Genomic DNA, 72,089 nt, shown 5'->3' on the forward strand with positions numbered 1-72,089 from the left:
AGGCAAACTGGAAACAGTGCTCCAAACTACACACAAAGCAAACAGGAGTTTGTGTACACACAGGATGGCTCAGGTTTTGATGACTTCAAGGATCAGCCTCACGCTGCCTTCTTCATTGTGATCCATTATGTTGTCTCATCCATCAGGACTGCCTGCTTTCACATCCAAATAACATCGTAGTGAAACTGTTGAAATAATTGAAAAGCACATAGTAGTCTTTCCTAACACTTTGCAAAAGACGTGGCAAATCATTTGGAAAGATTTTTGCTTAACCCACCCCCTCAGGTTTTTCCAATGTTGGTGCAGACCTCTTAATGCTACAACTTTTGTGCAGTCTTTTTACTAGAAGTTTCCTCTTTTCTTAGCCTTAACTGTCATTTAAGTAAGTACAAAACCATACCTAGAATCATGCATGACACAAATGTCCCATCATTTAAAATCAGGTGCCTCAGTGTGGCTCAGGTTAACCAGGAAGGTTCCCACAGCTTCAGACCACTGAAACTAAAAGTATAGAGGGGGGTTTGTTGGGGGTTTTTTTCAGATAGGAAATTTTGCTCTGTTTCATCTTCTTTTAGGCCTTATCTGTCAGTCTTGTAGCCTGCAAGGTTGCAGCCAACTAGATCGTGGCTTGTTTGCTATCTGTGTCAAACTAAGTTATACAAAACCACAAAAATAAGGTTTGGTTCTTATCCTGATACTGTCTCATTAACTACAACATTGCACAATTGTATCAGAAATATCTGACCCTTAGCTATAATAATTCACCAGGATGATGTCATCTGAGCTGTCACGTTAGGTATAGGAGCTATTACGCAAATAATCTCGATAACAAAATGCCTCCCTTGCTTTTGAAGGTTGACTTCAGGGTCTTAGTTTCTTGTGTACAGATGAAAGATCGCAGCCGAAGCGGCTGTGCCTCTTCATGACAACCTTGGGTTTTTAACCCTTTGAACTTATTTTTCAGATTTTTTTCTTTTTTTAGAGAAAAAGATTTATCATTGAAAGTGTTTATATGCTTTTGCTTCCTAGTAGCAATTTGGGGGGGGGGGAGGGTCAGTGCAAGGCCATTCCCAACCTTCACCTTTAGGTTGTACATTGAAATTTGTTTGAAAGGTCATACTTTGGACTTTGCAACATTTTGCCTAATTATACTGTAGGCCTGCCACGTTTTTTTCCAACTTCTGTTCCTCCCTCCCTTCCCCTCTCCTTCTTCCCTTTGTAATTCCAACAAGTATTTCATACTCCTGATGTCAGCTGTACGAGTGATATCCTGAAGGGAAAGTTAGCTCAGATGCAGCGCCCACCAGTTAGTTTTAGGGGGTTAATTATTTTGTGTCCTCTGTACCACGCTAAAATCAAATTATTGTCACCTGTTTTGTTGTAGGGTTTATGTATTAGCATGGAAAGGTTAAGTATTTTCACAGTTATTATCTATAACTCCATCATGCTTACATTTAAATATCTGATTTTAGCAAACCATGCTGTTACTCCACCTGCTTCACTATATTCACTAGGATGTTGTGAAATCTGATAGGGCCTTTTCATCTAAATTGGGTTTTCATTTGTGTCTTGGTCATCAGAAAGGCAGAAGTTGCACTTTCCCCTGCATCTCATCATTGTCCAATTTCCTTTTTTTTCTGCCTGGGTCACCTACTAGTCTAATGCTTGTGCCAAGATCTGCTTCTTAACATGTTGAACCCGCAATTATTTCTTGTGGGCTTTTTACATTTTTTTCTCTTTGTCAACCTCTGTTTTTTCTCTAGCCTGCTCAGCAGACCAGAGCTGCAATCCCATCACTCCAACCATTATGTGTCTCTATCCCTTTACTGTTAAAAGAAAAAAAAAGAAAAAAAGAGAAAAGAAAATATTTTACAGTTCAAAGTCTCTTGAACTTGTACTAGCATTAGTTTTGGGAGTCTTGAGTTTCCACAACATTTCGAAATGGAAGGGTGGTGCAGCTGGGAAAAAAACAAGCCTAGAGAAGATTATTTGCCTAAAGTGTAAGGTTAAAAAAACCCAACCAAGTCAGAAAACTTAAAAAAACCCAAAACAAAACAACCACACATTTTCTTACTACTAATCTTATTTCTGTTTCTCCCCCACTCCCAATCGCTCTGCGAATTTGTAATTCACTGCTTCCAAAGGTGCTTCAAACTTGTTCTACTGGTTTTCAGAAGCAGACAGACTTGTTTTTCTAAGCTCTTCAGTACACCAACTGAATTTATTTAATTTTTCATTTTGCTCCTGCAAAGAATCCCGGGACGCTCCTTGAAGGGCCCTAAACCGCTCCGTTGTATGCTATGGATATATTCAGTGTGTACTCCACAATACTGTAATTACCTAGTGTATGAAACCATACAGAGCCATGCTCAAATGAAGGCACTATTTAGCAGCTGTAAAGACCTTGATCCTTGATGGAAAAGTGCCTTATCATAGCTAATGCAGCCAGCTCCGAGGGGAGCAAATTTTAATGGAAATCCTTCCCTTGCTCTGTCACAGACAAAATAAAGGAGGAGAGTGGTTGCTTTGTTGCCATGAGTGGAAGGGGCTTTACAAGGGCCTCGTAAAGGTGTCCTGGAGCAAGATCCATCCTGTTTTCTTCCATGTTAAAATTGTCCTGGAGGAAGTTCTAGCCTGGTTTCTTCCATATTAAGGTCCCCTGTTCGAAGGGTTTGTAGGGACCCACAAACTGTAAAGCTCAAGCTTTAAAGCTCAACTTTAATGTTGCATAAGGGAAGGATGTGGGATGCCCCTTGGAGCTCTGAGAGTCTTGGAAACACGATTTTTGGATCTGTATATCCCCAGAAGCAAGGCGGGGAAGGTGGAAAAGGTTCAGAATTGGCGCTACTATCTGGGGAGGCTGTCAGGGTAATTAATGGGAATTCTGCCTGAAATGGGCCAGTTCAGGGCAAAAAGGAGAAAAGGCAATGAGAAAAGCTCTGAGGTCTGTGCTTCGCTTGCAAAGAAGAGTCAAAAAAGGTTTTAATGTGAGGAGCCGTGTCTGCCCCGGGGTAACGGAGGGCTCGCCTCCAGACAGGACCTTTCTCCCTCAAGTTTCGCTGCCGCGAAGCGCGGCCGGGACGGCGGCTCAGGCCCGCGGCGGGAGGCGCGGCCGCCCCCTGCAGGGCCGCGGCGGGAGGCGCCGGGGAGCGGGCGGGACGGAGGGCGGCCCCGGGGCCGGGACAAAGCCCGGGGCGGCGGCGAGGGGCACCGCCCGTCTCCCTCCGCTCCGCACTACTTCGCCCCAGATGTCCCCGCCGCCGGAGGGGAAGGGGGGCGGGCTGAGGCGGGGCCGGGGCGGCCGGAGCGGGGAGCGAGGGAGGTGCCGAGGAGGGAGAGCACCGGGCGGGCTGAGGCAGTCGCGGAGCGGGGTGGCCGCGGCCCTGGCACGGCAGCGCCCGGGGGCGGGAGCCCAGGGGCCGGGCGGAGGAAGAGGAGGGGCGCGGGCAGCGGCGAGAGGAGCCGTCTGGAGGAGCTGCCGCGCTGAGGCGGCGGCGGAGGTGAGCGAGCGGCGGGAGGAGGCCCCTGCCCGGGCGGGGCTGACACCGGCCCCGGGGCTGCGGGGTCCCCGCCGGGCGCGGAGCGGGTGCCCGGGTCCCCGTGCGGAGCCGGGTGTGTGCGCGGCAGAGGGCGGCGGCCGCAGGGCGTGTGGCGCCGCGCCGGGGGGCGAGAGGCAGAGGAAGGGCTGGGGCGCTCCCCAGCTGCTCGGGGGTTTTCCCGGAGGGAGGTGGTCGCGCTGCCGAGTGGCTCCCGAGCGGCTCCCGAGCCGTGCCTGCGCGGTGGTGCCCGGGCTGGGAGGGCGCGGGGCTGAGGCGCAGCCCGGGCTCAGGCGGTGGCTCGGGGTGCGGGGGTGCCGCCGGGGGCACGGGGCGGTGGCGCGGGGTGTCACGCCGTGACCCCGGGCTGCCGGGCGCCGCTGCCGCGAACAAAGAAGCGTGCGGGGAGCAGCGCTGCCCTGCAACACAAACTCCCAAAAACGCCCGCAGCCGGCAGGAGGAAAATGGGGTGAGGAGAGGATTCGGTGATGAAGCTTCGCTAGGAGGAATGTTTCTGGGATGAAGGGATATAGTCAGTTCTCCTCGGGAGAAAATGCAAGACTTGCTGTGGTTTTGAGGCCACTGTCATATCTGCTCATTGTTTATTGTTGGGTTTTTTGCATGTGGCTGATCACACCTCGTAACAACAAATTTTCTTTAAAACGGCTCTTTTGATTAATTTAACAGTATTAGCAAAAATAAGGAATACGAGCCCTTGACTTTGCTCTTTGTTGTCTGCGTTTGCAGCTGACTGAATTATGACTTGCATGTAGGGTTAAAAGTGCTGTCTTCCTTTATTTCAGAGCTCTAGGGGAAGATGTTGTCTCTTCTGACATCTTGCGATTGAGATACCTGAGAACAGGTTCAGTAAGAATCCAAGTTCCTGAAGAAGACACTACGAATGTATTGAAATAAGAAGCTGTAAACATTTTTTTTTCCCCCGTCTCCTGTATTCCATAAGAAACCATAATGTGAAGCATTTCTCAGACACTCTCTCAGTTGTATGAAGTCTGCAAAGCTTGCTGTCCAGACTGGCTGCTTTAGTCAGGGGTACTTGCCACGTTTGTGGTGTGTATATAGTACGCTGAAGAAAAATCACTTTTTTTATGAAATTCCCAGAAGAAACATTTTATTATGGACAGCTTTTTCTGTATGTATATCCAGAGAGATTAATGCCTAGAGTTGAAAGGCATTTAGTATACACTGCAAAGTTGGCTTTCCCTCAAGTTTTTCCAGATGTATTGTCTCCCCTGTACACTGGGAACACACACAACTGCCTAAACCACAGATGCAGCCATGGAGCTGCATGAACTTGTGAGCCACACCAGAAGTCTTGCTGAGGGCTGGTACCAGCCGCCCCTGCACGATGTCAGCTGAGCTGTGATTGTGCCATGCTGATCCCAGCACGGTGCACAGATGGAGTGACACCCTTCCTGCAGAGAAGAGGCTCTTGAGTTTTACGAGGAAGGGTGGCCAGTTGCCGTCACCTCTGTCGAGTTCTGTGCACAAGATTGTCCTGTGCCGGATGAACGTGTGTCTCCCTGCTCCTGAGATGTTGAAGATGTGCTGCAGCTTATGACACATCCAAGAGAAGAAGCTTTATAAGATGGCTCAAACCAGCTTGCTGCAGGGAAAGCAGTTTTACTGTAGGGAGTGGGTTTTCCACAAGCTTCAGCACTGCCTCCAGGAGAAAGCTAGCTGCGGCAGTAGTGCTGCCAACAAACCATCTCTTGTAGGAAATTCTGGGAATAACACCGGTGGTGTCTCTGGGAAAGGAGCTGCCTGGGGTGTATTGTTGGTAGGAGGCCCCGGTAGTGGGAAGACAGCTCTCTGCACTGAGTTACTGTGGCCAAGCTCACCTGCAAACCTGCAAAGAGGCTTACATCGCCAGGCTCTGGCCTTCCATTTCTGCAGGGCCCAGGACTCTGACACACTCTGTGTTGGAGGCTTTATTAGAGGTTTAGTCACACAAATATGCCGCAGTGGACTGATCCCGGGATATGAGGACAAACTAAGAGATCCTGCTATTCAAAGTCTGTTGCAGCCCGGGGAATGTGAGAGGAACCCTGCTGAAGCATTTAAAAGGTAAAAACAAATTAAAAAAAAAAAACAAACCTATTGAAAACAAAACCAAAATAAACAAAAAAAATCTGCTGTTTAGGTCTTCCTTCCAGTGAGCCTAAGATGCAGATAGTTCCAAACATGTTTGTTTCATGGCTTGTTATCTCTGTCAGAGCTTACAGACTTACCATGGAAAAATCTAACTTTGTCGTTATAGCTGACATAAATAAATATTCACTTTAAAAACAAAGTTTATTATTAATAGTGAATTTATTTACATTTGTATATTAATACCCTCAGATGTAACTGGGTGTTTTGGAAAGACTTGAAAGTAACTGACTTCAGAGTGGAAAATACCTAGTCCATGGTCTCCATGTGCCATAAAGGTAGGGCAGTTGTCCTTCACAGACCTGAAACAGACCTAATAGGACCCTTGGAAAAGCTTCCAATAACATCCTCTCTCTAAGAGGAGACTGGGCTAATGGATCTCTGGGTCTGATCCAGCACATCAGTTTTATGTTTGTCTAAAAATATGTGGTAGGAAAATGTCAATTAACTCCTTATGTTACTTCTGACAATGTGCACAGATTGTGTCAAATCTTTATTGCTACTTCTTTTGTAAGTACTTCAGAGTGTTGAGGGGATCAGAAATTGATCAAGAGGGTTCACCCTGCCCCTTAAGAGGTTTGTCAGCTATCTAAGCTGAATGGAAAAAAAAAACAGATTTTTTGTATTAGTGTTCCCAAACAAACCATAGTCTCCGGAGTATGTCACTGGTAATTCTGTTTCTGTGAGGATAAGGACATATGAAAGGATATATTGCATGTATATAACAGTGTATATCCATAGATCTACTTAGAACAATGTACAATCTTGAGCACAGCCTGTGTGTCAGTGTGTGTCTGTTGGTCTTTATTCCTTTGAGTCACAATGAAGGAAAATTCGTGAAGGACAAGGCTTGTCTTCATCAACACAGCTCCAGTTGATTGTGTTGCCAGTATAAAACTCCTCTGGAATATTGGTTAAACTGAAATTTTTTGGTACTCTGTAGTGGTGTAACTTTTTGTGGTACTTGAGGGTTTATTGCCTGATGTTTGCAGTATTAAAAAAAATTCCTCTATTTTTTTTTTCCCCCTGACTGCTAAGACTGGGGAGACGAGTACTGAGGTTGAACTGTAGTGCTTGCTCTTATCGTCGTAGTGGTGTAAAGGAGCCTTCCAGTTCTGATGGCCATTATGTCCTTGCCTGCTGAATAAACAGGATGCATGTCTACATTGTTCTCAGTGTAGTGTCTTAAAACAAATACTCTAAACCGAGACTAGTTCTGGAATTTTGCTTGCTGCTAAGTGAATATGCAACTTCTAACAGCTATTTGGGTCCTAATTTCAGAGGTATTAAGCCCTCTTAAATTCTAATGAATAAAAACTGGGTGCAATTAAGTGTCTATAAATGGAATAGCTGACTGGCCATCTAGCTTCAGGCAGTCTTTTAAAATCATGAAAGTGGATTAATCTGGTGAGTAAGAGCCTGTTTATGTTTAAAAGTCTATTACAGGGAAATCTTACTAATTTAGTACAGGCAAGTTCTAAGTAAGAGCTGGAATCCTTCCTCTCTTCTAAAATTGATTGCCTTACTGCACAGAACAGGAGCTAGGTGAATGTCTTTAGACAAAAATGCAACTGAAATATAAAATGTAAGAGATACTGGTTAGTCAGACTCAGCTTTTTAGACTGATTTTTATGAGCACGGGGTTTAATGATGGGCTGTTCTGAGTATTTAGGTCAATACACAGCATTCTTGGTTTTGTATTGGAAAAATAAAATAGGCACAACATCCGGTAATAGTCTTTTCCTTCTCAAATTTTGCAGCAATGATTGTGATCTATTACTACACTAAAAATTCTTACGAGGTAGTACAACAGCTTCAGTTAAGATTTTTCTTTTCACCCTTCATGTATCCCCTTGCTCCCACTTACCCTGATCTCCTGCTCTCAAAAGCAGCTGTGGTGGATGGTCTTCATTCTCCTGTTTCAGATTTAAGGGAGATGAGGTGTTGGAGACAAGGTGCTGTGCTGGGAATACAAGTTTTCAGCACTGTGGCAGGGGACCAGGAGGTGGCTGTTGACAGCGGCACCGCGAGCTTGTTCTGCTGGGTGATACAATCTTTGTCCACAAACAAAGAGGCACTTGGCAAGCCCCTTCCCACCATCAAACACCTCAGCCATTTGTTTAATTGAACCTTTGCTAATACATAAACCATGCAAGAAATGTTTTAACAAAATTGTAATTTAGGATGTTCCATGGTTTCTAAGACTTGCCACGGAGCGCTTCAGTCCTCTGCTCTGGTGTGTTTATGGCAAGGTAAAGTCGTTGTAATGTGAAATGAGTTCTAGGAAGACTTAACAGTCAGATAAGATTGCATCTCCCCTTGTGTAAAGGCACTGAAGAAGCACAAAGTGCTTGTCTCAGTGCTCCATTGATTTTTGCCTTCTTTTAGTTTATTCGGTACAAGAGGGGAAATATTTTTCTTTAAAGGCACTGTCAAATTTTTGCTCTGCTTTTCACAGCTCTTCCAGACCCAGCCATGTATTCAATGGCCTAAAATGGAAAGACTTCTCTTCATAAGTGCTAAACAAGATGACACCACTCTATTTTTGTGCTAATTGTCCTGGAAATAGCAAGAAAGAAAAACTTCCTAATGTCTTGTAACATGCCAGTTTGTAAACAATATAAAGTTTGTTAGTTAAAATAGTGACATGTTTTCCTGAAGGATGTTTCTTAAATAGATTTTCAGCAGTCCTGATGGTCATAGTGATACATGTGCAACTGATGACCCTCAGAGTTTCTCATGCTATTTAAATGTCATATGCATTTATAAGCTTTAAATGCCCTAAAAATTCGTTCAGGGGCAGATCTTGCAGTTTTGAAGAACAGGAAGGGCTGAGTTAGACAAATGTATTTAACATTTTGCATTTGTTGCTGCACTGACAGCTGAGAGAAAGAACAGCTACTTACAGCACTTTTCTTATCAGGCACTCAGTGCTGGAGCAGAAAGCAGCCTTAAATGTGAGGAAGAGAGCTGAACCCTCACTCAAATTTTCAGTGAAAATAAAGCAGAAGGTAACAAAGATGTTACAGACACCAGAAGTTAAGGAAAAATGATGTGATAGACAGAGAATTTAATTCAAAAGGTCTATTAGGCTCTTCTTCCCTGTTCATAAAGAAGAGTTAAAGTCGGAATAACCCAAATTTTGCAATGCTGTCTCCAGGGTTGTTTTGGTTTTGCTGCAGCAAGTTTATGCTTCCAGTGATTTGGTAGGAATACAGGCAGATACCACTTATCCAAGGCCATGAGGGCATGGAGGAACTCTGATACAAACTGTGGACAATGCTGAAATTTGTGTAAACTAAGCTGCAGAAAGGCATTTCCCTTATGTTCCTGGTTTATGTCTTTCAGACAGAGGAGGTGACATTAAACACCTTCAGACAGTAGGGAAAGGCATATAATTCCCATGTACTGTGCTGCAGTTGGGATTACTGGTGGGAGGCAGAGCTTGCTTCATTTGCAGCCGTTGCTCTTGAGTTTGAAAGGTACCCAAGACCAAAGCTCCTGGGATAGAGAATTTAGAGGTGGAACGTGTTAAATAACACCATGTTTTTAGACTTGCACCAAACTCACCTTTGGTGTGTGTTGGTCTAGTACAAACCTAAAGCAAATATTGAATTTTGCTTGGGTGTGTTGCTGCAATTAATAAATCACAAAAAAAAAAAAAGGTGAATTTCCACATCTCCCAGCAGCCTGGTGCAGATGGAGCTGCTTTGCTCTCACTCACAGATGAAGTTTCATTCTTTCTGAGTGTCTTTTCAGGGAACTTCAAATCTTTTAAGACCTTTCACATCCTTATGTCTCATGTATTGACTTTGGGTCAGTGATGTCCAAGTGTTTTTTGCTTGTGAAGTATCCTAAAATTGTATTACTGAAGTATTTCTCATACAACTACTTTATTGTGAGAGGGTCTGATCTAAGTGACTTTCATCAGGAAAAAGAACGAAGCTGTGAATTCAGATTTCCACTTAGAGACCCAAAAAAATAGAAATTTAAAAGAAGTAAAGCCACAAAACAAAACCAGAAAGAGCTGCTGAACGAATTTGTGACTCTATAAGAACTTAATGGAAGTTTTCTCAAACTGATGTTACATCCTCTTTACCAGAAATGAATATAGGGAAGCTGTACCCCAGAGCTTAAGTATCCTTTTTTTTTTTTTTCAGAAAGGACACCACATTCTATGCATGCTGATGCTAAATTCAGTGCAGTGGTTCCTTTTGCAGATTCCCAGACTGTCACAGCTTTTCTTCTGTTTCTAACTCCTGATCTCTGCGTGCTCAACAGATTTACCTTGTCATTTAATGTGACCAATAATGTTAAGTGATGTAAAAAGCCAAACAATTTTATAGTTCTCTAGAATATGCAAATATCTGTAGACTTGGCTGTAAGAGGTGTGAGAGGTCATGTAAGGTTCTCTGCTGACTGCAAGTTTGAAGCAGGGGTTTGCATTGATTAAATTTGAAAGCCTTGTATGAGTGATGTGAGTCACTCCTTTGGACAGCGTTAAAGTGCAGCAGTTCTTGTGCCAGTAGCTGATCTATGTAAAGTTCCTTCTGCCTGCTTGGAGAACTCCAAAGGATTGAGCCTCTGGTGTTGTGTCTTTGGCAATATAATGGAAACCTAGTAATATAAAGGGCAAAAATAAAGGGCAGAATTCAGAAGAAAAACTTCTGAGCGTCAGCCAATGCTAACAAGCATTTCCTCCCCCCCAGCCCTTCACCTGTATTGACTTTCCATGTTACTAAGTTATTTTTTTATCTTTTTCTTCCCTTTTCCCTCAAGAGTCGTGTATCATCAGAAAGTTGCAAGTGGTAGGTGACAGAGTTTTTACTCCTATCTAAGTGATACGGGGTAACAAGTGTTATTTCAGGTTCTGGATTCTTTGTCTGACAACTTAGAAAAACAGTGGTTTGTTCAGCAGACATACTGTGACTTTTGTCCAGGAACTTTCAATCTGCAGTACTGAAATGCATTTTTCTTGCTTAGACGAAGGAAAAGATTTAGACATTGAGTTGTAAACGATAACAGATGAAGTGTGAAGAAGCTGTTCATTTTTAGAACTCCTTGTACCATCTTTGAAGTCAGTAATATAATAAAAATTATAATGGATTGTGTAGGCTTTATTGAACAATTAACTAGTGAGCTTTTTGCTGGTATGGAGTACCTTATTGTTAATTGCAAAAATTTGAGCGCATTTTGGAGTAAATTTGAGATGAATTAAGAGTATCCTGACTTTAACGAGTTTTGATATTGCACCCTACAAAGTTAAGAGTTTCCCTTGCTAGTGAATTAACCACAGTATGTGATTCTGCTGCAGTTTGCAGCACCAGGTTCTGAGACTGCTGTGAAAAGGTGACAGTGAGAGGCAGCACATTGGAGACAGTTACAGATACCTGTGCTTGGGCTACTGGAAACCCAAAAGCTGCTGGGATTTCTATCAATTCACTCTAAAAGATATTACTAATTCAGTATTAATCTTTTATAGATAATAAATGACTCGGTTTTTCTCACCCAGGTCTCAGACTGCCTGGGAATGATCTACATCTCTTTCTCTAATCTACTTAATTCTGGAAAGGGCTGCTACAAAGCCTCTCCCTCTGCTTCCAGAGCTCCAGTACAGTCTTGGGAGCTGTTGCTCTCCAGGGGTTGCAGGGAAGGCATGAAGATACAGATTTTGTCAGTCTCTCTTAATTTTATAGAACTATAAATGGTAGAAACTAACTGTATCCTTTTTCATGCAAAGAAGGACCTGAATGCATGATAAATTAATTTACAAGACCCTTTAAAGAAGAAAGTTATTAAACCTCCAGTGTGTTTATTCGTTTACCAAGTGTAAAGTTCAAATGTGCAATAGACTGATTTGAACCTCGAGAAGGTTGGAAGGGGAGCTCAGAAAAATCAAGTCCAGCATCTCTTTCACCAGACAGAAAAAACTGAAGATGCTGGCTTCATCTGCTCTTATGCTTCACAGTTCTTCTAGAAAAAAAAGCTGTATGTTATCCTGAGTTGGCTTTTTTTGCTATAATCTAAGATTTTACTACTTAAGGTGTTCTCCAGAGACATGGAGAAGAGATTCTTTCTTTCCTTTTTGGGACAGCCTTCTACGTATTTGAAAACAGCTTTATTCTCTTTCATCTCTACTTGAAATTAAATAATTCCAGTTTGTTAGTCTGTCCTCAGAGGTCATACCTAAGAATGAATGTGGCATTAAAAAATCCCTTAGCTAAATAAAAGCTTTCAGTGTCTAAAGGGAATTTTTCTTACCAATGTTTTAGATGTGTAAATAAGCAGCATTCTACTTCTGTACTTTCCCAGATTTTTGTCCATTCCTACATCTTTCACTTATGCTTGACTAGAATTCTGAAGTTAGTTGGACCCTAGCCCAGAAGAGCTTGATCTGTTAGAAGATTGAGTTCTCCTTTTAGTAGGAGTTTTCAGTTAAAAACTATCTCATTACAGTTAAAAACGATCTCATTACAGTTAAAATCAAGTTGTTCTGTTTATTTATGATGTATTTAATGCTCAGAAATGATGGAGCAAGATACCAACTGAAAATCATCGCAATTTATGGGTGAGATGAGAAACTATTTTTGTAAGAGCATGCACAAGAGGTTAAAAAGAATCTGCCAACTCAGCCTGTCTTTCCAGCTCAGTGAAAGAAATTCTGAACTGAAATCCACTGAACTGAAAGTGAAGTTGCAGAAGGTAAATTTGCCCTTGTGAGAGCATCTTGACTCTGCTGGAGCTTTTTGAGTATTTACATGTAACTGGGGCTTTAGACTTGTAACTGATGCTGGGTTTCATAGGAAACTCTTGTATTCTGGCGTTCTCCAGACCATTAGAAAGTTGAGCATTGCCTGAAGCTTAAGTACTTTGTGGCATGTTTCTCTTTAGGCTTTTCCCTTAAATCTGTGGAGTTAACGGGTCACATAGCAGCAGTGAGTGTTTCTGCTAGAGCAAGCTGTATGTTCCTCTTTCATTGTATGGAAGCACAGCCTACAGACTGAACATAATACCGTTTAAGGTTTTAACCTTTTCAGATTAAATTACCATAAGAAAGTTTCCCCAAGGCATTTTAATAATGACAACTTACATAGACCTTTTTGTCTTCTATTTCTATAGGCATTAACATTTTGGCTTTAATCAGTGTGGCTCAGACTTAAACCTTGCAGGTTTTCCTATAAGCTGTTTAGTTAGATGGACCTTCATAGCAATTCTTACTTGTTAATTATTTCCCTTCCCTTCAGTTTTCTATGCACATGTTCATAGCTTGTGCCAGGGTTTAAGTTTCTTTTCCTTTCTTCTTTTTCAATGAAAAAATGAAAAGGATTTGGTGGATGGTGAAGTAGAAAGGACTTAGTGTGTCTTATATACTGGGAGAAGATAGTATTGAAATAGCACCTCCTGAAAGCAATGACTTGAAGAGATTTCAGTTTCTTGCTCGTGATGATACATGCAATACACTTGGAAGGGTGAGAAATCTTCTGTGTATGTCCAGGAGCAGGAGTATTTTCAACAGTTAATGCAAAGACACTTTGTGATTGAAGAATGACTGCTGAAAAAGAAATAATCAGGCAAAAAAAGCAAGAAAATAATTACATTGACCCAAGGGTTGAGTTGTACAGAGGTGCTCAAAGGTATTGCAGAGGAGATGCTGGAAAGAATGGAGGTGGGAAGGTTCCTGGTCTGCTTGTTGGCATCAAGATGTGATAAGATAGCATGAAAAAAGAACTGAAAATGAGATCATGATAAGAAGGCAACTGGGGAAATTTACATAATGAAGTAAAAGGGGCAAACCAATTGCAATCAAGTGTCACATGTTTGTAGATACCTTCAAACAAAGTGAGGACCAAAAACTCTTGCAGGTAAAGGCCATCAGACTTTTGGCTCAGTTGTGGATGCTGCTGTTTAAATTGATGGGAGTGAGAGGAAGGATGGAATAAAGGATCATATGTGAGTGGACTTTAGGTCCACAGACCAACCACCAGTGTCTTTTCCTTAGGTTTTTTTCTTTGTTATGTCCTAGTGTGAGCTGGTAATACTGGTGCTTGTGTGAGGGAGGGGAGGTGGGCGCCGGGCTGTGCATAGATGCAAATTGTGTGCTAGAGATCTGTGATATCTTAGAACATGAGAGAAGGAAGGGAGGGGCCATGGCAGCACCTTATTTAAGGTTATTTGCAGCATCATGGAGTTGTCTGGAAGAAAGAGAAAACTGTTCAGGAGTTCTAAATGAGTTAAGGAAAATACCAGCAATATAGAGATGACAGTAACAGGCAGGTAGGAATGAACCTCAGGAGGAAAAACTGTTGAGAATGGGATTACAGCATGATCTCCATCTTAGAGCAGTTAATTAACAAATCTTGGTTTAACTGCATCAGCTCTCCTGCAGCAATAGTGAGCATGATACACTAAGCTGTCCATCCTTTTTTTACACTTTCGTGAAGTAAAGTTCAACAGGACATTAGAAAAAAAGTTCTGTTTGTAGGTAAAGTGCAGCTGATCTGTGTTAAGTGAAATTGTGTCCTATATGATTTTGGATTATCCAAATCTAACAGTCTAGCAGATGGATACTTCAGCAGTTAACAGCACAACACCAAATCATTCTGTGTTTCTATACTTTTTTCATTAGTACTTTCTTCTATTTTAACTTGTGCTTAGGTTTTCATCCCCAGCAAACAATTTGTGTATGAGTTATTGGAGAGGAGGAAGAGGAAGATGTAGTTTCTCTCACTGGTTATTGTAGCTAAGGCTAATAAATATGAAGCTACAAAATCAGTTCCAAAGCTAAATGCATCAGTGCTGTAAGATTATAGAATCAGGTCTACATGGTGCTAACCTAAGTGGTTTTCTTGAGAGTAAATTGTCGAGAAAATACAGAAAGCATCAATTGGAGAATACAGGCAAAACAGGGAAACTGTATCTGCTTGGGGCTGGGGGTGAAGAAAACAAAGCCACAAGATAACTGATAAGGCCCCAAAGTGATGCATGAGAAACATATGCTGTGAATTGTACTTTGGGGAGTATGGGAGAATAATTTTGAATGGGACACATGAAAGCTGCTCCATCTGTTGCCTCTTCAACTAAGACAGTGCAATAAACATTAGGGTAGTCCATTTTACTAAGATGGAAAATAAGATGGATAAAGATATGTGGTAACACAAACATAGTAGGAAAGCTGTCTTAAGTGTGCTTGCCTAGGAAGGCAAATTCTTAACAGCTTTTCATCTGGTATTTGTGCAGAGGATTTTCTCAAAATGAGGTTGGACAATAAAATCCTGCAATCATTTCAGCAGTGGAAGTGTGGGGTGCTTTATGATGGTGGGCAAGACATGACATAGGTGTGGAGCAGCTTGATTAGGGAATTACCAAGATTGTAAAATGTCTGTTGTTGTTTAGCCTGGTTCTTCCAGGCTGGCAGTTTGAGAACCCCCTGTTCTGAAGGAGCCTCTTACTGCTGAAACAGCGACTGCAGCTCCTCTTCTTCCTGCTTCCCAATCAGTAATGTTGGGTTTTTTTCCCCTTTGGAAGGCATAGGAAAATCTAATTAATTTGGGGATTGTCAGACTGAACTGCAGTAATAATGGTGACTCTTTTATTGTGTGTATTAATCTACTGTATTCTGTTTTATGGTCGTGGAATAATAGAGCATAGTAAACTAGCATATAGCCTGACAACAGCCACACAATTGAATTTATTCAGTGCAGTTTTCTACCTGTCTCATCTGGGAGTTTTTAGTTTTCTTCTTGTGCTTAGCATTTCTCTCATGCCAGCAAATACAGTCATATACCTGTAAAGAAATATCTGTTACTTCAGCTGTGTTTATGCACTGCATAAATAAAAACAGAAAAAAAGAAAGGGATTTTTGTCTATCTCCAAAATGTAGAATAATACCTACAAATTCAAATGCCTATAAAGCTACAAGAATTGCAACTCTGTTGTGTACTGTGTCTAGATAACACTGCTTATTGAAGTTACATTTTTGTAAGGAAAGCTGGAAAGACTATATATATATATAATATATTTCCTTTGCCTGTGCCTTTGGTTTCATAAATGATTTAAAACTAACCTTGTAATTTTAATACATTCTGTTGCATATATCAACTTGTTTGTTTTTTTATTGTGGTGCCCCACTCTTACATGTTGCATTTCAACCACAGGCTTTTGAATATTTGCAAAGTAAGTTATTAGCCGAACTTTACTTGTATGGAAAATAAGGTGCAGTATAGGCAATTCTCTCATTTCTACTAATGATAGCTTTCAGTGAGTCTGATTTGATGCTTTCATCTCATGCATTTGATGCAAAGTATACTTTCTTTGACACCTCCTGCTTTTTTTTTAAAAAAAGAGAGGGATTTGCAGAAAAAAATACCATTGAGAACTTAATTGATGCTTAATAGAAAGAAAAACATTGATTTTTGACCCTAATTAAAGAGCTTTAAAGCAAAACCTGGTGGATGATGAATTCCAGGAGTAAATATAAGTAACAGCAACTTAGACAACAGCTCAAAAACCAGGGATGGAGGAGGAGGGGAAATAGGCTTAGTCATGTAGGTCATGGGACAGACAAGAAGGTAAGCCAGGAAATAATCAAATGCCTTAGGTGTCTCTATACTAATGGAAAAAAGGTAAGGGGTGAACAAGCAGAACTGGAAATTTTAGTGTACAGTCGAGATAGAGTTCAGTGTTCTAAAAGATCTGTCAGGATAACTTGTATAACTGGTATGTGTTTAAAAAGTAGCTTGTTTTGTACATAATATGCTTGCTTGTAGTTTTAGAATAAAGTAAAGAAATTAAAGGCACTGGAAAATCTGATTAAAATACATATACCATGTGTGCTGATAGCTCTGCATGTGGGATTTCTGCTTCAGGGTTTGTTAGTAAGCCTGATCTTTCATGGACTGTAAAACCAACTACCTATCAGACCATCTTGTGAGTCTAAGAGTTTACCTGCTTAGTCCAAGTAGAGTCCTTGGTAAGGAAGAGAGATTCCCACACCTCAAAACTGTGTCTTCTGTAAAATTGTAAGTGCTTTACCGAATCAGCAAGCTCAAGTGAGCCAAGCTGCTTTAAGATAACAAGTGGCATTATCCATGGCATAGAATTTGGATGATAATGTCTGCACAGTTAAAAATTTGAATAACAAATAGGAGATAAACATCAGCTGGGAAGGCATGATACAAGCAGGAGTCTGGCACTGACCATACTTCTGATGTCAAAGAGGAGATAATAGCTAGTGGGGAGACATAAATTAGCTTCAGTCAGATTGGAAAAAATCAGCTGAGGATATTAAAGAAATCTTTTGCTGATAGTGACTATGAAATGATCCTAAATGCATGTGTTGGGTTAATGGTTGGACTCAAAGGCCTTTTCCACCCTAAATGATTTCACGATTCTTTGCTTAGGAAGGAAAGAGAAAGAAAGGCAAACTGAAAGATGGAGATGTTGCTGACCTCAGATGATCTGTGAGTAAGATCTGATGAAGAGGAGTATAATGAAAAATGAAGGAATTGGCTGGAAAGAGCACTGAGGTCTCAAAGCGCCGTATTAAATGTCCAGTTCAGTGAAACTAAGCTCCTCATCGCTCATGTGTTAAACACTAGGAGGAAGGTGGCAGAAAGAACGTAGAGCAGCCACCTAAGGTGAAAGTGAAAGGGTAATGTAAAAATGAGGTCAAGACTGCGAGTTCAAGGTGCATTGATCAAGTTTGCTGGGAGGTGTGTTTTACAAGAAAGAACTCCTTACATCAGTTAGCAGAAAGAAGACAGTATCCACCAAGTCCTGGTCTGCTGTTCCTTGGGGAAAAAAACCTGATAGCAGCAGGAAAGCAAAAATGTCAGTGCTCATGTATGTTGCCCTTTCTTAAAAAACAGTCATTTTGCAGTCAGCCAACATCATAAAACTAGTGAGAAAGAGGTAAGATCAAAGAAAAACATAGCCCAGACCAAAAACCCCAATCAGATACCCAGTACAGAATAGGTGAGATGTTCTCAAACTGTTACCTATTGTCTTCAAAGGGCAGGTTATCTTTATCAGGATTGCTGAAAATTCAGAGTTGAAAGAAAAATTTTTTTATTTAGTGCCTTGATCTAAGAAGGGATAAAAAAGGCATGGGGAATTAGAAGCATGTCAGTCAAAATTAAAAATGCCAGAAGAAATAATCAGACAAACTATTTGCAAGTAGCTGGGAGATAACAAAGAGGTGAAAAACAACTAACATGGTATGACATGGTTTGGTTTTGATAAAGTTAATCTAACTTCTATTTAAAAGAGTCACAGGACGTGTGGATAAGGGATAACTATAAATGCCATCTTGACTGCAGGAAGGCTTTGCTTGCATGAGACTGGTGCAGACAGGCCACGTGCAAGGCAGAACTGTGTTTGGCTACATGGAATAAGAGAGTAGTAACTGTACTTAAATATCAGTACTTCACTTTCACACTGACACAGCACATCATGTTGGTTTCATAGGGGTCTATCCTGTATTTTTCTTCTTTTCAGCCTGTTCCTTAATGCTGTCAGCTGACTGGAGGGAAGTGGTTATAAATTTTGGGTACTGCTGGCTTCCTTGTAATGACCCTGGTGTTATCTGTGGGACAGAAGTTATAGGGCAGGAAGTACAAGGTTTGAATTGCAGGAAAGCAGGTAAAGGTTAGACAGGGAAGGAGAAAACTTCCCATTTTCAAGAATATTGAAGCACTGTAGTGGATTGCTTAGGGAGACAGTATTGATTGGTGCAAATCTTCAGGAATGCCTAGGCTTGTATCTCAGGGATGACAGATGTAGAGCTGATCCTGCTGTAGGTGAGGAAGTGGACTAGGTGACCTCTCCATCACTGTAAAACAGAACTGTGAGAGCTGGTGTAGAATACATTGCCCTTTTTTATATTACATGTTTGGGGAAAATGTTTGCATGTCTTCTGTACTCTTCCCCACTTTGCCTTCGGGGACACAGATTCTTTTATGTCAGATTTGGAGTAATTTAGAATATATTGTATATATTAGCACATATAGCAAGTATATTCCATTTAAAATACAGTCACCTACTCCTGGCAGCAGTTGTGAATGGTTTTCAGCCACAGTTGTCTGTCCTTTATAATAGCTAAGTTGTTTGCAAACTGTTGTGGGCAGTCCACTATTACACCAAAATATTTGCTCTTAAGGCTTCTCTTTTCCAAGGGTTCAAGTAAATCCACAAATAGATCCACTGGCAGTGCTTTGTAGCCAAAAATCACCTCTGTATTAGTGTGAGACAGTAGGAGGTCTCTAATCAATACCCACGGTCCAGGCCTGTTTCTGTGGCACCAGTGGCGTGGGTTCCACCATAAACTCGGCTTTTGTCTGGCCTGATGCCCTAGAGCTGGCTTTTGTGCTCTCCTGGTGGGGCTGCAAGTCTGCCTTACAATTGCAGATAAAAGCCAGGTTGCTACAAGACATTGCAAAATCAGGTATTGAGTTGCACAAGACTTGCCTGCTGTTTCTAATTCACCACTTCTGAAAAGGCCAGACCCTTGATTTACATCTGTGTACTTCACCTAGAGCTTTCCCAATAGGTGTTTCTCAGAGTGGGTTTTGTTTTGTTTTTTTCTTTTCTGCTTTCTGCCCCTTCCTTCATAAGATTAACCATGGTTGGGTAGAATTGTTAAAGCCAGTTTGTCTTCCTATGCAAATAAATAATTTACTAGAAACAATAATCGGTATTATAGTGTAGCCCAGGAGTGTGTCTTAATTCCAGTGTTACACTTAGAAAGTCATAACCAGCTGCAGTGCACTTTATCTTGTTGAGAAAGTACAGAACAAGCACCTCGATAACCAGATCAGATCTGTTGGTATGTACATAGGTGTGCACACATCCAACTGGGTCACTTCACTTTTGCCCTGTGGGTTATATTTTGCAGCTTTTTAAAGTGTGGAACTGTTCCATGCTTCACAGCCCTCATCTTTCATAAATATTCCCAGTTAGTTAAGGGTCCCGTGTGTCTGTTTTTCAGGATGTTATTACCACTATGAGCAGCTGGGCAATTAGTAAGAAGGAAAGGCCTGTATTCCACATGTATATAGTGCCAAGAATTGGGGTGGTAATATACAGAAAGCAGCTATTGATTTGATCATTAATTTGCCTTTTAATCATTAGCCAGAATGCATTATAAGGCAGGTAAATAAACTGTTTACTGTAAGTCATCCATAAGACGTAAATGCCTTGTCACAGGACAAAATAAAGCTCACTCCTCTACAAACAGCGCTACAAGCAATTTGTAAAGATGCTCTGGTTTTTCTTTCTGTGTGAATACAGCTGCTAAAAGTACTTGGAAAGAGGGCAATATTTCATCAGCTGAACAGCAGGCATTGTCAATTTTATTAGAAGTTAAATTCACCTTTTCTTTTTTTGTTGTGACCTGTGCCCCAAATGCAGTTTGGAAAACAAAAGAGAAAAATGCAGCTATTGGTGTAAGTATGTCTTTGCTGAAGCTTCTAGCAGTCTTTAACAGCTTTATCTTCACTGGCTCCATGCTTTTAAATGCAAATTGGGAGCTGGGGGTGGTGGGGACAGACAGCTTTAATCGATTATACTCCCTGCTAACCAACCTGTGGATTATTACAATATACAAATGAACATGTGTCTGTAAGCATATGAGGAACAAAGTCTGGAGTTTGCTGTCACTTGTGAGAATTTTTCAAATAGAGATGATTAAAAATATCTGGAGTTTAGCATTTTGTTTTCTCTTCTTAGACACTTAGAAGCTCTTACGTTTACTCCATGAGCAGTGGAAGTAGTGAAAACCCTATTGTTTAGATTTGTGCCCTTGGGTACCTGTGTCCTTAGGTATCCTGCAATGGCCTGAGCTCCCCTCTGTAGTGTCTGTACAACATAATTCCTACCCCTTTCCCTGGCATGCTCTTAACTGCCCTACAGAGCCTTCTCCTTCCCTGCCTGTTTCCCAGCAGCGGGCCAGGGACAGTGGAGCTTCTGCTACACCTGATTTAGAGCTGGAAGAGGCAGCAGCATCAGGTTTCCACTTAGTGATTAGGATTGTTGCTAGGTCTCAGTGTGTGATTTTTAGGCAAAAATCCTGCTGCTTCTTATGTTGCTGGCAAAAATTACTACAACATTATGTAAATATAGTTGGCTTATTTACAGTCTCACTGTGCACTTCATTTTCCGTATTTGCCGATACAACATAAATGGAAATAAGTGTCTTAAAATTTACATTGTAAAGGGCTGTGATATATCATGTTGTGAACCTCATATAAGAAGGAAGATGCTTGTTTGCTTTTCTGAAAATTGAGATGAGTGCTTGGAGAATTATTTTGTTATACACTAGGTATTGTTAAACTCTTTGTATATAAATACATATACACAAAGACATCAATCCAATATATATATATAGGCATATTCCTGATCAACATGCAGGATTTAGGAATGTGACAAATAGGTGATGAATTTCCTCAAGGAATCTGGTGTAGAAACGTGGGAAAAAGCAAGAGGAGAGACTATGTGTGGAATAATGATGTTGTCTTCTTTTCTACAAACTTTTCTTTGGAAAGAACAGAGGTTGTAAGTTCATGATGCAGACCTCTGGGATGGTGCTTCTTTGGAATACAGGTTCCTGGAAATACTGAGATATAATCTCATGGAAGAAGGTGTCTCAAAAAGCAGTTTGTTACAGCATTGTTACACTGTTTAGAAAAAGAAGGGTAAGAGCTCAGTAGTAGTAGTAAAGCAGATTTCCAAATATGTCATTTCTGTCATGAGATTTGAAGTGTGTCATGCTTTGCTAAAAGTAGCAGCTCTTGGAGTCTGACAAGTCAGGGGTAGTGGTTGTGTTTTTTCTTTGGGTTTTTTTTTGCCTGCTGCTTCTGGCCTGCTTAGGAGATGATTTTTATACACTTGTTCTGTGTGTGAATGCTGGCAGCTGGGTAGAGAAACAGAAGCCCTTTTAGGAATAAGCTATGCTCCCAGTTTCAATGGGGACATAGCTGAATTTTTTTATACCCCAGAGACAGTCAAATATGAGGAACACATTATGATTTCTGTTGCCCCTAGTGGGGCAACGGAATGAGTGGCTACTCATTAATTGCTATTTAGCATGTATGTGCTTGCTTTATCTTTTTTTTTTTTTCCTTTTTTAAATAAGTATGTGCACTCCACTGCGACTCTTTGTGGACAATGCCACTGTCTTTCTACTCTGTTCTGTTGTGTCTTTGTGTTTTTGTGGATCCAATCTAAAAATGTCAAGGACAACCATAAGCAGAACTTCAGCATAGCCTGTATGCATTCCTTCCATGTGTGGAAAATCATGTTTGCATGGGTTCAGTCAACTCAGTAGCAATCCTGAAGAATTCTGTGGGATGGCTCATTGTTCTGAGGTATTCTTTTTTGCTGCAGAGCATGTAAAATATCTTTGCTCTGCATAAGTAAGTCATTAGATTGCCATTAAAATGAATTCAGTCATTTAAAATACCTAATTGTGCTGTTTTCTCTGGAGATTTTCTATTTTTACTGACTAGTCAACTGTTGTTTTTAATGATAACCACTTTTATATCTGTATTAAATATAAAAGTTGTAAAGATAAAGCTGTTACCCTTTCAGAAGGTAAAGAAAATCAACTTCCAATCTTCTGAGAGGCACTCTGCACATTAAGCAATCTGTTAAAACAACCATAGATGAATCACCCTTGAGGGAAGTGCTTTAAAGACATTGTTAATTCCGTGTTGATTTATGTTATTTTCCTATGTAATCAAGAAATGGTAGGAGAGTGGAATTACAAAGTCATGTTATGGAGTAAACACAGACTCCTAGGATGGTGTAGGTTGGAAAAGACCTTTGAGATTATCGACCCAGCATTGCAAAGTCCACCACTAAACCATGTCTTGGGAGAAGAGATTGACTTAGTGAGGGTTCACTTGGTGTCTCCATCCAGAGCAACAAAGATACTAGAGATGACTGGCCCCAATACTGAGCCCAGGGAATACCACTTGTGACCTGCCACCAGCTGGATTTTAACTCCCTTCCCCACCTCTCTTTCGACTGGACCATCCAGCCAGTTTGTCCAGGAGGGTGATGTGGGAAACACTGGCAGAGGCTTTACTAAAGTCTGGGTAAACAACAACCACAGCCTTCCCCTCATCCACTGCATGGGTCACCCTGTCATGGAAGGAGATCAGGTTGGTCAGGCAGGACCTGCCTTTCATAACCCCGTGCTGTCTGGGGCTGATCCCCTGGCTGTCACATAATGTGACTTCTGGCAAATTAGCACAGCACTTCCCGAAAAGTTTCACTGTTATGTTCCTTGGCATCGACTCTGAACTTGTGATGTAAAGTGTCTCGGAAGAACAGAATTTTATCAAACAGTTTCCAAGGGCACTTAAAGAGAAAGCCTGATCAATATCTTGTTAATGCCACACTTTTATTAGTGTTGCTGGAGGCTGGGAGAAGTCATTGTGCCTCATTTCTTATGTGCATATATTTTTCCTAGTGGAATTTAAATTATGTTAAGATTCAGAACTACAAGTATTGTGAAGTGGAAAGAAGCAGAGCACAGGGAGACAAGAGGCTGTGGAATAGCATTTTGTGGAGCAGCTTCAATATGCTAGGACTCTTCTGCCTGGGAAAAAGTAGCTCAGAGAGGCTGTGGTACAAATGGCATAGATAGTGGGAATATGACATTACTGCTCACTGTCTCTTCCAGTCAGAAGTTGAAGGACATCAAATGGAACAAGGACACTTTGGTTTTTAAACTACAAAAGGAGGGGTTATTTGATGCCGCGTGTAGCTAAGCTGCCGACGGCTTTGCTGTTGTGGATGCCAGAGCCTTACATCAGTTCATGCAAGACTTGGACAAACCTGTGGAAGTGTGGTCCCTTAAGGGATGTTAAGTGCAAAGACTGAATCTCTGGTTCAGAAAGTCCCTGGAATCAGTGATTGCTGAGAATACTGGGAAAATTTGGTCTTCTAGTGCTTGCCCAGTTCTTACATTATTCCTTAGACATCTGCTTCCAGCCCTTTTTTAGAAGCAGAGTGATTTGGGAATCTTTCCCAGATGCAACTGATCGCTTTTCTTGGTGGTGTTCCCAACAGGTAAAAACTGACACAAGAATGCTTCTGGGTGCTCCTAAGGTATTTTGTAGGCATTTTGCTAGGGTCACACAGATTTGAAGTGAGATTTTAATTTAAGATACCATTACCATTTCTTCATATCTTGTAGTAGCATTCATTCTCAAAAAGTAATTTCATACAGAGAACTGTGTGAGAAGAAAATTAATTTTGATAGGGAAAGAAATGTTGCAGGAAAAATGCCTTGACACAAATAGCTGAGGGGGCAAGGCAGCATTGTGGTGGGGGAAGGGGTGGAAAATGTGGTCATTTCCAACCGCCTCCTTTCATTGTGGGATTGGCATCACTTGGGAAAGTAATTTTAACCTCATGGCTACTTTAATTTCCTGTTCTGTAAATTGGTAGCTGCTTAACTTCCCAGCTTAGTGAACAGTGATTTCAGTTGGACTTCAGACGTCTTCTGAAGGAGTACCTAGTTGGGGAACTACCAAAGAGTTGTCTTGTGCTTCTGGAAAAAAAAAATGGTGCTGGGGGTGGAAGGCTGTGTTTTAAAATCCATGTAATACTGAACACTTTCAGATCACAAGTATTCTGTACTTCCTTTTTATATCTCTGAGAAAATGTCCTCCTAGTCTGTTCTGCTAGTTTCTGCTGTTATTGCCAGACATGAAATTGTACCACTATTTCCATTTTGCGTTTTTCTCAGTCAGAAAACAACAAACCTCCCCCTAACAAGGCTTATGAATCATTTCTGAAGTGGGTTAAATTCTTGCATTAACAGGCAAGATTTGCCTATATTCCCCTTTGAATGCTTGGTAGGTGATAATGTGTTGACCAAAGTCTTCTGAAGGTAAATTTGTTCAGTAAAATAAATGAAAAAGGTTATTATGGTCTTGAGTAAAACAAAAACTACTTATGATGTGCATGCCTTCTGGACATGTGCAAACAGCAATTTTACAAGAGAGTAAACTGTCAGTTATGTATTTTTGTCACCTCGTTTCGTTTTCCGAATCTGTGTACTATAAAGTCAAAGTTTACTTGCCAAGTGTATTTAAAGATAATTTAGTCAGTGAAACTTACAGACCTAAATCACTATGAAGTTTCCCAGAAAAATAGTAGTGGTGTGTGGAAATACTGAACAGATGCATGATGGTTATGTAGTACTATTTAAAGATACATGTAAATGCAGTTAGGTATATTTTTAAGAAACACCCTTAAAGAGAGCAACAGTAGATGCAAATTTGAAATTTTTAGCCACACAATCAGATGTGTTGTTAGAGTTGCATCCCGAGGATGCAGATAATCCTCTCCCAGTAATAGGAGCTTGACAACTTCAATATAAATAAAAGCTAATACATCAAAGTCACTACCAAATGCCTCAGTCTGCTACTAATTTGCATTTTATTTGTGAAGGTATGGCAGAAATTCTGTTCTTTGTAATACTGTTATTCATTCAGACTTGAACTCTTTGAGCTTTGATATTTCATTTGTCTTTTGGATTTTTGTTTCATGACCAACTGTTGTTCGTTATTAGTTTCTGATAAGCAATAGCAACAGCTTTGGCAGAGACAACAGTAGTGAAGTTCTTAAGCTTTAGGCCAAGTAGCTTCTTAGTGAAGCAACGTTTTTCCAAGTCTGCTAATTAGCCTTGAACACTGTTACATAATTTTAAAGTATTGTTATACTTAGAAGTTAATGAAAAAGTAGTGGTGCCTAAACAAGAATTACATCACTACCTGTTCAAAGTGTTTCTGTTAGTTTAGTCTACTTCGATGTTTTCCATGGTAACTATTTTTAAAAAGTGACTTTGCATTTTAAGTTGATCATAGCTTCATCTTGGATGCCCTATATGACAGTCAATGTATTGTTAAATGCATTTAAAATGCTGATTTTTTGTCATGTTCCTTCCAGGTGCATTCTGCTCCCTCTCTTGGGAATGAAGCCCCCTCAGCAGAGCCTCTTCATGCTGGTGGATTCGGTGGACGAGGGCTGTAACGTTGCCGAGGGTGAACAGACTTCCACGAGTTTATCTGGGACAATAGCAGACATTTTAGCCAGCCACTTCGAGTTCTTCCCTCCCTGGCTGCTCCTCCTGTGTTCTGCCCGCAAGCAGAGTAAAGCTGTTACAAAAATGTTTACAGGTGAGCACAGAGTACAGGAATTGTTTGGGACCTGTACCCAGGACGTTGTATTTATCAGGCCCTGGGGGATGGTGGAAAGCACTGCTGCATTCTTAGTTCTGAAAAATGACAATAGCAAAAATGGCAATTCTAAAAAACACACATCCCAGTTTACGCAGGACTATGGAAAGCTTCAATCAGCCAAGCATTTTAGAGTTAAATTATATCTTTGCAAACACCCATGTTCTCCACAGTGTTCTTGCTTTGCTCGTTTTATAAAGCTTAAAACAGTGTAGGTGATGTGTAAGTGTAGAAGTATTTCAGCTGCATACACCCCTTCCTTACAACCTCAGGTTTTCCTTTCATCTCCCATTAAAATCTCTCCCCGTGTTTGCAGAAAGTGGGTAATAATCTCTGAAGGTGAAATTGGAGAGAGGAACAATGTAGATGTGAATTCTTGGACTGTGCTTTTGGCAAAGGTTGCACAGTAAAAAAAATTTTTACAGCTTCTTCATCCAGGCTTTACTGTGTCATGAGAACATTTCTTCACTGTAACGATATTGTTACTGGAAGTTCTCTGAAATTTAATAAAAGGCAATATCTGGACTGGATTCCAGGCCTATGTATAAAGCCTGTGTGTATAAAGGACACAATTAGGACAAAAATGTGATTACAGAACTTAGACCCATAGGCTTGCTCGTTTCCACAGTGGCAAAAGGTCAATGGGATAATTGCATTTTGGAATGAAGTACTGTATTAATCAGTGGCAGACACGAAGACTGGTATTTGGGAGTATGTGAGAACTAAAAGAAACTTTGGGGTAGCTTCACAGGGTTCCTTTAGGCATTTATATGGGAATAGTTTTGTCAAAGCTTGGCTGATTATATACCTTGTCATTGCCAAAAAAACAGACAAATCTTTTTCACAACAGTTCTATTTCCTTTCCATTAAATCATACAGTATTTCAGACTAGTCCTAAAAAATTGCTCTTGTCTTCTAAGTATATTTCCAGATGGAATTCCTGACAGGAATCAGCAGAAGTAATGGATATGCCTTTAAAATAAATTTAATTCCAGTGAGTTAATTTTTCATTTCCACAGAGTATGACTTGATAAATAGCATAAAGGAAATTAGTGTGTGATACTATAATCCCATCTTCACTGTGGAAAAGGTAGAGCAAAGAAAGAATTGGATACAAACTGAGAAGAAATTTTAGGGTCTATTCAGAGGAAGTGGTGGTTTAGCCACTATGAAAGGAAAATGTGACATTACAGCCAATGTGATGGCTGCCTTTTTAATACACTGTTGGAGGATTTCCCTGTTACCAGCCAATACTCAAGTTTGCAGAAGGTGTAGTGAGGATATGAGGAGCATGGCTGAAGCTTCTGTTAACTTCAAAAACGATGCAACTTTGTTGCAACTTTGTAAAACTGCAAATAATATGGATTTCTTTTTGGGTTCTGGCCTGAAAAGGATTGACTGACATTAACTCTTCTACTGGGGCAAACGCTTCTCCTCCTTTGTGGTGTTTGAATGTTTACTTTTAGCTGAGCCGATTTTTACAGCTATTTATTTTCAGCTGGTGGGCAGGCAGAATTGAAGATCAACAATAAGTATTTGGACCAAATAAAAATCAGTTGCACTGTAACTTGGTAAGAGAAATTGGGATCCTTTTAGGATGGATTAAGAAAATGTGTCCCATCTGTAGTTGTTTCTGTTAAAAAAGTTTTGGAGTATGATATGAAATGTAGATTAAGCAATATTAATTTGTTTGCAGTAAGTTTATATCTGTTTTCACTTAAAATTTTCATGCAGTGAAAACTTCCTCCGGATTTGTCTGACAGATGGGTTTAGCTCTCATTTCAGCAAAGTGTACCCAGTGACTGGAAGCAGTATTGCTGCAGTGGCCTTATCCTGAGGATGCTCTTTTTTGGGTGTGCAGTACAGATGGGAGTTCTGCAAGCAGCTCCCAAGCCAAAACGAGTGATGACATGGAAGAGAGAGTCCAGTCTTTCTCACCCACTGTCATCCTGATGCTGCCAGTGGTGAATATCATCCCTAGCACGCTTAAGAATGAGAAAAGGAGGAGGGGTGTTTACTCTGATCCTCTTTGTTCTGTCACTTCTGGTGGCGACTTATTTATGAAAACTGAATAGTTGTGCCTGCATCTGCTGCAGCGTGTGCTCTGGGCCCTTCTGTATTCCCAGATTCTGTAGTAGCACAATGTGCTACGGATTTTTTGCCCTTACTCAGATTCTCAGCTTTCATTAATTTAAAAACAAAAGTAAAAAAAAAAAAAAAAAGCTTTGCCTCTCATGGCTACAGAGACAACCTCAAAAATATGAACCAAATGTGAGATGATGCCTGGCTGAGTCTGTGGTCACCCTCCACAGTGAGCAAATGCCAGATGAGTTAGGAAAGGAGGGGGACAGATAACTGCCTTCTCTTCATGTGCTCTGTCACCAACTGCCACGTGCTGCCTGCTTTCTTTTCCTAATGGCTTTTCTCCTAAATTTAACAGTGCTGTCCTGCACCCATAGTTATTCACAGTTGTCTCCTACATTATCATTTGTTACCATTTGACTCCAAGTATGGGCACTCAAGCAGCTGCATCAACACAGCCTCTCCAATGTGAAAGTGGCACAGAATATAGAGTTTATTTTTCTGTTGTTGTTTTTTAGCTAATGAACTTATTCTAATGATTCTTCTAAGATGAGACTAAGTCTTGAAAGCATAGGAGTCATGCTTACAAAACTAATTTCCTGGCTTGAGAAATCCATCATATTAGTTGGAAAACTTGAGGCATTTCAAAAGCGGGCAATTTTACATAGGTAATTTGGAGTGAACAGCAGATAATTTCTCATTAGCAGTATAAAGGTCGGTGGACAAAAGTGCATATGTACAAATGGTTTAAGGCAGCTTTTTTTAATAGGAATTTACCTAATTTCTTCTTTTTTTGCTAGACACATAAATCAAGTATGTGTGGCATCTGGATGATTATACCCCTCAATTAAACACTGGCATTCTTCCAAAAAATTCCTTCACATGCATGAGGCATGAGTGCACCAGTGCAGCACAGCCTGTGCAGATGTCATGTCTCAGGGAGCCATAGTTCTCATAAAGTTAGTGGCAAATACCAAAAAGATGCTGGAAACTTCAATAAAAAGAACCAAAAGTGGAGGTGAAAGGGTTCAGTTTAGCCTCAGAGGCATCTTAAGTGCCGTTCACCCACTCGTCCATAGGCAGAAACAGACAATGTCATCCATTTTACACTCATCCTTTCATTTGTCATTCAGTTCCAGAGAGGTACTATTAAGAGCTGGTATTTATCCAAATTTATTCTTGATTGGAAATCTTGGGGACATGTCTTTCTCATGTTTCTGCTATTTACTGGTCTGAATAGATGTGGAGGGTTGTTTTCCTTACAGCCTTTCCAAAAAAATTTAAAAAATAAGCAAAAATGCAAAAACCTTAGAGAAATACAGTAAAAAATCACAACCCAGCTTCTCTCAAAAACCTCACTGTTTGGTGATTAAAGCTACTCAGGTAGTTCTATTGCTGAATCCCTAAATGAAATCAGTTGCCAGATTTGGAGCTGAACCTTTCTCATTAGCTGCCATTCCAGAAAATAAATGGCATGAGACTACTTCAGGAGGGATTTCTTCCAAAATAACAAAATCTGAGTTGTCCTCTAATTTTTCATTGTAGGTTGGAATTTATTTGGGTGACTTCATGTTTTTTTGAAGTCTTCATGGGAGTTGGATTTTTACTATAAAAGATAAACTATATATATTTATGTGGTTGTAAAATTCACTTTTATAATATTGAAGCTTTGAAAAAGTTTATTTCTTGTTTAGGTTTGGGGTTTGGAAAGAAAAATTATTTAGACTGCTTGGGAAATATATAGGGAGCTTTTAATTACTATGTCTTTTCTTTTCACTACCGCTTTGAAAACACCTTACTAGGGAACTTCATATTTCCTTGTAAAAAGCTGTGTGTGAACTCGGAACTTACTTGCCTTGTAATTAAAGAGGGAAGACAAAATTGTTTTAAATGGACTATTACCTGTAGATCTAATTAAATAAACTTCTGTGCAGTGACACGGACCAGTGAGAGCAGCATACTTCAGCCTCAGTGTCTCATAGCACCTGCAGAAGAGGCAGAGAAATTTGTAATGCACAATATACTGCAAATGCACTAAAAGCTGAGTGTGCTGCCTGAGTCTCCAGGTGCCCTTTACTCTGCTGGATAAGTTATTCTTTTTGAGCAGGTGTGCATAAATGGAAATACCTAAGAAATACCTAATTCAATACATCTTTAGATCAGCAGTGTAAATTATTAATACCGAATTACTGCCATGTTTGTAATCGTTTGGATTACTCTAAAGCTAACAATTCAGTTAAATACATTAAAATGTATTTAAAACTTCTGTTATGTGCTTATGTAAATCCATTTAAAGATATGAAAGTGGAAGGATATTTTTAACTATTGAAACTTGCTAGTTAATAGCTTTTTTACTGTTGAAGTATGAAAAGGTTGACATGCTATAAAAGTATTTATGACCAAGATACTTTTTTTTTCCCCTTTTGAATGACCCTAGATCTTGCCAAGGAATACATTTGGAACAGATTTGTTTACAGAACTGCCAGAAATGTAATAAATCAGAACAATCCATATTGGAGCTCCCGTTGGGTTGAAAGTGATGTGTTGTAAGAAAAATTTTAACAATGCAAAAAGCAGGGTCGTGGGACTGCAAGTTCTGTCTACTGTAACTTCTGTTTTGCTGAGCTTAAAGTAGTTCATGGGAATGCATCTGAAACAAAATGAGCTTTCTCTTAATATTTTGGTGCTTCTTGTCCATGAAAGTGACTTATTGTATGGGTTGAAAAGCAAGTTTGCAGGATCTTTGTTTGGAGATGTAAAATGACCTCATTTAGACAGATATTTGGGGAAAAAAAATGCGGCTTTGTTTTCCTTCTTCAATCTAGCAACAAAAATCACAGACTTAAAAAAATACAGTTCTATCTATAAGGCGTCTTTTGAATTACTTGCTTATTATAGTATGGCCTGGTGCAGTGGTTAAAATTAACATCCTGTTTATGTCCAAAAATCTGTTACAATGGCAGTTTGTTAATCCCAGCCCTTAAAGAATGTTTCATCCCTGCGATATGTGGACGTCTGCGTGAGTGTAGTGTGCTCCTTGTTATCCCAGCTTATTTTCAGATACAATATATAGCATCTCATTAACAAGGAATTTATAGAAATACTGCCGAAAAGAAAAAAAGGAAAGAAAAAAAAGCAATTTTTGGCTTCCATAAACATGCAGCCAATCATAGTTTAAAACTGCTCTGAAGCCTTCTGAAATTTATTTACTTGTCTGAAGTGCTTAGATATTTGGTGTATCTCAGGTAAATACAGATCAGGGTAATATTTTTAGCCATAATATGGAGCAAAGTAATCAGAGCATCGTAGAATGCTTTGTGTTGGTAGAGACCTTAAAGACCATCTTGTTCCAACCCCCTGCCATGGGCAAGGACACCTTCCACTATCCCAGGTTCCTCAGAGCCCCATCCAGCCTGGCCTTGAACACTTCCAGGAATGGAGGGAGCATCCATTGGGCACTGATACCTCATATAAAAAAAACACCAAACACACAAACCCTTTCTTTTTTGCTTTTTTATTTGGCGCTCTTATGGTTTGGGTTTTTTTGCTATCACATCCATAATTATTTTGTTCATTTTGCCACCCATTTTGGGAAGCAAAATGAAAATTGTTTTTCAAAGAACACTTGCAAGGCAAGCAAGAGTCTTTTGTTTTTGAAGCAGAGATACAGAGACTGAGGCGCTTAAACAGTTACCACTCTGCAAGTTTTCCTGGGAAGGCTGGGAGTCAGGGGAGGTGAAGTGTAGTCCTTAGTCAGGCAACACTGAACATCGGCTGAAATCTCAGGATTGCTGTTGTGCCAGTCCTTTGGGGATTTTCTCATGGCAAGGAAAAGAAATCCACTACTGAGAAAACACTTGAGCGATGTAAAAATAAAAATAGCTTGCGTTGGCAGGTACATATCAGAAGGAAGGATGTGGGCACGGGATTCATGTGAGAGTTTGGGGGTTTTGTGAGCAGGGTCACTTAGGTCAAAGGACATAGAGAATGAGTTTGCAGAGCTCTTTGCCTGTTCTTGTCCAGCCAAGTGATAGAGACAGATCTGTACGAGGAGAAGCAGAGCAGTTCAGAGGAAGGTGAGTGAACGGGGTGGTTGTATTTGCTCCAAGTTGAGCAAAACAGAGCTGTTCCCTCTGCACACATGAGCCAAGCAAAGGGACACTTGTCTCTAATTACAGCTGCTTGTGTGCGTGTGACTGTGAGTCCATGCACCAAGCAGTGCCCTGGTTTTGGTGTTACTTTTTCACTTCTGTATCTTCTGAAGGATCCTGACCTAGAAACAGCCTTTCACTTCAAGTGGGAGCTTGGGATCTGCAGAATCACAGGGCACTGTCTGTTCTTACTCAGCAAAGTTTTTTATTTGGGTTATGTGCAAGAATTAAGGGCTTCACAAAGTTGCATACAGAATGTTTTAATAAAATGCATAGTAAATCAGTGAATTACGCCATCCTACAGGTCAGGTTAGGACATTACTTGAATTTGTGGCGCATTATGGTGAATAAAGCTGATTCTGTGTTTCCTTTTAGAGACAAAAAAAAAAAAAGATGCCTCTAAAATGGAGAAAGATTATTTTCTTCCTCCTGGCATTCTCATTCAAAAATCTTCAAGTAGTCAATCTTACTTATCTAGTCTTACCCTCTGAACTGACTGTGCAAAAGTGTCCTCTCCAGTGATTTTGTGGAGAAGCATGATTTTGTTTTAGGTATTCTATTGGTTTAGTCCTGTTTGTAGTGCTTCCCAAATTACTAAGGGAAGCAGAATACTTTAGTAACACTTCCATAGTTGGCCTCTCAGTTCTGATCTGTCATGTTTGTACAGTGCTCATGTAGACTAAACAATTAAGAGAATGACCTTAACGGGACATTCAGAACCACTGCTGAAGCCACTGGGGAACAAAAACCACAGCTCTGTTATCAGCCTGAACTTGCTGTCAGAACAAGCTCACAGTCTGAGCAGCTTGATCCACAGAGTGTTTAAATACAATAAAAACATAGTTCTAGAAGCACCATCCCTCACAGGCTCACTTAAAATGATTTGTTCTGTGGAGATGGGGCCAGAATTGAATTGAACACATTGATCTATGGTTGCTTTTCCTTCGGTATAATTCCGAGTTTAGTAACTTTGCTTTGCTTTGAAGAGTGGAGCTGGTTTTGTTTCTGACTAGCTGAGCTGGCTGTAAAGACAGGATTACAACCTGTCCCTGGAGAAGCAAGGTGCAGTTCTGGCCTGAAACACAGTCACTGAAGCTGCTGTGTCTGTGACCTCTGTGGTTTTCCTGTAACTTCCGCAAGATCAGCGTTCAAACAACGCAATGTGTCATTAATCAGAGAGGGTAGGTCCTCATCAGGTGCTTACCTTGGTCCTACCAGAGCAAATGTTTGAAATGGCAGAGGCAGCCCGGTATCCACACAGCTCTGCCTTCGCTCAGCCCCATTCCTGAGAGTCTTCCAGGCCGCTGAGGCGGCGCAGGGAACTTCCTCACGCGTGCTGCTAGGAACAGTGTCCTTTTCCTTGAGTGGGAAGGGAACGGACACAGTCTGTGTGTATGAAATAATGTCCCTTTTTCCTCTAAAGAGTAAACAGGCTGGAAAAACAATGAGATTGTATGAGTATGAGAAAACCTGTTTCTTTATGCAATGAGTCACCTACCAGAGAACCAGGGTGTTTATCTAAAACTCAGTTCTCACCTGCAGAAAGTAGGTGATTTTCAGTGCACAGAGGTCTAGATATTTAAAACTGGTTTTGAGTGTCTCTCCTGTATCATAAAAGCTTTTAAAAGAAACAGTGGTGGTCAAGTTAGTGATTTATGTACATTTAATCATGCATATGCAGCAGGTGTGAATACCCCCTTCTGTAATTAAATAAACATAATAATTGTCTTAATCTAAGTAGCTGAAAATTACTTGGAATTCCATTGTTAACCACATTGGAGAAGGGATTATTCCTTTAATAATATAATAATACTTAATCTTATTTTGGTTGCAGTTTTGATGGTTTTGCTTAGGTGTTTAGTATTGTCCAAGGCAGACACACAGTGCCTAATTCAGAGTGATTTTCAATTTTTTTTTTTGTTAATAGCATATATTTTTTCTTATAGTAGATGGTGATAACAGTGCATCTAATGATCAAAGTTTTCTGCTATTATAATTAATTTATATTCACTGTGTTTACAGGGGAAAATATTTTTATTTGGTTGTTCCGCACCCAAAAATGTCTTGGCTTTTATTTACTCTTCTTTCAACATTGAGTTAAGCAGAACTGGATCAGAAGTAATTACAACTTTCTTCCCTCTCAACAGGTTTTCGAAAAATCAGTCTGGACGACCTCCGAAAGGCTTACATTGTGAAAGATGTGCAGCAATATATTCTGCATCGTTTAGACCAGGAAGAAGCCCTGAGACAACACCTCACAAAAGAAACAGCAGAAATGCTGAATCAGCTTCACATCAAGAGCAGCGGTTGCTTTTTGTATCTGGAACGTGTCCTAGATGGAGTTGTGGAGAATTTTATTATGTTACGGGAGATCCGTGATATTCCAGGAACATTAAATGGCCTCTACCTTTGGCTCTGTCAGAGACTTTTTGTGAGAAAACAGTTTGCAAAGGTCCAGCCTATCCTTAATGTAATTCTTGCAGCCTGCAGGCCCTTAACCACCACGGAATTATATCACGCGGTGTGGACCAAAAACATGACACTGACGATGGAAGACTTTCAACGCAAATTGGATGTCCTGTCGAAAGTCCTTATCGATGGCCTTGGAAATACAAAAATCCTGTTTCATTACAGTTTTGCTGAGTGGTTGCTGGATGTAAAGCACTGTACACAGAAATACTTGTGTAACGCCGCAGAGGGACACAGAATGCTGGCGATGAGTTACACCTGCCGGGCAAAGGATTTAACACCGTTAGAAGCTCAAGAGTTTGCATTGCATCTCATTAATTCTAATTTACAGTTGGAGACTTCAGAGCTGGCTTTGTGGATGATATGGAATGGCACACCTGTCAAAGACTCCCTGTCAACCTTAATTCCTAAAGAGCAAGAGGTATTACAGCTGCTGGTAAAGGCTGGTGCTCACGTCAACAGCGAAGATGACCGCACGTCCTGCATCGTTCGGCAGGCCCTGGAGAGGGAGGACTCCATCCGCACCTTGTTGGACAACGGGGCGTCCGTAAACCAGTGCGATTCCAATGGGAGAACCCTCCTGGCCAACGCGGCCTACAGTGGCAACCTCGACGTGGTCAACTTGCTGATGTCAAGGGGAGCAGATCTGGAGATCGAAGACACCCACGGGCAAACAGCACTGACCTTGGCTTCTCGGCAGGGGCACACCAAGGTGGTCAACTGCCTCATTGGCTGTGGGGCCAACGTCAACCACACGGACCACGACGGCTGGACGGCGCTGCGGTCAGCAGCGTGGGGAGGGCACACGGAGGTGGTGTCCGCGCTCCTGTACGCCGGCGTCAAAGTGGACTGTGCAGATGCCGACAGTCGGACGGCGCTGAGAGCAGCAGCGTGGGGAGGGCATGAAGATATTGTGCTGAATCTGCTCCAGCACGGTGCTGAAGTTAATAAAGCTGACAACGAGGGCAGAACAGCTCTGATCGCAGCTGCATACATGGGGCACAAAGAGATCGTGGAGCACCTGCTGGACCACGGTGCAGAGGTGAATCACGAGGACGTGGATGGGAGAACGGCGCTGTCTGTGGCTGCGCTCTGTGTGCCGGCCAGTAAGGGACACGCCTCGGTGGTCAGCCTCCTCATCGACCGCGGTGCTGAAGTTGACCACTGTGACAAGGATGGCATGACTCCACTGCTGGTAGCTGCATATGAAGGACATGTGGACGTGGTTGATCTGCTTCTGGAAGGAGGAGCTGATGTTGATCACACGGACAACAACGGCCGGACACCGCTTCTGGCAGCAGCCTCCATGGGCCACGCCTCAGTCGTGAATACTCTCTTGTTTTGGGGTGCAGCTGTTGACAGCATTGACAGTGAAGGTAGAACAGTTCTGAGCATAGCATCTGCACAGGGCAATGTTGAAGTAGTACGGACTCTGCTGGACAGGGGGCTAGATGAAAATCACAGAGACGATGCAGGCTGGACACCTTTGCACATGGCAGCTTTTGAAGGTCACAGGTTGATCTGTGAAGCTCTTATAGAACAAGGTGCTAGAACAAATGAAATTGATAATGATGGACGGATACCTTTCATATTAGCCGCACAAGAAGGTCACTATGATTGTGTGCAGATGTTACTGGAAAATAAATCCAACATTGATCAGAGAGGCTACGATGGGAGAAATGCTCTCCGGGTTGCTGCCTTAGAAGGTCACAGAGATATAGTTGAGCTACTTCTCAGCCATGGAGCAGATGTGAACTACAAAGATGCTGATGGCCGGCCAACGCTTTATATCCTAGCATTAGAAAACCAGCTTACAATGGCTGAGTATTTTTTAGAAAATGGTGCAAACGTTGAAGCAAGCGATGCTGAAGGAAGAACAGCACTCCATGTTTCCTGCTGGCAGGGCCATTTGGAGATGGTGCAGGTGCTGATAACTTACCATGCTGATGTGAATGCTGCAGATAACGAGAAAAGATCTGCTTTGCAGTCTGCTGCATGGCAAGGCCACGTGAAGGTCGTGCAGCTTCTCATCGAGCATGGTGCTCTGGTTGACCACACATGTAATCAAGGTGCTACTGGACTCTGCATTGCAGCCCAAGAGGGGCACATTGATGTTGTCCAGATATTACTGGAGCATGGTGCTGATCCCAATCACGCTGACCAATTTGGGCGCACTGCTATGCGAGTTGCAGCCAAAAACGGACACTCCCAGATTATTAAATTACTGGAAAAATATGGTGCATCGACTCTGAATGGTTGCACTCCGTCTCCAGTCCACACAATGGAGCAGAAACCCTTACAATCAGTCTCCTCTAAAATGCAGTCCTTAACGATGAAGTCCAATAGTTCAGGGAGTACTGGAGGAGACATGCAGCCTGGAATGCGGGGATTATCCAACGGGCCTGCGCACGCCTTCAGTTCTCCTTCGGAGTCGCCCGATTCCACAGTTGACCGTCAAAAGTCATCTTTATCAAATAATTCCCTGAAAAGCTCCAAAAATTCTTCTCTCCGCACCACATCCTCAACAGCCACTGCTCAGACAGTGCCTATTGATAGTTTCCACAGCCTGTCGTTCACGGAGCAGATCCAGCAGCATTCCCTGCCACGCAGCAGGAGCAGGCAGTCCATTGTTTCCCCTTCTTCCACAACTCATTCCCTAAGTCAAAATCATAATTCACCAAGTAGCGAGTTTGAATGGAGCCAAGTGAAACCTAGTTTGAAATCAACTAAAGCGAACAAAGGAGGCAAAACAGACAACTGCAGCAAGTCTGGCTCGGCTGGAAAAAAAATAAAGCAGAGTAGTTCCTCCCAACCCAAAGTGCTAGAGTATGAAATGACTCAGTTCGATAAACGAGTACCTATTGCCAAATCTGGGACAAGCATGCCGCTGAAATCAATGCCGCCAGAGCCACAGTGCAAAATTTTGGTCCCTCCAGCTCAGCAAGAAGTTGGTCGATCTCAGCAGCAGTTCCTGATTCACCAACAGAGTGGGGAGCAGAAGAAGAGAAATGGCATTATGACGAATCCAAATTACCATCTTCAGAGCAATCAGGTTTTTCTCGGCAGGGTTTCTGTCCCACGAACAGTGCAGGACAGAGGGCATCAGGACGTGTTGGAAGGCTATCCCTCCGCAGAGACAGAACTCAGCCTTAAGCAAGCCTTAAAACTTCAGATTGAAGGTAGCGACCCAAGCTTCAACTACAAGAAGGAAACACCATTGTAAAAGGTAACCTACCTAGTCACAAAGGAGCCAAATGCCTGCGTTTCATCTTGTGCATTTAAAATGTGCTAAAATTGCATTTTATTATCGTTTACCATCATAATTGCTTATGTGATGAATGTTAAAATCTTAACCTGGCAAGTGTTTCCTTCGCTGTCATTTAAAAGCATCAGCCACAGAGGAATTGGATTGCTGTCATGTTGTCTGTTGAATTCGCTTGCTCCAATTGTGCCCCACTGTCTTTGATAAGTGACTGCATAAAAGAGCAAGTTTCACATAGCATTGATTTGGAATTTCATTTTCAAACATAAGAACAGATGAGAATTTTAATATATGATATTTTCAGGTACAGTCTTTATTTCATTATTTACAAAAATGCTCCTCAGGAAGTTTCTAAAGGTTCTTATAAGTTATAGGCAACCACTCTTCTGAATGTGGATTTCAAGGGTAAAGCATAAGTATATATAAATTAGAAAGTTAAAATACTATTCTAAGCTTTGGTTTTATATTTTTGTTACTGTAGAGGTAATCCTCCTGTAAAAGAGGTGGCTTTTCTCAGAGCAAGATTATAATCTATGTTACAGTACCAATTTTCTGACCATTCTGTTGTTCTTAATCAGGGGAGGTCATTTAGATCTCTCACCTCCTCTCCAATACTGAATTTTAAGCTGAAAAAGTAATTACAAGTCTCTTTTTAAGACCTGAATTGTCAGTGAGTCAGCTAAAATAGTTTTATTTTTCTCCTCTTCCTGTTGAGGTGTATGTTTTTTATGGTATTTGGAACGTGTTAATATATTTTCTGTTTGAAATTCAGAGAAGCAGCATTTTTATGAAATGTGTGCGCACCTCCTATTGCTTGCTCGCTTATTTTTGAAAACTTTTTTTTGTGTGTGAATGCAGCATTTTGGACAGCTCAGGCTGCTGCTCCTTAGAACAAGAATGTTCTTGCCAGTTCTGACTCAGTTCTGCTGCAGGTCATCAAAGACAGCGTGTTTCTAGGACAGTTGCAGGTGGTGCAGAATCCACAGATGGAAGGTTTACAGCTGTCAAAAACACATAAGCAGGCATTTTCCCAAAATATCCTGGAAATTGATTTTAATGGAATACATCTGTAGATGTAGCTGTGGTCCCTGGAGAATTGCAGAGCGATAGAATGTTGTGCAGGACCCTGTTGGGTTGGCTTTTTGGTTAAATGAAAATGTTTGAAATAATAAAGTGTTTAAAGAGCATCTGTGCTAGAGCCTGCACATTTGTAAAATACAAATATTAGCCAAGGGTCACATGAGCTGTGGGACAGGACAGCAGGAGCAGGCATAGAGAGGAATCATCAGCTGGGAGAGAAAAGGCCTTAAATCTTCATAGAAGTTACAAGGATTTCAGATTCCCACACGAGTACATCATGTCCAAACAGGATAAGAATTTATTTGTAATTTTTTCCTGCTTGCATAAAACTTTAAGACGTGTAATTAAGGATTGTATTTCCTAACTCTTACGTGCCTGCACCTGATGTTCATCGCTTGCTTTCATGTTGTACTTCATTGTAAATCCATTGCATGGTTCTGACATAGAATGTGTTCATCTGACCTGACCTGTCATCAAAAGACTGGTTTGGGTGAATTTTTCCAACTTTATTTATTTTAAAATATAAACAGCATGTAAAGAAATCTGAACGTTCCACATATAATACTAAAATTTGGCTCTGCTTTATCTGGAACAAAGGGCATGTGACTGAAAATTCAGGGTTTCTCTCAGTGAAGTTCTTGGCTATGCAAATGTCTAAAAAAAGTGAGGTGTGAATAACCAAATGGTTCCTTTTGCTTTTCTCTTAACGCTTTCCAGAGCGTCATTTTAAAGATGGGAGTTCAGAACAATTTTGTGGATTACGAATTGCTTGGCACAGGCTGTAATTTGCCTCCTCTTTTGCCGTCTCAAGCACAGAAAAAACGGTAATTTCCCTGACCGGTGGATAAATGAGTCACCTGTGGGGAATCACTTCAGAAGTACTCCACGGGAGCACCACAGGAATGGCTTTCCTTCCCTGGCTGCTGCTTCCCAGCCTATCCAGGAAGCTCTCCTGCTGTGGGGACCCCCTAGCTGCTTGGGATGGCAGAGAGCACAGGGAATCAATCGCAGGATTGGGGTTAGGCAGGAAACTTCTCCTCATCAGGTTGTTGTTGTGTGCTTTTAACTTCAGCTAGGGACGATACAGCTCCCTTTTTGACAAGACTGTTTGTGTTACAGACTATTTCAAAGCTTAATGTTTTTATTTTGTACTTCCAGGCCAATTCCGTGATGCTGTGAACAGAAGCGCTTCTGCTCCCAATGATTTATCAGCTGGCTGGGATGAAAGCAAAAAATGCTTGTTTAGTCCACCTAGAAATTCAAGAATGTGATTCCTACAGTACAGTTACCTTAATTACTGTAATGTGCCTACATTTTCAGGCTGCCTTCTCAGTATAACCCTCTGTGCTTCAAAATTTTATTTTGTGTACTTTGTATTTAATACACAGAATGAGCACTTTTTTTAATTGCAGAAAGATATATGCTGTATTTCCCTGACCACAGCTGAAAATGGTAAGAACCAGGAATTCCGATTTCCTTTTCCAGATCGCTTGGTAGAGGTGCATGTGCCACAGTGAACTGTGTTATGGAAAAGGCAGTGCTTTTTGTATTTATTTTTCTGTGGCTAAAGAAAATAAGCAAAGAGTTTGTCACATTTGCATTGTTGTCATGTATTGTCAGTTCCCTGTGTACTTCAAAAAGTTCCCTCCAGAATTACAAGTCTTGTAACAGTATTTTATAAATACTGTACTTGTGTGTTCTGTCTGTGTAATTGCTGTTCAGTGGTGGCAAAGAAGCTGGACTGCAACCACCTGCAGTATCTTTGGGATTTTTAAGAGGCAAAAATCTACTCTCTGGTACTACAGCACCAAATCTGGATGGCAGACTGGGACCACTGAAAGCAATAGGCTAATTTTGGACACTTGGTCTTCAATAGCCTCTGTTATTGCTACGGTGATGAGGTAATTAATATGGGTGTGTCTGAGGTGCTACAAGGTCTGATCCTGCTTTCATGTATATCTCTATACATTAGAAACAGCTCTTTCTCTTTTCCAAGGTAAAGGACTATTATTGGGAATGTCAGTAAAGCCAACCATGGAAAATACAGACACTTTGTTAGTGAGGCTGAGAGAATATGCAGTGAGAGTGCAGTGGAAAAGCACAGTGACAGCGTTGCCTGGGGAGTACAGAGATTACTGAGTTAGCCCTGTCCTGAGACAATAACTCCTTAAAGCACAAACTTGTATGAATGTGGTTACTGCTTCAGGGGGATTAGGTAGAGCCAGCGTGTCTCTGTACCTGGAGCACAGTTAATCAGCGGTCGGGAGAGTCCATCTATGGATAATGGAAAGCTGGCTTCCCGCTCTTACAACAGAAAAATTTTACTTGTATGAAAGAGAGCAAAGTCAAGGTCATTGTTGTGAAAGTGAGCAGTGTGTTTTTCCTTTGAACGTGCACATTTTACTTGCACAGTTCTGCAAGTGACAAAATGAAGCAGGTGGGTTATTTTCTCCTACAAATGCAAGCTATATTCTACTATTCGCCATTACACAGCCTTGCTCTTTAGAAAATAAGCCTATTTTTGTATGCAAGTATTTCTTCTAAAGGCTTGGGTTTCATCTTTTTCATACTCTAATTCTGATCATTCCAGAAATAAGAGGATAGAGAACTGAGGTTATTTTTCATAGCTGATTAATTAGATCCTTAAACTTTGATGAATGGCCCCTGGATGTATATGTAGTGCATATTCTGAGGCACTAAAGGGCTCCATGTCTGGTTATTATGATCAACCATCATCAGAATTTTTTTTTTTTTTTTTAAATCTTGCACCTCCATTCTTATTTGCTTGTTCCTAAATGTAAAAAAAGAATCTTTTATAGTCAGGCATTCAGCATACAGTAAAATTAGATGTTAGAAGCTGACACACGGCAATATGGATTATTCTGAATGTTTCGTATATTGAATTTCTTGTCCCCGTGGGACAATTATAAAATAAACATAACAGGAGTCTGGCAGAATGGCCTTAAGAGGGTTAGTGGCTTAGAAAAGAGAAAGTACCAAAATGTTCTCAGCAAACTTGTTCCAAACCTCAAATATAGTACATTTGCAATACTGTGCAAGGATACGACTTTTCTTAGTTATTAGATGTATGTTTTGTTCTGTAGAAAGGGATCCCTGAATGCCAACATTTTTTCTACTGACCTTGACTGTCATTGGGATATATTTATTTAATTTTATTGTGTTGTTATTAATTGCACCTTGTGAACAGAGGACGTAAAAATATGGCCAATTTCACAAGGGGCCACAACTTATATAGATAGTCTGGTGGGTTTTGTGTGAATAGTATTTACATTTGAAACAGTCACTGGGGAAACCCTCTCTCCAAATCAGCAGAAAGTAGACCTGTCAAAAATGTTTTCAGAATGACAATTCTGCCACATTTTAAATATCCCTTTGGAACAGAGCATGAATTGCTTTAAATCATCTATTTTCTCAGAAGGTCTGTGTAATTCCACATTGCTGTTGCGTGTGATTTTTAGCATCACCATTTGTGAGAGGTTTGTGTGCCAAGCAAAGTTGCTGTTCCCCCCGTTGCTCCCTCTACTCTGCCCTCTCCCATCTGTAAATGGCGGGGAGGTGAGCAGAGGGGTGTAGCTGTGACTCAGCACAGCTCCTTCTGCCGGGGCAGCAGTTCTCATCACCACCTGAAAAACCTGAATCAAACAGGAATCCTGTTTCTCTTCATCCCATATTGCTGGTCCTTCCAAGGTCATCTCCACAAGACATCCAAAATTCTTGACAGGAGAGCTGGGGAAAAAGACTGTTTTGTGGACACGGATATCAATACTGTGTGCATGTGGAAAAACTCATCTGGAGAGAAATGCATTAAGAGATACCAAGGCACAATTGATGCATTTTTGTCTTCTCTGTGATCAGTATTGAAAACGTTGCCGTTTCTTTAAAACTAAAAAGGTGTTTTCCCTCCTCAGTTACTCTGCTATGCAAATGTCTGTTATGCTTAATATTCCCCATCTGAACTCCTCAGTTAACTTGGTTTGCAGATAGACTGTTTTTTCCTGGAGTGGGTTGTAAATAGCCTTTAATGTACATTGAATGAATTTCACATTGTAAAATTTTTATTTTATTCCTTGTATTATATTAAGCGAAAATCCCTGTGTATATTAAAGTGCATAATAAATATATTTGCTTTTCAGCAGACATCTAACTGTTTTAATTTTTCTACCTCATTTCCTGGGACATTTCAGGAAAAGGTTATTAAACTTGATTGACTTTTCTGTAGTACTAAATGAAGCGTGATGTGTGTGTCCAGTAAGCAGCCCAGGCTAGCAAGCCTCAGACCCTGGCATTAATTCCTGTGGCCCCGAGCATTTGCAGGAGAAAATTTGCTGCATGTCCTTCTGTTTAAAATGACCATTTTATACTGTAAATACCATGAGGGCCAATAAATTCACTATTTCAGTTGCTGTAAGTTTTTTACCAGTTCAAGTGGATTTTGTTAAGTATTACCTTGATGAGTGTTTCTCAGTAGTATTTTCAGTTTTAAGCAAAAGCTCTCTTACTGATGGGAGCCTCTCATTTTTCTTGAATTTGTTATTAAAAAAGGTAAGGGAGAGAAGTTTTCTGGTCCTTGCAATAATCCCCTTTGGCCCTGTGATCTTGTCCCACTTCTTCAGATCATAAAGCTACCACGATTTGTCTTGAGTGTGAAGGAAGAGTTTGGCTGTGCCTTCTGCAAAGGATGCTTCAGGTTTACCCCCAGGTATTCTGGTTCACACAGATTCCAGCAGCTGGTGCACGTGGGTCGACTGATTCCTAAGATTAGGTGAATGGCAAAATTGTCATTATTTGCTGACTTGTTTTCTGTGTATTTCCGTTGTTTCTCACAGCAATTATTGACCCTCTTTTGTTAAGTTCTCTGTGTCTGAAATAACAAAGTCTGAGATGCATTAATTCAGTGGCTATTTTTCATTGAAGCAAAGAATTTCCACTGAATTAATCTTTGAGTAAGTTCTGTGGCATTCCAGAGATAGACATTTTCTTCAGATAAGCACTGTAATAATATTTAAATAAAATTATTCAACACCTGTTTTAAATCTCTTATTCTATGGAATATACACAGTCACATTAAATAATGCTTCACATCATCCGTGAGATCTTTACAACAATTTGGCTTGTGTGTTACATGTATTTTCCAAAAGAAAGCTGAGATTGGTTGGCACAGTAAACTAAAGCTTTTCAGTTGGAGGCCCTTGGAGAGACAGCAATGAGAACTTGGCATTGATCTAAATCCTAATCATTTTAGGCTACAAAGAGTCGCAGAAATAGGGTATGGGACTGAGAAATCTAGTTGGCAAATCATTTGGATAAAGAAATCTCCAAATGGGTATGTAGGTAATATAAACAGATTGACCTTTAGAATTAAAATGTAATTTGCTGGTTGGGGGGACAGAATAAGGTGTTGGGGTCTGGGTGTTGGTTTTGGATTTTTATTTCCCCCAGCAACTTTTTTGATGTAACTTAACTTTTAAGTCTGCATCTCCTAGGGAAAAAGGTTTTTTTGAAATACTAAGGGTGAGTAATAAAATTCTCTCCTCTTTGAGTTAAGGCTGTGAGCAGAGCTGTTGTGTGCTTGTTATGTCAACTTGGTGAACATTAGGCAATCTCATAGGGAGACTGTTTAAAATTCAAAGCTTTATTCATAAATGACAAGGAGTGGACCTTTATTATGATTTATTCTGTCATTTTCCATTATGCTGGCTATCCAGTTCACCATTGTGTTTTCCCGAAGAACAAAACATTCCAGTCTTGCTCCAGCTTTAATAATAGTCTGATAGTTCTGTTGCTGGTTTTTCATACTGCTCTCAGGAAAGGTGTTGCTATTCACCAGTAAATCCCAAAGCACTTCACAGAAAACACAGGAGAAACACTGAGATAAAGATACATTTGCTCTGTCAGTCGCTTAACAGGCTCCAAACAGCGTCGGGAAAAGCCCCTGGGCCTCTCCCAGCACTAGGCAGTTCTGCCGCCTTGAATAACCTGTTGTCTGGCATTAACTCATCTCCTGCTTTTTTTTTTTTTTTTTTCTTTTTTAGTTGCCTTTTTTAGTTGCTTTTTGTGCATTTGCAGTGCAGCTCGCTGGAGGCTGTCCATGCAGCTGGGTGCCGCCAGCTCCAGCTCCTGGCCGGCTGTTGGAGCTGTGGGAGAGGAGTCGGCTCCGCTTTGGAGGCTGCTCCGCCAGCGGATTCCTGCGGGGTTGGGCAGGGGACCACCTCGCTGTGTCTGGCCCGTGCTGAGCAGCGTGGCACAGTGGGAGCTTGCCAAGCTCTCTCTGGAGCTGTGCTCGTTTTTCCTACTGCAGTCAGAGATTTCAAAAGCCCTCTTGGAAAAAAAAAAAATAGGAAAAAAGGGGCTTATCCAGGAGCCCCGTTGACAGGTGAGAGCTTTGCGAGAAGCAGTACTGAGCATGCATCCAAACCATGTCCCGGTGCCAGTTTTCTGCTAATGGAACACTCGGAATTGAATGAGAGATAAAGCAGTCTGAATGTTTCTGTCTCTGCTAACATTTCATGTCTCCCCTGTGCCTTGGTTAGCTGTCAGCCTGCTGACAAATTAATGGGGGTGCGTGTTTCTGAAGGCTGTCATTAGATGGTATTCGTGGTATGGAGAGACGAGATCCTTTTACAGGCACAGTCCTCAAAGCAGAGACATTTTTCAGAAGCTGGATAGGACCAAGATGCATACTTTCCCTTCCTGTTGGACTTTCTCATACAGGAGAAGGAGCAAAAAGCACCTGGGCTGGTGATGTACAAGGTTTAGTTGCATGAGACGAGAGCAGGGAAGATAGATTCACGTCATCTCTGAAGTCTTCAAAATGCAGCTCACTCTTTGCCACGTCTAAAAACTGTACTGCTAAAGCAAATCTTGAGATGATTAGAGGGTGCATAATTAAGAGTCCTCATTTGGCTGCCGGAGCTGTTCACTGCAGGCCGGGAACAAGGCAGAAGCACATTCACTCCAACTCTGTTGCAGTGTTGGGCCTTGCAACACCATGGTTTATTCACTCCACTTGTGTTCTGCTGAGATTTCCCACAAGAGCACTGGATGGAGTTGGTTTTTAAATGCTTTTGCTAATTACTTCTTTTAACGTGAAATTAATGAACAGAATTATTCAGGGACATTCTTACTTACATGGGGTCAAGATTCCCTCCTTGAGCAGTTACATCCACTTCCACAGCAGTATTTGAAGAGTGTGGTTCCCTTCACCTGAGGAAAGGTAGCAAAATCTGTGCCTAAATTGATATTAAAGTGCTTTTTGGCTCACACTGCTGGCTCATTTGCATGCAGCCTATTTTCTATAAAGGGTAAGTCCTTCCTCTTTGCCAGGATGGGATGATGGATCGAAGAACAGCCATTTCAGGACACACCAGATATTCATCCAGCCCTGCACTCTGTCATTATCAATGACCAATATCAGATGTGAATAGAAAAGTACAACAATAGGGTAAATTTTCAATTATTTTTCCTCCAAATATTCTCCAGCTGTTTGTGGCTCAGGGATTTCCAAACCCAGAGATAATGTCTTTATCATTAATATTTTCTGTGTCAGTTAATGTTAACTAAACCAGGAACAAGTGGCTGAGATTGAAAATGCACATTGTAATTTATAAATGGTATTTAATATTCTTTAAGGGTGAGACCACTGGACAATCAGCTACTGAACACAAATTGTAAGCCGTGAGTAGATTTATACCAGGTCTCTCTACATCCAGAAGAATTATGTCTGGAATAAATGTGGAGCAGTTCATGTTAGCATTACACAATGAGAAAGTAAAGATATTACTTGAAGCATAAGGATTTCCCTGCATCTGCTGAAAACCTGTTTTGCAACAAACTAGAAGGAACATTGCTGTGCCCCAGATCCATGTAGGGAAGTTGGCTGATCTTTTTGCAGAGAGACAAGACAGCCTCAGGAACATCAGTTATTCTTCCCTTATTAACAATACGAACAAACTTGAATATTGATTCGCCGCCTCTCCAGCTCTTAGCCAAAGCCATCAGATGCTGGTAATAGGGAATGTATGCTCTCAAAAGTGAGTGTTTTGCAGATTAACAGTGGGCACAAAGGGAAGCACAGGTGCAGAATCATATTTCCATGGTGCTGCTCGGCGGTGCTGCTCGGCAGTGCCGCTGTGCAGCACAACAGGAACCAGGTGAAAAGGAAAATTACTCTAGCAGATGTAGTCCCTCCTGTGTTTCCTAAGCTCCCTGTTTGCCAAGCCGTATCCCCAGGATCAAGCACTTTCCCTGCAGAAATAATGACTGTGTTTGCCTTTTCAATCTGTTTTCATGTAACTCTGGGATTTTCACAGACCACATTGACAGTGACTAGAAGTTGCAAAGTAGTGTCGAGCTGCTTAAAACTTGATATTCCCCACACTCCTAATGTACTGCTTCAGAAACAAAGCAGGTTTCCACAACCTAGATAACACCATGGTTGAGGTATTCCTTGGCTCCTTCAGTTTTCCCACTCTGGCAGGACCAATAGGTTTGTGGGCACTGTGCCTCACACGGAAAAACCAGTCTCAATTAAATTTGCTCTGCTCTCATTTAGGCATCCTAATTACTAGGGGGTGGGGTGGTGCTGAGCATGGAGATGGACAGACAGAGGATGGATGTGGAAGAGAGGCTTGGTCTTTACATGGATGTTTGTCACTGCCCAGGGGGAAGCATGGAATACCTTGTTTGAACATGCAGCTCCATGATGGCCAGCATGGGCTGGCCAGAGAGCTGCCCTTCAGTAACAAATGAGAGATGAGACTGGGAATCAAAGCCTTCAAAAACACACCAGGGGCTCATTTTTAACATGTCAGAGGAGGGGCTGCCAGTGCAGAGCAAGGGGGCATAGCAGGAGCCATGCTGGAAAGGTTGTCCTCGGGGCAGACATAGCACAGGATGTGAGGTATGGGAGTTTCACCTTGTGAGAAGAGAGCATTGCTCATCTGTCCCAGAGGTTGCCGAGACTGACAGAAGAGGCCCTGAAAAGTGAGGTGTGATTTGAAGACCAAGTTACAGATAGAATGTCTTCATCCTCCTCCTAATGTAGTCTGGGCTGTCCCCTGCTTGGGAATAGCTGGTGGGAGGACTTTGTTTGGATATCAGGGCGCTGCCATAGCCTTAGGGTAGAAAGCAGGCTAGCACAGTGTGGCCCCTCCCTTTGGAGGAGGACTTTAATCCATGCATTCATTCGTTTGAAATTACATAAGGCTATATAAGTGTGTTTCTTCCATTTTGGAGACGCTTGCCTAAGTCTGTTGTGCAATTAAGACCAGCAATAGCTGTTTGTGTGCAGCAGTGCTGGGGCTGCAGTGTGGTCACTGCATCCAGAGCTGGAGCACAGCAGCTTTCATGGGGATAGCTCCCAGCCACCACCCGGACTGGCGGCTGCCACCAGGGCTGGCTCCCTGGGAACAAGCTGAGAGCTATTCAAAGAGCTTCAATCCCTCTCTAAACATGAAATGCAGCCAGTTTATGACACAGTTCACTCTCTGTTAGTTGAGATTAATCAGAGAGTCTCCAGGTACACTCCCTCAAACATTAGCACTGCGGGATGTGCGTGGGAATGCCGGGCACACACATCCTCACGGAGGCCAGCAGGTTTATTGGCCCCGAGGCAACGCTGGCTTTCCCTGACCTGTGCTGGCTCCTACGGGGCGCATTCATGCAGGTACTGGGCAGGCAGGAGGAGGTGGTTAAAGCCAGGGCTGCTCCTGAGCTCGCACAACATTCTCAGAGACAGGACCAAGTTGAGGGACCCCACGTGTCTCAGCCCACCCCAGGGCTGCCATCAGCACAGTGCCCATCCCCACTTTCCTCCCCAGGGAGGTGGGTACCAGCTTCTTGGCAGGACTTCCCCTCTAGCACCAGGTTGCTTAGGAGAAAACAGAACAACGTATCTGCTCATTTTCCATAACCACTTTAATCCCCAAATACCCGTTCAGACTGAAGTTTACAGTAAGGTGAGAATTGGTTTAGTTTAAGGTAATCCAAATGGAGCATGATGGAATAAATACTGCTTCACTCACTGTTACTATTTCATCTGGCAGTGGGTGAAGGATCTTTAGGAATGGTTGACTAAAAAAGGAAAGCTACTTCACACAGCAAGAATTTCCATATTGCTTTTGAAAATTAGATAAATAAAATTAAAGAAGCCAACCCTGAGTCCCTTTCCTCCCAGCAGACTCAGTACCTCTGAAAGAACAATACAATATCGTGTGTGAAAACGCAGGCATAACTCCCAAATGATTTCCCTATCTCTGTTTTTATTGCTTCAATAGCAGCTTATGAAACATGAGTGTAAAAAGACTCAAAGCGTGAGTCTGAAAAGGTGCAGAAAACAATGAAGATTTAATCCCACGGGAACAACTATCACTGTCCTTGAGCATTCCATTGTTCAATGTATAGGAGAAGAATGTCAGCCATTTATCACTTATTGATCACTTTATTACTATAGGCATTAGCATAGGAGTTCTGTAACTGAAATTCCACTGAAAGGACAGTGTTTTGTTGCTGAGTTCAAAACCCATGAAAAAATACTTCAAGAAACATTTATGATCGCATTTAATCTGTGACAAATCACAACAGAATATGGTTTGGCCAGTTCTTGGCATTAACTAGATGCAGAGGGATTCAGGCTTCTGCATTGTACAAGAAAATGACTCATATATTCCTCTTTCATCCTAGGGGACGGATGAAAACTGATTGCAGGCTCTTTTGCCACTATCCTTTTTTGCTCTTGGACCAGTCCTGTGCTCAAGCTGGGTTTAAGGAGAATAAAAGATGTTTATGTCTAAGACATTAAATATGCTCTGGCTGTAGCCATGAGTTAGTCCCAGATGTGGCACTGTGCTAAATTTGTGCTGTATCCCAATCCTGAGGCATGGTGACAGGGAAAAACCTTGAGTATTTGCCCCATCCCATTTTTATCCTGTTTTTTCTACACCAGTTTTGCAGACTTTCATAACCATATGGCATTGGAGACCGTGCTGGCAAATTGCAATCTAGATTTAAAAAATATCTAGATATACACTCTTTTTTCAGGGGCCTTGCATCCAGTGGAAGTTTGGCCCCATGAAATGATGTTTATAGTACAGTATTTTTATAACTATAAAGTCTCGGAGCCCAATACAACAGCAGTCATTACAGGCCCGGAGAAATTGTTTTCAGGCTCGTGCCAACAAATTGTGATTAATTTCTTTGTTGTGGTGCAAGCTGGTTTCTGAACATGTTCCCCATTAGCTCTGTGAGCAGCCAGTGCAGTCACTGGCACTCTCCACAGGACTCATCCATCCTCCCTTCCACACCATTGCCTGCAAAATGCAGTGTGCAAAGCTCTGCGTGGCTTCCTTTCCTCTAAATTTACCTCCAAACTAGAAAACGCTGCATTTTTAACTGCTCTGAGGAGCCCAGAGAGGTCTTGGGACCAGCAAAGGCAAGGGTACTGCTGTCTTTTATAGCAATTACATATATAATTATATATATAATACTTTTTTTTTATTATACATTGCTATATATATATATGAAAATAGTAGCAATTCATCTAAATTGAAACTCTTCTGTGGAAAGAAGGCTCAGAGTCAGCTCCGATTTTCATTTTCTGCAAAGTTTGAAATCATCAAAGCATTTTCTTTTGTAATTCTGTTACCTCAATTTTTTAAAGTAAAACTTACAGAAGTAAAAAGCAGGCACAAAAATGGAGGGCTTGAGATGAGCAGTCAGCATTTTTTAGCTGATTTGCTGCAGTTTCTTCTCCTTTAGATCTCTGGGTCAGGGTAGCTTTCCGATGTTGAGCCTGAAGTCTTTAAACACAAAAAGTTTAATCTTCACCCAGCTTTAATTCTCCTTTCTTTTCACCACATGAGCTTGTAAATCTACCATGTGCCAGGTTTTCCAAAGTGGAGGCTTTTGCCTGCTTTTAGCTTGTTTTGTTGGCTGAAATCACTCAGAAGTATGAGCAAGCATATTCCAGTCTCTCGTTGCTCTGCTCCCTGGCTCTCCTCTGGCTGCCGTCCATCAGGGACATGGAAAGAGGCACAGATACGACTTGGCTTTGTGGGGAGCAGTGGTGAGGCTTAAAAGCAGGTGAGACAGCACCAGAGAGTGTGGGGCAGAAAACTCGTTTCCTCCTCTGGCATATTTTTCCCTTGATTTAATCATTCCAAGCACCCTGTGGATCTAAAACTGAGCACAGGCGTCTTATCTGCTCAGGTGTAACATTTCAGAGCTTCTGCTCAGAATAAACAAAATGAGGCAAGTGTGCTTTCACAGTATACATTAGTTCATATATTTTGAGCATTTTTGGTCAAACTGAGGGGAGTCAGGTTCATGGTCATAAAAAAACATAGGCCTGGAACCTGGCGTGTCCAACAGGCAGGGATTATAAAGCCTGATGCTCTGGCCAGAGACAAAGCCACATGGGGAGGTCATATATACGTGAGGGAGAGTTTTTCAGGATGAGGGTGGTGAAACAGGTTGCCCAGAGAAGTGGGGGAGGTCTCATCCCTGGAAACGTTCAAGGCCAGGTTGGATGGGGCCCTGAACAACCTCACCTAACTGAGGATGTTCCAGCTCATTGTGGGGGGGTTGGTCCTTTCCAACCCACACCATTAAGTGATTCTTTCATGTCAGATTGCCCAGAAAACCCATCAGTTTTTTAATTCTCAAGTATACCCAAATTTCCTTTACACCTAGAGTAGCTTCATTGAAGTTAACTTTAGATTGGTGCAGTTGGAACCATCAGCGGTGAGGCAAAGAAAGGTAATCTCTGTTTGTAGGAAAATGGCATGGTGAACTCTGCTGACTTGATTTATAAGGACAGAAATAATGCCTTTGTTCCTCTATAAGAATGGATAATTATGTTTATTTTAATCACAGCAAACTGTTTGGAGCTGACTACAGAAGATGAAGTAGCTGCTGTGTGATCTCACCCTCCATGGTTCAGGAGTTACGTTCTTTTGTCCTAAAGACTCCATCAATACCGGCTTCCGAGCAGGTAACGTGTCTGATAGAAGATCATACAAATTCAGCATCTAAGGCAGCTTTAATCTGAGTGAAAGTCATGTTGTACAGAGCTTTTGGTGCTATTATTTACTGCACTACAATCACCTCTCCCTCTTACTTAGAGCCACAACTCTGCCTTAAGCCATATCACCTACTGCTGTGATCAGATTTCACAAGTTAAGCAGAGTCACACCAGATCTGCACATGATGGGAGCCCTTAAAAATACATCCAGTGCTGCAGGCAAAGGCATCTGAGTCTCAGCTGGATGCTAGTGCTGCTTCTTGGGGGTCTCTTGAGATGCATTAAAAGTTATTTTTGGCACAAAGCCCTACTGCAATGTGAAGGAAGAAGGGCGCAGGGCATGCTCCCCCTCTTTTCTGTCTCTTTAATCCCTTTTTACCTTTCTCCTCCTGTTTTCCCCATGCCTTGTGAACGAAAACCTTCCCCTGCCACGCTCTGTAACTTCATCTTGGGGCAGGGGTTTATTGTGCTGCCTCTCCAGAACTGATAAGGAGTGTCTCTACCTCCCTGCAGGTGCTTCTTCATTCCTCACCACCAGCTTTGTGATAGACAGACACAAATGTCACTACCAAAGCAAACCTGGTTGCTAATGATGTTTTTGTTATTATTACTATTATTATTATTATTATTATTATTATTATTATTATTATTATTTTAGTTAGGGGAACAAAAGTGTCTTTCTTCCTAGCAGAAGGAACCTAGCAGAAGTTCCTTGAGTACTCAAGACCTGCAGAAAATTATAGTTCACATCCTCCTATATCCTTCTTTTATTAAAGAAAATGTTAAAGCTAATTATATAGACCCCGGGCAATTACTGGCTCCATTCAGACACAATGAGCATTAATGAGAACACTGCCTTTTTTTTTTAATTCACCATAAAACAAGGCCTGTTGCCTCCAGCTCTCTGCTGCATAAACCCTGGGATGTATTTTTATATCTTTCCATTTGGTTTAGCATTGTCTTGCAGAGAGTGTTTGACAATAACCTTTAATCTGAGGAGATGCTGCTGCAGACTGTAATTAAGGCAGCCAGTTGGGTGGTGGGTTTTTTTTAAAATAAAGGCAATCGACCATCAGCAGAATCTTTTTAAAGACCAGGAGACCTCCTCCTTGTTAAGTTGCTTACAGAGGATATATCCTAGAGCTTTTTTCCTTGAGAAAATAACCTTCTTTTTAAATATATTAAATATATCAAGGTATTCTATAGATTATCTTCTTAAAGGTGACTTCTTAAGGTTTTGCTGACGTAACAAAAATAAAATTGGGAAGTGTTTTAATTGTAGCTGGGGTCAAATTTCATTTTGAAGGGGAAAAAGCCTTTTAATTATTTCTGAAATAATTGCTTGTGATAATACAATCTCTTTTGTAATGTTTAGACAGAAATAGTTTCTATGTAAATAGAGACATTTAATGCAAGAGTAACCTAATCCTTGTTTTGAGCACTATGATACTTCAAGCCCTTTTATAGGATCAAAAGGTTTTCATATCAGCAGATAGCTGTTAAAAAAACAATTTTAATGGTAATTGAAGGCCTAATTAGTCAGTTTGTAATACTTAACTAATATCTTTACTACTGCAAGACTTGCTAAGAGAGACAATAGCTCTGCCAATTTAAGATAAAGGAACTCATAAAATATGAATTTAAAAAGGCTGCTTAAAAACAAAAAGTAAAGGTTCTCTTATAAAAAAAAAAAAGAAAACTTTTTAAATTGAGCTAAATTTGAATGTACTTTCAGCTTTAAAGAGGTTCTGAGAGTAGCAGTAACTGCATCACTGGATTTCCACACAAACCATGGATGAGGGCGGTAACTGTGGCTCTTGTTTTACAGGGAGGGAAGTTAAAGTGTGGAGGAGGAGGTGCTGCTGAGGGCATCCCATCCAGATGCCAAGGAATGGCCAAGTTCTCACCCAGTCAGTGTGAAAAAGAGAGTATCAGAGTGATATTTCTATTTCTTTTGCAACCATGGGCTTGTTCCATCAGTGAGGATTATCAGTGATCCTGACAAGAGCAGGAGATTTCACAGCAATCAAATAAAAGGGATTACATTTGCTGTTGCTAGGATGGTTTCTGGGTGGAGAACAAGGGAAGATGTGAGATTTATGGTGTGGAAACCAATATCCAGGCAAGGTTTTCAGCTTTGTTTCATCAATGCTGCTCAACATTGCACTCTCTACTGTGCATACAGTATTCCTTGGATGGAAAAATAAAGGGTATCACCTGCTTTCTCCAAAACAAGCTCATCCTCGTAATGGAGATACAGACTTGTGCAAAAATACACTTTTTATGAACACATTTTTATTTGTAGGGTTCTAAAACAGAATCATGGAATGTTTTGGGTTGGAAGGGACCTTAAACATTATCCAGTTCCAACCCCCTGCCATGGGCAGGGAATGTGAGCTGCCTAAGTACCAGATGAAAAAATAAAACGTGTATAAATGTGCTTCAAGAGGGCTTTCTGGCCTGCTAGGGGACTGCTTTAAAGCCTTAAAGCTTCAGCTATCTTCAGGATTATACAAGTTGAACATCTCTGAAGGGACTTCTGGTCAGTGGTTTAATGGTTACAGTGCAGCACTGTGTCAGGGATTGTGAACTCCCACGCGTGTGCTGCTAAATTGCTTGTGCCTTGGTTTAGCAGAGGACAAAAGCTCTGACATTGCACCCACTACTTTGGTAGAGTCATAACAGTTCATGCCAGCCAGCTGAGAGGCATTGTGCAGGAAAAATGGAAAATGGGATGGTTTCAATGGGATAGCAGAGCTCTGAAGAGAACTAGGCACTGCAATTATGATATATGTATTTTTAATTAAATTTCATAGATTTTAAATGTCGTTCCAAGTGGGGAGAATTCCCAAGGCTACCAATCATTTTGCACCACTTATAATATCCATAAAGTGCCGCTACCTTTCATCAAGTCACTGCAAAAAAAAAAAAAAAAGAAAATCCTTGAGCATAATGGGGAAGATTTATAGCACTGGAAAAGTTTGCAAGAATGACAATGTTGATATCCAAACTTCAATTTTGGCACGGGTTGCTGTTCATTTAATCTTTCTGCTTTAATCTCAGCAAATGAAATTGACTTAAAACCTCTGATTTTTGTTACTCTCCTAGCTAATTCTAGGGCCAAAAAGATCTATGATGAATATGCCTGAAGGATAATGGAAATTGCTGTGCTTGGTGCTTGCATTAGTGTAGGGTGTGCTTTGTACTATATATGCAAAACTGCTACTGCTTTATCATCATGCATGATCTTCTGCTATAATACTTCCCTAGTGTTTCTGTTTGTATTTAACTTCTCCTTGATATCTGTAGAATACAACTTTCCAGTGGCAATATCCAGTCAGCCTGGTAAAGAAAAGCCCAGGGATATGTTTCTACTGTGCAAAACCTCTGAAAAGAAAGGGACAACAGATAAAGTACCCCCACAAGAAACAAGTCCTCTAGAAGATTCTGCTATTGGAAATATATAATTACCTAATCGCTCCCATCCTGGTATGAAGCATATAATTAGCTGACATCCTCCCTCATCTTGAAAGGGAACAAATGCTGCATGGATTCAATTAGAAAATGATTAAATAAAGTGCTGCTGGAGCTCGGTGCAAGGAGGAACCTGAAGGACTCAGATATTTCCTCTCAGTATCTCAGCATCTAAGACAATCACATCCGTCGTATCTTCTGAGTTGCTCAAAGCAAGGGCCCCAGCAATCCAGGGAGGCAAAACATGAATCAGGAAAAACTGTTGTGGCAGACACTGCCAATGAGAATACATTTTAAATAATAAAGGTAGGAATGACTCTGGTTCACCTCTGAACCTGAGCTTTTCTTTAACATGGCCAAGAAAAACTACCTGAGCAAGTTCCATGACCTCTTTAGCAACAGTCATTAGACAGTATTGTTTATATGTCTTTGCGTGGAATTACGAGAGCATTGTGGGAAGGCTGCAGCAATTTTTAAAAGCTAATAATACCTATGGTATATGACAATTTGTTAACTCTATGAATCATTATATACCTCAGAGATACAGTAACTGTGACTCTGGCAAGTATCAATTTATAACTTCACTGCAGCAAGATTGAACTTAATGGAAAAACTATTAAAGTAAGAATGTGAAATCTTCCAGAGAATAATGCTACCATGTGCAATGAAGACTGCAGAGCCTCTAGCTTCTAATCTCTTCCCTGGCTTGCCCATATCTGAAGCAGATCTTTTGTTAAGTCAATTAATGTAATTAAATTATAAGTTAAAGAGAACTGCAGGAGAAAATATTCTTTATAAGTCATTTATATATATGTGATAGATAAAAAGATAAAAATACTTGAGCAATTATAATTCCATGCACTTTGCTAAACAGCTGCAGCTGTAGTGAGCTTCCATTCACTTATGGAGGTACAACTAGTAAAAATGCCAGCTCCACACTTCATTTCCACAAATGAGCAATCCCAGCACTGGGGGTTTGTGCACGGCCAATCCATATCTGTAATCTGGAGTCAGCCACAGAGGCTGCAAGAGTAGTTTTTCCACAATCACAGTTATTTTTTCCAGCACATGAGCCCTGAATCTGGTTCCAATTTTCCTGGCTGTGTGCATCAAGTATTATTCCTGACAAATGTTGTCTCTCTGAATGGTTTGGGGCTTGCCATGTGTCGGCAAGACTCCTGTGGCCAACTGCAGGCTCCATCCCTGGCCCAGTGGAGTACAGCCCTTGGCACTGCACAGGCTCTTTGGAAAATGCCAATTATTTCTACACAAACAGTACAGATATGGAGATTTACAGAAATATGTGCATTTATCTGTGAGGTTAGGTCTGTGTGGTGCGCAGTAAGAAAAGAAGCTGGGAAAGAATTTGAGAACTCAGACTTTCCTCCAAACTCAGGGATGCACCAGCCTGGCAGCTCTGTGTGATACGTGTTTATGGTGAGAACTGTGGAATTTCTGCTGGCATTATGCTGATTTACTAGGAAAAAACTGCCCAGAGCTTTTAAGATGGGCCTGTATTAACCCTAAACTTCAAAGAACTTGTTTCTAAGTTGGTAAAAAGAGTTTACTGGGTTAGGTCATGGGATTTCTGTAAACACCATCCCATGCTGGCACAATGTTATCTGTTCTGCTCTGGGTTTAAAACAGACTTTGTCCTGCTGTAATTCCTGATTTTTCTTTGCTAGCATCCAGATTTTTTACTTATGGCTATACACATAGGAGAGGTAGAGGAATATTAGCAGGAATGGAGTTTTATGACAGCTGTAAAAATAGTTGATTCCATATACCTTTGTGCCTTGCAAAGCATTAGTAACTGGATCCTGGCTACAGCATGTAATTACATTGCTTGATGCATTGTTGGGCATTAGTAGGATTCCTTCCATCTGTCTAATATTTCCCATCCAAGAATACTATCACATTTTATTACAGCCATTTAAAAATTCCTGATCCTTTTCCAGGCTCACTCTGGGTGTGATGATACAAAATTTCACCCAAAATATTTTAAAGGCAAACTAAGCGTTAAGAAGCAGGCGTGGATAGTAATTTTTATTACCAATGTCTCAAATTTATGCTTTTGCTGGTGTAAAATAATTTTAGTCTCATTAAATATGACCAATCCTTTTATTATTATTTTTATTTTCTCAAAATCATCAGTCAAATACAAAAAGGCTTATCAGAGACCAAGAGCTTCACAAAATAAAAAAATTAATGAATCCATGTTCTCTTATGTTAATTATCTATTAAATGTGCTCGCTTCATAGGCAAATAACTTAAAATCAGACCTGAAGAAGTGTCAGCTGGATCAAATATGAATTAATTTAACAGAGGGAGGCAAAAGCGCAGCCCCAGATCTCTCACCCTCCCTCATCCTTTGTTCCTCAGGCAGCAGCTGGAGGTGCCACATGTACATGAGATAAAAAGGAAACATCCAGCCTTTGCTGCTGGTGTTTGAGACATCACTGTACTTTTCAGGGGAAATATAGGTCGGCTTGGCCTCTAGGGCTGAAAGGCTCTGCACTGGTCCCTCTTTGGCACCACTTCCCACAGAGACGGCTGCAACTCCTCCTCTGCAGGTGCCTCCAAAGCCTCTCTGTGCCACTCACCCTGGCCCTGTGCCTCTGGCAGGGGTGGCAAACATGCAGAGCACTTAGGGCTTGCCTGCTGCCAGCCTCAGGAAAGCGGGGGAGCTCCTGGACAGGGGATGCCAGGGGTGGCTGTGTGCCCTTCCTCGGGGAACTGGCTGCGTCCCCTTCCCTCCCCACCAGTCTCCAGTGCCATAAAGGTATTATTGGTGTTGCCCTGATAAAAGCCTGCAGTGGTTTGGTCCGAGCTACAAATGGTCTCAGATGTTTTTGTAAAAAAGTTGAAGGTGTGTTTTTTGCCAACGTTTGTGTTTTAAATGTAATTATCGAATGTAAAGAAAAGAATCCCCAGAGCTTATCGGCATTTTGTTGATCTGGAGGAGATATAACTCCTGAAAGAAAACCACATGTAGGCTCTTTAACTTCTCACTTTTGGGATAAACCATTTTAAAATTGTACATGGCATCCCAATGCTAATTAATTTCAGGGTCAAATTCCTTTTTTTTCATAATACACCCTCCCACTTTTAAACTGATGGGCCAGTTGAGAGAAACAAGCAAAATACATTCCCTGCACATTTTTGACCTACCTGGCCAAAAAATGGCAAATATCCCCACACTGGAAGATTAGGAAGCATAGTAAATTCTCTAATTACAATAGGCTGAAAAAACCCTCAAGGAATTGCAAAACAGAATCTGTTTGTGGTCTGCAGTTGGTTTGCATATGAAGATTTCATTAACATATTGAAGTGGCACCTTTCTGCCCCAGATCAGGGAAGGCTGGAGTAAGAACTACCTGTTGCTATCTTTATGAACAGATTAGCCCGAAAAATTTCTTGTTAGCTGGCAGAGGAGGATATTGCATGTATATGGTGTTTTAGGGAGATGGAGGTGCTAAATTTCCTGCACACCATCCTTTTTATGGACACACATCTAGAAGTATCATTGTGTGGCTCCATTGAAATCTGAGCAGGGATACTATTTCCTGCCCTTCTCCTCTGTACTTTTCCTATTGTTTCAGCTGTCTCCAGCATCTTGCTTTGAATTGTTGATTATAAATGACCTAAATTCTCGAATTACCATTTTTGTATTTTCTTCAGGAAGCTTCTGTCAGATTCCAGGACAGAATATTTTAGGATGAAGAGCTTAAAATAGACACATATGATTTTGATAAATAAAAGAAAAACACTGCAGTCTGCAAAGCCATCTGAATATAAAAGTGGTTTTTCTTTTGCCCACTCTAATTAGGCTATCAAAAATAGAAATATTTAGCCAGGCACATCCAATTAAGTTTGCCATTCACCAAGCTTGAGGCTTTCTTATGGACACTTCTACCATAATGATAAGGAGATGGAAAAAGAAAGCAGTCATTAGCAACGCTCAGGGAATTTGGTTTCCTTGTTGTGAGCCGCGGCTGTTGTAGATCTGGGAGGCGGCAGGACTTAGCGGCTTTTTCTTAGACAGTTCTCCTGGTGGTGCAGAGTATAATGATGGTCTTCTAGTGGCATCAAAGTGTATTGGTGCTGCTACTGAAATGGGTTTGCAGACTTGAGCAATCAGCATCCTCACATTCACTAGGCTGGGTAGGATTACGGGGCTGGGACGGACCACTTAATTTTGATGGCTCCCAAAGAGGAAGGGCCTGAGGTCCTGAAGCAGCTCAGAAGCCTTCCAAGGGCTTGGATTTTATGTTTACATCGAGATGAGAGAGGTAGGGTTGACCAAATTCACTCACAAGGTTCCTTCCAGCCTAAATTTTTCTATGGTATTTCTGTGAGATCTTGAGCTGATAAGGATTGCTTGGAGATAATGGTGGAGGATTGCTTGGGCTTCATAATCATCCTCTCATTCCCATAAGATCTTTTTGCCCAGTGGACTTCACTCAGCACCACTTTAAGTGAGCAAGTGTCACTTTCTGAATGGTGCTGGCTCGTGCCAGAAAGCTGTCATTCCCAGGTGGAACCACGGCTTTCTGAACAGGATGGTTCTTACAATCACAATCTTTGAAGAAAGAAAACCAGTGCAACCTGTGAGTGAGTGAATGAAACGTTGTCACCTGTAAGACAGGCTGAGAATTGTTTTCTAGTAAGTGTCAGGAGGTTTTGGAAGACAACACATCACTGAGAGATTATTACAGAGAGCAAAAAAAAAAAAAAGAAATTGGGAAGAAACTGGGAGGCCAGTGTACACAGATTCTGTTGAAAACTCACCTAAAGCAAGCTTGTTAAGCTCCAAAACTAAACAATTCATCAGTGCTCATTTGCTGAAGGAAATTGATGAATTGGTAAATTATTGGGGTAATTTCTATCTGCAGAAGTAGTTCACCAGTTCACAAAGAAAAATATATCATACTGAGGGCTGGCTCGCATTTCCAACTGTGGATTAATAACAACTGAGTGCATGCTGGCACATAATTTAGATTCCAGCCATGAAGTCTCTGAATTGTGGGCTGGAAGCTACAATAATGTATTTCATAAATACAGCTATTGTTTTTGCTGGCATCGTGTTGCACGTAGCAGTTAAGACAGCACAGTGCAACATTTAGCAAACTTAAAGGCAAGGGAACTGTCTGAAAATCAAGTTTGGATTATTTGGGGGATCAAAAATCCCCCAAATTCCAAATTGAACTAAAATGCACAGATCAAGTTGCTAAAACAGAAAGTGTGCATCTAGGGGTTTGAAGTTTTCCCTAATTTGAAACTTTTACTTATAAGGGAATATTTTATTTTAAAAGTTATTCTTAAGATTGAATATTTATACAAATGTCAGGCTGAATATTTATATAAATATTCCTCCCCAACCCCAAAAGAAACATTTGCGTTCTTGAATATTTAGGGTCAAGGACAAATTCAAAAGGAATCAAAACATACCACTGAAGTGAGCAATTGCTGAACCCAGGCAACTTCATTTCCCTCCTCCGATGACATTATTGTGCACCTCCTTACCAAATCAAGGGGTTTAGAAATTAAATAAATTTACATTAGTTGGGGTTAGGTTTTTTTAGATCTGGGAACAAAATCACTGCCACTGAGCCTTACAGCAAATTTTAATCTGAACACCATACATTCCCATTTAAATGTAGTTTTTGTAGGTATAATTCTCCATTCAGACTAATGCAATTTCATTTTTGGTATGAGATATATCTGAAGACTTAGATAAATAAGTGTTCTTCTTTTGTAAGAAATTTTTGGAGCATGTTGTTCTTAGATTTTAAATCACATAAAATAATGAGGAGCTTGAAATTCACTTTTTTCACAGCATGATTCTCTATGGTTAAGCTTTTGCTTATTTATGTGAATCTAAAATAGGGTTTAAAAAAATTTATGTTTTGGTTTTACTCATCCATATTCTAAAGCTGATGAAGGAGCTCAGAGTGAATCTGATGTGCTTAATTCAGGGAAAACAGAGACAAGAAGGAGCAGCAGTTCTGTCCCCGGAGTAGAGATTAAATCAAGATTAACTGAGTAGGTGTTCTCCATCCTACTCAAAAAGTTTCTATTGATTTCTGAGGGATCCTATGCTGAGATTTTTCCAAAAGAAAACAGCACATGCTACAGGAATAGTGCCTTGACACCCATGAAGGGTATGAGGAGCTTAGTGCCTCAAATAAAACACAAAAGCTTTGACCAGCCACACTGCGGGCCCAGATTCACACGGCATTTATGCTACCAGGGGTTTTACCAAGAAACTTTGACCTAAGTGGGTTCAACTCACACAAAAACAAGCTCTTGAAATTGTGTGGTCTATAGCTCAGACTCAGGGATGTAACACATCCTGCAGCAAGAACACGTAGAACTCCCTCCTCCTGGAGCAGGTAGGTTCCACGTATGGCCTACCACACGTGGGAAGAGTCGGATATCAGAAAAGGAAATTGAGAGAAGACTGAGCAGAAAGGCCGAGATGAAAGGTTTTCTTTGCAGTCCATCTATCAAAGACACTCAGAAACCTCATTCCAGACTAAGGAGATGCATTTAACCCCAAAATGGAGTGACAGCTGTGAATCCTTCTCTGCAGTTAATCACTGCGACGGAGCTGGCCTTTCTCAGCATCCACATCAGTATTCCAGCAGGGAGGTGCCCCCTGTTCACCAGGGTTTTCCCTTGGGTTTAGATGCTGACTGATAAGAATACAACAGCAAAATTAAAACAATTTTGTGTATTCATTTGGACATTCAACATGAACAGATGCAGTCTCCCATGGCCGTTCCAAAACTGTTAAATTTCCTCAGTTTGCCAGGGGGATTCCTGGCACAAGTCAGAGCCATAACTAAAAGCAAGTTAGTTATTTATGCTTGAATACTTGAGTGGACAACTGATAAACACATCTGGATATATTTATCTTTCAGTAACCACTGATCTGTTCCTCCCAAGTATAAAACAATATTTGTTGCACTCTTGTTTATTGAGGTTTCTTGCCAAATTCACATCATTGAGTCATGGTAGTAAAGTACTCAAGTATAAACTTCATTGCCTGTGAAAAGCCACACTTAATTCACTGATCTTCCCAATTGCTGTGTCCAGGGCAGAATTAATGGAGAAGTGCTTAGGAATTTCTCAAGATCACTTTGAGATTGTTTTCCCTTTGTTTCAGTAAAAAATAGGAGTATTAACTTTCTCAATAGGAGTATTGATTTCCAGGTAATTTACAGGTGGAACTTGCATCATTACGAATGCATCTATAATGAAACATGAGGATCATTCAGAGAAGCTGTCTGGAATTAACAGCCAATACACTGTTGGGAATCCAGCCTCTTCAGCTCAAATCTGGGCAGTTTGAAGTCTTTTATCAGTGATATAATCTCTTTCAGAAGGCACACTCCTCCCATGGGATGTTGTGGCAGCAGGGCTCCCTACCTGCTGCCCCTCCTCTCTTATTTCCACAGAGAAAGCTACTTCTGTACATGCTCTTCCCATCTGTCCTCCAGACCATATGCATGCATTTCATCCACAAGAAATGATACATGAAGCCGAGTGCTTGCAGCTCTTGAAGTCGGGGGACTGAGTTCTCTGGTGTGTTCTTGTTTAGTCTTGTTTACTAAACACATCATCACACCAGGCTACAGCTTAAACATTGATTCTTCACAGGCCAGGGAGCACTCCCAGCTCTTCTGTGACATTTGGACAAAGCCAGAGTGGTTGAAATTTATGGTGTCGGGCTGCAGATCTGTGATTGATCAAATAGCATCAATCTAGCAGAGCACAGGGAGAGAAGGAAGGACACATAATAAATAATAGACATTGCCTACATTGTAAAGCATGCTGGGAATTGAGCTTTCTCCCTCTGTATGGAATTCCAAAAGCAACCAGTAATTGAAATTATCAGATGAATGTTATTAAAGTGAAGAAATGTTACAGCTTTTTGTGCCGAAGTCTCCCAGAGCACATTCTCTGTGGTCTTACTCAGCCCTAGAGAGGTCAGTAACCTTTAATGCAATCCATTGGGGAAATAGAAATGTCAGAACCATAAAGTAGCCAGTATCAATTTCCAAATAACTGGTGTGACCTATGGATCTAAATATTGGAAATAAATAGGAGTCTTGAGCCACGGAGATGCCAACCACCTCCCCACTGCTTGTACTGCTGCAGAAATGACCATTTTGGTAAGGATGCCAATTATCATTCAATAGTGATGAGTGACCATTTTTCATTATTATTGCTTTTTCAACATTGCAGGACTGCTGTGCTGCCCTCAGAGTCAGTGACACATAAGTCATTTGGCTGACATTTTAATAAACATCTGTTTTTTTCAGAGCAAGACACAACGGTCATCTTTGTTAGGGTTTCCTGGCATTTTGATGTTGTCTCCATGGATATTTGCAGTCTGTTCCTGCAGAAACAAAACAAATATAAAACCAACCAGCCCCTTCAGAGCTCGCAGTGGGATGGAAAATCCTTGAGAGCTTTCATCCCTCTCTGTCCTTGCTTCTTACCCGCAGCCCTGCCGTGGTAAGAGCTCACAAGAGGCCAGCACTTGCTTCCTCAAGTGGTGATGTTTTCCTGATGTAGAGCAAGGTTTCTGGACTCTCCAGGGTGAGAAAACTTGGGAAGAGTGACATTACTCCTGATGATTATTGATGAATTTCCAGCAGCCTGAGGGGCTTAAAGGGGATGCCTCAGGAAAAAGGACTTAGTTTAAGGTACTTACATTATGATGTCCATATTAACTTGTGTTTAGGGTTTAAATGGGTGCAATTCTCTTGCCCTAAAAATGCACATATTTTTCACAGTGCGGGATGGTGAGAGTAACACTGTTTGAGGTGGTGCAAGAGAGAGAGAGAGGGAGACTGCTTTCTCATAAATTGCCAGCTTAAGCAAATAGTGAGAGTGCCAGACAACCAAACCTGTAAAAATAGGGTTTTTTCACTGCTTCTTAATCCCTCCTGGCCAGGAAATATTGAGAGAGTTCAGTAGTGAGAGCTGTGTTGTGCTGTGGAAATATGCTGTTATGACTTAGAGTTCTTGTCAGAGAAACTGAAGTGTTTTCTGAGGTCACAAGGTGAGAAATTGTAGAAAGTGAGAAACTCTCTTATTTATGAAAGGATATGGGCTCACATTAAATGTTTTCATCTGATAACAAGTATCATTAAAAAACTGGGTTTGGAAACCTCAGCTTATTTTTTTTGTATTAAAGGGCAAAAATGCACACTGAAAAACCTAAGCAGACTATTTAATCACTGAGCATGTGTGAATTCACACTGTATTTGCTTTTATCAGAAGTTATAGAGGACAGGGGTAACAGCAACAAGAGTGTCTGGACCAAGCAATCTCAAAATATAATGCAGTCAACAGTGTGCCTTGAGACTTGTAAATAACTTACATGCACATACAGAGCAGAAACTAACCACAATTTATCATAGGAAAATTCTTAGTTTTACTCCAGCACCAAACATGATCAACACAGAAGGTCCTGCAGATTTTTACCTGAAGCAGAAAATCAGGCAAGACACTGAAGTCACTTTCTAAGGTTCATCTAGATTCCTAAGAAGGTCTAAAGTGGGTTTTTGTTTTGTTGTGTTGGGGGATTTTATTTATGTTAATTTTTAGGATGCACCACTTGGCAGCTGCCTCGTAGAGCTGGGTCTGCCTGAGTGCCTTGGAGCTGGGCTGGGTTTTATGACAGGTTCAGGAAGGAATAGAAATAGGCCAAAACACTTAAGGCAGCTGGAAGGTTACATACTTCAAGGAAAGAGGAATCATTAAAAAAAGTCAGAAAGAAGGCAGGGCCCCAGGTTATCCTGAGAGTAATTAAAAAATAATGGTGCATAGGACTTACAGGTAACTTCTTGGCAGCGGACTGAAATGTGCCTGAGGAAGAAGTGCAAAACTCTATCCACATTTTTTCGGATGGAGAAGCTGGCATGGTGAGTGGCAGGGGATTTGCACCGTCCGTGGGCGGTCACGGTGCCTGTGCAGTCTCACGGGCACTCACTGGGTGGTGTTACAGATGCTGCGCTTCGCTGGTAGGGCAGCACCTCACTCCAGAGGCAGGCAAGGGCAGCTCGGGGCCAGTAAAACACAAACACCTCCCCCAGTGGCACTGCCGAGCTTAGAGGAAAATTGATGGTGGTGCATTAATTGCTAGTTTGGCACAAGTTTAACCTGGAGCTCTCCTCCAACTCCCACCAGTGCTCTGGGCAAGCTTTCCCTGCCTCCTCACATCATGTCTGCGCTGAACCCTTGAGCTCCGCACATTGCAGTAGCCAAATCCAAGACTCCCATCCATCCCCTAGGAATGCCATTGCTCACCCCTATCTCCTCACATGGCAAACTACAAGGTTACTGTGAAAGCTGCTATGTTTTCCGTGCCCCTCAGGCTCTCTATCCACTTGGCAGCTTTCCATGATATCCACCAAGATCCAAGGAAAGGCGGATATGTGGCAGCAGTAACAGCTCCAGCTAAAACCCCTCAGCCAGCCCGATGCACACAGCTCTGCCTCCCAAGCATTTCCCTTTCTCACTGGGTCCTCTTCCAGGGAGGGAGAAACTGTAGGCAGGAGGGTTGGAACTAGGTGATCTTTAATGTTCTTTCCAACCCAAACTGTTCTGTGGTGATTCTATGAGTTTTTGCATTGTCCCTGGTACTGCAGGAAAGATTATCTTTGAAAGTCAGTGTCAGCAGGCACAGACTGTGCTGCTGCTCCTGGAGGAGAGGTAAAGACACAGAGAAGCTCTTCCCATGTGTGCTGATCAGACAGAAAACAGAAATACTGCCAATCTAACCTCTGATTCTTTGAAGAAATAAAAAACTCCTGCTATAAAGAGTTGTCTTAAAAACAGCTTAGGGCAGAGGAAGGGTAATAATGGGGTAAAAGTAACTGGGTGAGTTAGCACTACCTGACACCCTTTCCTCAGCTATAATTTCTGCCTTAGAGTGCAAATACACCTAAGAGCTTAGAGCTGGTCAATTACTGCAAGAGCAGGTATTCCTGATCCCTCATCTCAGCCGAAAAAGTGGTTCAGCTCCACCACAGGCCTGTAGTGAGGAATGCCTACAGCATTAGAGTTTTGGAAGAGAAATAACTGGCAGCAGTACCATTCACCATTCGCTGAGCTACTATTTTGTATTCAGCCAGGAAGCACAAAATTACTGCACAACCCCAGTGTCCACGTGGCACGAAGGGAGAATAACTGGAGCAAGCAGCTTGGGAACTGACTATGCTCTGAAAAAGTATTTTCCTATGCTGTGCAGTGAGGGCTTGTGAATAACAAACAGATTTTGACTCTGAGCAGCCTGAAATTACTTTCTGATGCAGAAATAGCATACACATTTCAGATCATTTATATGTAATAAATTAACCAATAGTTCTGCTTCTCTGCATTTAAGGAGTAGCAGACCCCTTACAGATCCAGGGTAACAGCAGGGAGTGATAATTTCAGATAACCTACTTATATTGTACTTAATATAACCAGAATATGGTCATAATATAATAAGTCTGAAGCTGAGTGACAGAAGCTTGGGAAGATACAGGTCTAAAGTAATTCTTCAGTCTGGAGGAACCTGTCCTTCTGCCCACCAACCATCTAAAAATACTCAACTTTATTGTCAGAATTAAAGCTGCTCTCTCCTTTTCGGAGTGCCCCTTTGGCTAGACCTGCACTTTTGTCAAATGGAAAACAGAGCAGCACTGAGCTCTGAGGATCATTCATTGCTTAATTTCTCAGTGCACTGGTGATTCCACCCACATCTGCTCAGATGGGTCTGAACATGATCCAGGCTCCACTGAATCCCCAGCAGGAGATTTTAGATCAGGCTTCACGTATAGCTGGTTCCCAAGACGGAAAGAGCATTTTTGACCTGTGCTTTTAAAGGTGTTAATGTGATGTAATTGCAGCTGCCCTGAGACAGAGTTTAAGAAGGTGAAAAAAATCTTGTTCTGTGGCTCAATTCCAAACTGAACTGCACAAACACGGTGTTATATTAAGATATGAACACTGCACAGTGAATCTGCTCCCCCGAATCAAAACCAGCTACAGGGCCTTGTGAAAATCATTGGTTAACATAATGACAAAAATTTGAGTGTTCTCACTGCATTGTTTAAAAATTATTGACATTTTTCCAGAGATCCTCATATGTATCATGCTTAGATATCCCCATTAACATGTTTTAACGTGGCCTCTCTTATCCATGTACTGATAGATCAGTGATGAACTTAACATTTAGTGATGAGTCTGGCAAAATGATGACATTCCTGGAAGACAAATGACTTCTGGTGACTTCTGGTTGGGTTTTTTTGTTCCAATGCCTCTCAATAAATAGCTGCATTACCATCTATATTCTCAATGTAGTCAAAATGGACATCTGAGGATTCAGAGCAGAAGTGAATTTGGCCTGGTCTGCAGCTGAGCTTTGAATTTTGCCAATTAGTCTCTCAAGCAGAATTCAGAGCTTACAGAGTAATCTGGAAATTATCAAAGCAACAAATATGCTGTATTTTTGGGACTGGACAAAACACACTTAGGTTTCATTTTTATTTTAAAAAATCATGTATTTTCATCAAAATAAAATTGTAAATGGAGAATTAATTAACTTTTTTTTTCTTTTTTTTCAGTGTCGCTGTTAGAAGTCTATATTTCTTAATCATGCCTCAGCATTAAGAATGCTACTTCTTTGGGACTGGCAGGAAGCACATTGTGTTCAGCATTTTCCCTTTGCAGTGCCTGGAGTCTGGCAGGTTTCACGCTGTGGCTTTCCCTCCTTGGTGCTGTTTTTGGGGTGTGCCTTCTGCGGGACGAGGCAGAAGTGCAGAACGAATCTTCTGAATGGAAAAACTGGGCGGGCAAGTCTGCCATTTCTGTGGTTTATATTACCTGTTAGTCAAAACAATAAGCAAACCCCAGCCACATGATGGAGGGAGAGAGAATAATTTATGCATGAATTTTCAGTCTTTCAGCATTTTTAATTACCCAGGTTTAGTTCTTCACTTCTCATTTGCCTAGACTGAAAAAGCACACATTAATGATCTCTCCTAAAGACAACTACGAACCCCTCTAATAGTTTTGCATTTGTTGAAAATGACATCAATTATTTATGGATTGTTATTCCTAAGTAGAAATAAGGAAACCTTTCATTATGCTTTTGTATCAATCCCCTTCTGACACGTGTTTCAGTATATCCTTGCAGCCTGTGCAGTAGGAGGACTGCTTTAGCACTCATTTCTAACATCCTGGTCGTATTGATCTGAAGGCTGCACTCCTGGAATTAAGTGGATCCTTGTTTTTCGGAAGAGGGAACGTTGCCAAGTGATAAATAAGGGGCTGACTGTAATACCTCAGCAATGTTAACTTTTTTTCAGAAGCTCAAAGTCAACATCTGAAAGGCAAACACTGCAATATACGACCTGCAGCTCAGAAAACATGTTCACAACAAATATCCTGCTAACCCATACCGAATTATACCCAGTAAGTACTCTCACTTTGTGATCTTGGCAGCTTTAAGGCTTCAGAAATTATGGTTTACTATGGGAAATGCCTAATGTTTTCACACATGAAAGCCAAATTAGACGCAGTGCCATTTAATACATGGGGTCATTCAGATATGAGAGATGTTTTTCTTCCCTTTTTGAGAGCAGTGAAATAAAAATGCATTCTGTATTTATTTATATTTTTCATTTGTAGTTTTTTTCTACCTGTCTAGCTCTAAAATGTCCTTCAAATACACTCATTTAAGTGCTCCTTTGGAAAGCAAATGAGGGCAGGACTTCAAACCTTTATGAAAAAAAGAAAATTATTATAGCATGTACAAGTAGAAAATAAAAAGGGTCTCTGTGATGCAGAAAGTTTGGCCAAGATCCTTGCCTTGGATGGAGGAGCCTGTGACTCCTACCAATGATGTGTGTGGTTGTGTGGTGAGGTCTGTGTGGATGCCACTGTCAGGGCCACTGTCACTGGTGCAGACAGAGGGAATAGAAATTAAGTGTGTTTTTGGAGTGCCAGCAACAGAACTGCATCACCATGGCAAAAAACAAATGTTTCTCCAGACGTGTCAGGTTCAACACCTCTCCCTGGCCAAGTTTAGAGCCATTTGCAGCTGAGGAAATGCCACATGAAGCTGGTGCCACACACAGCAACTGCCCCTGGAAAAGGTGCCTGCAGGCTCCATCCAGGGCCCCCAAGGTGGGACAGAGCAAAGACAGCTGGCAGCTCCAGGCAGCTTTCCCTAGGGACACGAGGGAGCTCTTCCCAGGCGCCGCGACCAGGAGTCATCCTCCACCCTTCTAGGGGGATGGCCACAGTTAGGTCAGATACCATGCCAGGGGAGAGAGAAATATAGCTTCTCTGCTAATTCCCAAGCTCATATCCCATTTTTTTCCAGTAAAATTGCCTTTTAGTTGTACAAAATATTTGCTGTCAGTGCAATGGAAGCAGCTCCACCTTGGAGAGGGGAGAATTCATTTTCCCAGACTCTGGGAGCTGGATTTGTTGTTTGTTCTGGCTTCAGGAGGAACCTGACCTGTCTGCTGCTTTGCTGAGCAGAGAAGATAATTTCTTCTGAAAACTGCCCTTATCATGAAACCCGCCTCCAGTGTTGATCCAATCTGTGTCAGGCAATTCCTATAGCACAGAAGTAAAACTGGAAAGTTATCTACAGAGCTCCATCATTTGGAGAAACTGCCATGACCTTCTTTTTGCAGAAAAATTTGCTCCACTGGACAAGTATTTTATGCTTCAGTCCACCATGTCCTCCAATTCTTGCATAAATCATAGGGATAATGTATTTTCACTTTGTCAGAATATTGTAACTACATCTCTCAGCTTTAATTTCTGTGGTAACTTTTGTTTTCAACCCAAAGTACTTTTAATTAGATGTAGATTAATTTAGATAGTGTTTATAAACAAGTCCTAAATAAGTGAGACAGCTGCTCTGTCTGCTGTGATAAGCAAACTAAAGAGGTCATGTTTGCATTCATCATAGCCCAGGATCAGGTGGCGGGGATAGATTGCAAAGGTAGGATGGTTTCTTCCCTGGCAGATGCAGACCATGAACATGAAAGGATGCCATTAAAGTGGTGAGCCTTAGTGACAGCACAGAGGTCCTTGGCCCAGGAGAGCTCTCTCCTGGTGATGCTGGCAGCAGGAATTGTGCACACCAGCAAGAAGGATGTCTTTGAGCCTTGCTTGCCAGTACAGAGGTGGAAGCTGAGCATAAAGTACCTGAGGCAACTGCTTGGTGGGTTACCTCAGGGAGAGTAGAGGTGTTTTGGGGGAAAGGCATGGAGAAATTAATGGAAACAATGACATTCTTATGGGCCTGGAAATCAGGACATAGGTCCTCATCCACGGTCTGATTCGTACCCAGCCCTGTAGGAGTTTGCATCCAGGGCTTTGGTTTGGTCCCGTATGCAGATCTGCCTCCAAATTGTCAGTCTTTACCTGGGTTCACTGTGTGTGCAGCCCATTCCTCCACATCACATGAGAAGCTTCAATGTGAACTGTTCCCCGCATTTGTGTCTTCATTCTGATTGTAACAGCAAGACTGGGGATTCTTTCAGATTCAGTTTTCACTGACAAAACAAACTGCAAAAATCAAAATGCTTTGTTTTCATCATTTGGAGCAAGGAAGTTGAAGGCTCTGATGCTGCCACTACTCCTAAAGCTGGAGTACAGCTCTACTTTTTTTTGCTATTGCTCTGCCTTTTTAACTCTTGCATCCTGCAGATATCATTAAGATGGCTGTGAGCTTGAGATTTCTAAAAAGCAGGTCTGGCTGACTCCTTCAGTGCCAGGAGAAGCTGTTGTATCATTGAGTCTCTCTCTGCTGGTGCATAGCCGTGTAGGGAATCCGTGGCTATCGTGGATGGGCATGTGCTGTCTTGCACTGCTTGCATGGCTCTGGGTGTTTGAGGGGCTCCCTTTTGCAGTTTCTTCTATTAAAAAAAAAATTAAAAACCCAAAAAAACTTCCTTCCTTCCTTGTCACACATTATGAACAATAGCTCTGTCTAATTTAAAAGGGTTTTCTTTGTTAGATGCTGAAGAGAAGATATTATAATGAGAAAAAACATACTAAAAGAAGACAATTTCTCATTTACTTCTGTGTGCAATAAAGTCATAACTGTTTTCTGAGAACTGAATTTTCACTTCTGGTGAAAAGAACTCTCAAGAATGTTTGAGTATAGATGTCTCTGAATGTACTTCCTTTATTATTCTATAAAACTCCTCTAAAATTGGGGACAGTAGCTATGACTGTACAGCATCTTTTTCTGTATTATTTCAGTACTTCCTTCCTTAGGATTTGGAAAAAAAAAATGCATCCCTGTCAAAATGCAATCTCCTGACAGCATTGGCAGTGGCAAACTTTAGAAATGTACGAAAACTGTGTCTTCATATTGTGGACGGTGCAGAAGGTGATAAGAAGCTTAGAGGATGAGAATAGCTTGGGGGAAAGGAGGATTAACCTCTCTTACTGAGAGTGGAACAGATACCAAGAAATTTTATTTTGCCTGAATTGCATTCCTAGTTTGAATGCATTCAGATTTGGAGGAGGATGTTCTGGGGGAGG

General features: G+C 41.3%; 1 protein-coding gene across 2 annotated transcripts; it reads left to right on the forward strand.

Moving 5' to 3' along the window:
• Positions 1-3,352: 3,352 nt before the first annotated feature.
• Positions 3,353-43,156, forward strand: ANKRD50 (ankyrin repeat domain containing 50). Of its 2 annotated transcripts, none has more exons than XM_048303871.1 (5): positions 3,353-3,500; positions 4,340-5,621; positions 25,665-25,894; positions 34,335-37,882; positions 40,157-43,156. In XM_048303871.1, the coding sequence occupies exons 2-4, from the start codon at positions 5,143-5,145 to the stop codon at positions 37,877-37,879; spliced, it is 4,254 nt and encodes a 1,417-aa protein (XP_048159828.1). In that variant the 5' UTR covers positions 3,353-3,500; positions 4,340-5,142; the 3' UTR covers positions 37,880-37,882; positions 40,157-43,156. The 2 variants fall into 2 exon arrangements, with proteins under 2 accessions (XP_048159828.1, XP_048159829.1); XM_048303872.1 differs by lacking the exon at positions 3,353-3,500 and adding an exon at positions 3,524-3,612.
• The last annotated feature ends 28,933 nt before the right edge of the window (positions 43,157-72,089 follow it).

This window comes from Corvus hawaiiensis, chromosome 5 (genome assembly GCF_020740725.1).
Source record: "Corvus hawaiiensis isolate bCorHaw1 chromosome 5, bCorHaw1.pri.cur, whole genome shotgun sequence".
NCBI lineage: Eukaryota > Metazoa > Chordata > Aves > Passeriformes > Corvidae > Corvus > Corvus hawaiiensis.

Bases quoted from the DNA above. Each gene is read 5' to 3' on its own strand.
- ANKRD50 (XM_048303871.1), top strand. From the start codon at position 5,143: ATGGCTCAAACCAGCTTGCTGCAGGGAAAGCAGTTTTACTGTAGGGAG. The intron at 5,622-25,664 runs GTAAAAACAAAT...TGTTCCTTCCAG, and splicing joins CCTGCTGAAGCATTTAAAAG to GTGCATTCTGCTCCCTCTCT. The intron at 25,895-34,334 runs GTGAGCACAGAG...CCCTCTCAACAG, and splicing joins TGTTACAAAAATGTTTACAG to GTTTTCGAAAAATCAGTCTG.